Below are 72,089 nucleotides of genomic sequence, written 5' to 3'. Positions count from 1 at the left end.
AATAAAAAGAAACAGATTTCCTGCCAACAGACAACAAAGTCTTGACGTGCAATAAACAGAAGTTTGAGTGCTTACAGCGTTACTTACAGACTTGTCCTTCATCTTCAGATGGCGATTGGTGATCATTTATCCAGGGGCATGCGTACGGTCACACTGACACGTCTACATCACCATCAGTCAGAAAGACGCAGGTACATGACTGGCAGGTGGGGGTGGAGGGGGGGTGGGGGGGGGGGGGGTGGGGGCGTCCCTGCAGCGTGAAAACAGACCGTCCTTATCATCCACAATTACCCATGCACTCACCACATGCTTTTAAATGTCAAGATTCCAAACACCGGTTGTGCGACTAGAAGTGAAAAGTTTTGTCAGAGAAGCGTTACGCTCTAATTTGTTATTTATTATATTAATATATAACATAGATATTTGTATTTAATTTGTTAAACACCTGTTATACGGTAAGTTTTATAACGGTGCTTCAAAAAGTATAGCTTTCAGTTTGATTGTTTCAGGAATTTTCTAGAATCAATGAAAAATAGGGAAGATTAAAATGCTTGTCAAAAATAAATGTTATTTGATTTTACAGTGTTGCTGTTCCGTATACTTTTAAGTTAATTTGCTTCTAAACAAGGGACATGCTTTTGTTTGTTCTGTTAAATTTTATTTTTTTGTCATTAATAAATTTGAATGTCATTACATTTTTATTTTTAAATGTTTTTGCAGCGCAACCCCCACAATTAGGGGCTACCCTATTACTTTTATTACTTACCTATGACTTTTTACATTACACACAAACTTTTCAATTCCAAAAACATATGTTTCCCCCCTTTTACAAATCTCCTAAGTAACAAAGAGTTTTAAATGTTAATTCTTTAAACTTTTATTTTTATATAAAAGAACAAAGTTAGATTAAACTGAGTTTATTCTAAGATTTCTGATTTAAACTCAGACCTCAACATCTTTTTTTCACATGTGGCCCTAATCTTTTTATCTTACAATTCCATCTCTCAGTCTTCATCAGTGGATAGAGTTCGCACAGTTGTCATGAAAACTTTATCCACCAATGAAGACCATGAGATGCATTTGAAAGCTCTTGAGAAAGCTAGTAAGTGGACCTAAAAAGAGATTTTTCATGTCAAAGTACGACTTCCAGGTTCAACAATTAACACAAAATGAAAAAACTAATTGAAGAGAAAAAGATAGATTAATTAGTGATTTAAAAAAATGATTAGCTGCAGCCACAAATTTATTTTGAATCCATAAACTTATTTTCTTGTCATTTATTTTTGTAAATTAAAATTGAAATGTTAATATATTTTGATTGTATTTTTTATTCAAGTTATTTTGTAAAATTGTAAGAAAATTCGATATTAGAAAATAAATACCCTAACATCTGGCTGCACCTAATTATGAAAAAAAAGATAATTGATTAATCCATCTCTTTTTGATTTAATTACGTCAATTGAGTGCTCATTTGTTTTGTTGTTTGACAAGAAAAATGTCAACTTAAGGTCCACTTTTCCAGAGCTTTCAACCACATCTCATGGTCTTCACCGGTCAATAAAGCTATCATAACGGACTAACACTGCCTTTTACAATGATGACGATAATTATCAAAAATCAAAAACTGCTGTCTTCCAACCACTTATCTCGACTGCCAGTGTGCCGCTGAGGAAATGTATTCTGTTACCGGTACACATCAACCCAACACTGAATCCGATTCATTTGGTATTGGCGTAGATGTCTGCCTCATCATGTCTTATTCCAACAGTGATTCATGAAACAATGACAGAAGTGGAATTACTGTTGACTGTCTGACATGATTAAGTTTGAGTCTAGACTGCAGTGAGAGCAAACAGCACTGTGGTTCACTTTCATTTTTCAAATCAGTCGTGAAATCTCTTTATTTCCCCTCGTTCTCCTCTTATTCGGTGTCCACTGAACATCTGTGCGTTTGCGACGCAGATATCGCGATGCCTGGAGAAAGCTGCTCAGCGTAGTGCCACGGGTGATGAGCCTGTTTGTGGTTCTTGTCGCCGTCGCTCTCAGAGGAGGATGAGATAGACGACTGTGTGAGAGCTGGCTTCAAGCGCAGCGTAAACGTTCCTGCTCGTACACACTGTTCAAACAGCCATCAGAATGAGACCGAGCAGCACTTGCTAAGCATGATGGGAACCAATTTGCTTCCTCCACCCCCCCCCTTCCAGATACGACCCTCTGAGTAAGATGAAAAGGGAAGCTGCGCTACTGTAATCCATCTAAATGGCCGGCTCCTGCATCCTTTCATGCAGCCATGACTACTGATCCTCGCTCTCACCGACTCTCCCTGCGTCTGCCTTTGTTTCTCCATCTTTCCTCATCTCTGTCTTTTACGGGAACGCCTCTGTAACTGAACTTTAAACACAAAGCTCCCGCTGATGATTCTGTGTTGTCTTAAAGGGACAGTGTGTAGCATTTAGGGGGAATCTATTAATAAGTATGGTTTCTGTTTCGTATAGCCACCTAAAAATCAGAATGTTTGCGTTTTTGTTAGCTTAGAATAAGACGCTATGTCTACATACGGTGTGGGTCGTCTTCACGGCGCAGGCCGCCATGTTGCTACAGTAGCCCAGAACGGACAAACCAAACACTGGCTAGAAAGGGCCATTTGCGGTTTTTTTTACGTTTTTCGCGTCGGCCATCGTGGTTTTCCTACGCGCTTGGCACACGGGGGAAGTTTCAGTCGGTTGCAATCTGCAACCTCCCCCGCTGGATGCCGCTAAATCCTACACACTGCGCCTTAAAAGAGAAAGACTTTATTGGTACCGACCATGATGTGCCTGTAGTACAGAGTATCAAACCTTGTCCACAGTGCATCTCCTAGTAGCAAACTGAAGTGAAGCTGAAACATGTCTATAGCCCCCCTGGTGGCTGGCTGTTAGTTTAGGTGCCGCTTGATTCGTTATGTTTTCTATGAGCAAAGCACGCAACATCGCAGTCGATCATGTTCGTTCAGCTGTGGGAAAAGCAGTTTACACATGTCAAAGTTACGAAATAGAGAGCAAATGCGAACAAGCACACCGTCAAGTGAGTAGAGAGTCAAACACACACACACACACTCACGCTCACAATGGAAGGTGATAAGTGGGTACCAACTGCTTCAAAAGTGCCTGACTGAAAGAGACCAATCTAGACTGAGACAACTTCTCATGTGGAGTCGAACCACTTTAGACTCTAATCTCATTTTCTGGAAACAGAGGGGGGGGAAATATTCTTATTTAAACCTTTTAAAATCAAACAAAGGAGTAACGGGTTTAAAAGTCAGAGGCAGGCTTGTTTTGACATGCTTGGCTGACACAGATCTTGTGACTCAGTATCAACGGCGGACCGTCCAACAACTGCAACTTGTTGACCTTTCACCGTCTGTCCTTAATGACACTGGCCCGGCCGGTGGAGCGCATGTGACCGCTGCAGGTACACAACAACAGTCTGCTGCCTCACTGCGGGTCAATAGGGTTCACACTGCCCCACTGCAAACTCACCAGGGCTCACACTGACCGCATGTTTTTTTTTTTTTTTACCTATTTTGAATGTCACACCATCAAAAGCACCTTTTATTACTTGAGACTGTTGGGAGAATCAGTAACTGCTGGCTGTCAGACGTCAACATCCGTCTTCTTACGCCCATAAAACGTTGTGCTCCGGGGTCATTTCCTCTCGTTACTCGGGATTACATTCTAACACCTCTTGCTAACGAGCGAGCGAGCGCACTCGGGCAGATGGAGCTGGAAAATTTGATTTCGATATATATAGTGCGAGGGGGTGTGGTTTTTTCTAGCGGCGTTGTGATTTCTCCCTCCGCAATGAGCAAGTCTCTTGAGGAAATGATGTTAGTTAAGAATAAATAACTTCATTGTTATAAAATCATTTCCTCAGCAAGAAAGATTTGTTTATGTGATTTGTAGACTGGAGGGAAAAAGGAAATGTCAAAGATGTCGGGACGCCAGCGTCGAATTTTGGAAAGTGAAAATAGGTTGGAGGTGGAGCTAGAGAGCGAACATTTTTTTTCTTCAAAGCGACACGTAGCTTAGCCTGTAGTAGGTTAGGCTGTCTTTATTTAGGACAGGATTTACAACTCTGATACTGCTTATTCAGAATCTATATTTTTCATATGTATCATTTTATTTGTACATAATGAACATTAAACAATCAGTGATAAAGAAGACAAGGGTGAAGAATTAAAAAAAAAATAATGTGTGGTATTAATTTTTTGTCTTTGTCTGTTTCTCTAGGAGTATAACATTCTTGGCTAATTCTGTAGCACATAATAATAAATGTCAACATTTAGCTCTTTTTGTTATGAACCTTTTGGTACGAATTATACTCTCCGTATTCAGACGGGCCAACATGCAACTACCACGTTGTGAAAGTGAAACTTTATGTTGTGAGGTGAAACAAAACAACTTTAGGTTCAAGCAACGTAACGTCTGAAACACGGCAAAACACGCAAATTGCGTAACAAAATTAAGGTAAAATTAGTTCACTTTTTGTTTGACGCGGGACACGAACTACGGCCTCCTGGGTGAAAGTCCCAAGTGTGTTTGTCCCCTCCATCGACCCCAGGCCTCTACCAATTTTTATTCTACATTACGTAACTCAAAGTATGACCGAACTGCCTCAAACACGCCTGATGTGAGCGTGCCCCAAGAGGACTTGCCATCGTTAGGTTTTTACACGCTCATTCACATGAAATTACAGGATGAAATCAGCATTAACCTGGCTGTCAAGTATCCGCGCACACATCGCTCCCCCACAGGAACGGCTGTGTACGTGGACTCGACCCAACACATAAGATTTTCATGTTTTCCATTCCACATCTGTGAGTGTGCAACGAATGGAAAACCCATCGGGGTAAACGTCATGCTCTCGGTTTTTAATGCTTTCATTTCACAGCCTTTTTCTTTGTTCTTAGAATTAATGTTCCCCTTTCTTGCCCCTCGTCCTGAGCCATTATTTGAAAGGAAGAAAACACCATCGTTAGGAAAAGTACGAGGCACAGTGGGACACTCGAGTGCACAGACAGGATCTCCACCTATGACTGCCTGCTGTGAAATGGCAGGAAGCCACCGCCGGCAAATCCTGCTGATCTCGTTGTAGGCTTACTGTTTTACAGTAGAGCACGGGGGCTCGGTACAGGAAGTGGGCACATTATTGCTCGTCCACGCCCACAACCTCCCCTCCCACCACTACGCCAACCCCCCTCCCAAACCACCTGTGCTAGTCTCACAGGATGTCCCCCCTCCAACCCTCTTCTCCTCCCTCAGACAAGCTCCTCTACAGCTGCACTTTTTCACCAAACCACACACTGCACACACTTTGTTGTTTTACACTCCATTGCCTTGACAACGCCAGTGAAGGAGATATGATTCGGTTTACTGTAAACCGTCTCAAAACACATTAAGTCGTTAAGAGGGTGGACCATCCTCCACCCAAAAACAAGACGCTAATCTAATATACCTCTCAAGCCATGCAGAGTCAATATGAACACTGTTTCTGGGAAGATTCGTAATTCAAAGCAACTACGGTGATGAGCGTTAAACAATATTATAATGTGCTTTTTCAAGCATTTTTCAACCACGTCTGTGGTTGGGTATAGCTTACAAAAGTACTTGGTTAGGTTTAGATAACAAAAGTATGTGGTAATGTTAAGGTAACTAAAGTACTTAGTTAGGTTTAGCTTACAAATGTACCTGGTTAGGTTTATGTAACAAAGGGACTTGGTTAGGTTAAGGTAACTTAAGTATTTGGTTAGGTTTAGCTTAGAAAATGTACCTGGTTAGGTTTAGTAAAAGATGTTGGTTGGGTTAAAATAAGTGTTTGTTATGTATCTTCAGTTCCGTATACAAGTCAACCTACGTTGCGTACTTGACGAAAGTTAAATACATTACAAAACTGTATTTAATATCAAGTCAACTGCTGCTGGTCATTCTCTCGACAACTACCAAGCTAGCTGCTAATCAGTACCTGACAGGAAATGATGTGCCGTAGAGTTCATGGTCTTATGTTGTTGTCAGGTTCGCAATCGTGCAGCGATAATGAACCGATGCATGAACCCCGAGCATTCCTCATTGTCATCTGTGACTATTTGTCTGTCTGTCTATGTGAGCTCACAAAGCAAACAAGAGATCACATGGAGTATCGAGTGATCAATAGTTCTCCCCCCCCCCCCCCCCCCCCTCCCCGACAATTTGTTTACTCCGACCCTTTAGAAAAGCGAGCCTATTATTTTCTATTTATACTGCGTTCATCAGCCACAGAAGTCCATGTTAACGCGCCTCACAGGCACAATGGGAGTGTTTGGTTTTCCTGTGATGTTCAAAGCAGTGCAAATAAATCCATCTCGGGAGGAATTCTAACGGAAAACAACGTCCTGCCACGAGGGTCATCCCAGGGCCCTCCCCTCCTTCACTAAAACAATGACCTCACCAGGAATCCGCAGATTGTTTGAAATACCTTCCAGTACTCCGAGGGATGGGGGGGGGGGGGTCCGTGACTGTGATGTAACTCAGGAAGGCTCATCGGAAAACACAGACAATGGCTTTTGGTAGGGAAGTGAGGAATCTGAGGTCGATGCTGCAACAAATATGTGCCAGTCTGATACGGGCCTCAGAAGCCAATACTGATACTTGAGAAGATAACAATCCAAAACGTAACATTTCATAACGTACACATTTTGTAATAAAGATATGTCTAACAAAATATATTTTACAGCTGACAGTAGATGTGTCCTTGAGAAATAGTGTAAAGCTTTATAAAAATGTAATTGGAATGATACGCAGCCATATTACAAATATTTTCAAAATAAACTGCATCGAACATGAGGTTCCGGACCTTTTTCGACCGTATCACATGGTCTTCATCAACAGACTCCTAACCCTTTGTTAAAGGTTTGTGGATTTGCAATTCCTGCTTGAGCATTCCGCAAACATACACACCACAGCAGATATACGATGTTTGATCATAACAGATATGAGTAGAAACACAAGCCATTAAATGTTTGGTTTCACAGCCCAACATCTTTGGAAATGCAGAGAACAGTGAGGATTGCAACAACAATGGCAACGTTTTCACTGTTGCATTGTGCACTTCAACAGAACCAAAGGGTGTCACATAAGGATATGAGCTCAAACTTCAGAGGAAGAAGCACACAACAGCATTCTTCTGCCTGTGTGCAGGACGGGGACGGGGACGGGGGGGGGGGGGGGGGGGGACGGGGGGGGGGGTGTCGAAACCAACTTGTTTCACTCTAAAAAAACAGATGTCTTATGTATTTAGAGAAAAATAACTGTATTCTGTCAGTTGTTTTTACAGGTGTGCTCAGCTTGTTAGAGTCTTTTGGCTAAAAGCAGAAGAACCACAACTTAGTGCGTTTTCTAATCGCTAGTAAATGCAACTTTTTCAGTCTTTAGCGAAGGAGTTTAAGTAACTGTGAGGTAAGTTATCACTTTACCACCGAGTGGTGTAGGCACAATCTGTCTCGCAATTTGTTGAGTTTGGACGTCTACTTTACCGTACACTGTGTGTGTGTGTGTGTGTGTGTGTGTGTGTGTGTGTGTGTGTGTGTGTGTGTGTGCGTGTGAAGTTCGAGCTCCTTGTGTAAGCTGGTTGTGCAACTTTTAAGTTCTGGTGGAGCATATTTTGAGTTTTCAAGCTTGTATAGTTTCTATTCTTTAATTCTTACTTGTTCTGTTTTTTTATACTTAATTGATTTACTAATTTTCTCTATTTATCTATACTTCTATACTTTATCTATAACTCCTGAATATACATTCTGTGGAGCATTACCGTGTCTTATCCTACTACATTTACTTTGACTTTACTTAATTAACTCTTACTATATGTGCTGGATTTGTTCATTTTGAAGTGTTAATGACAGCAAAAACATTTTATTTTAAATATTTTACTTCATACAAGAACTTTAAATACATTTCTCACGATTAAGTCAATTTTTTGTTCTTTTTTCTCTACACGTATTAGTTAGCAGCATATCTCAAAACCAAACTACCCTTCCCTGAAGTCCACACAAGCAAATAGCCAACTGGAAGCAGAATCGAACCAGAGTGTTAGACTGTATTTCCCCGGTGTAACACCCGACTTAAACACCCGACTTAAACACTAATAGCAAAATACTTTCGCCAACTAAACCCATGCTCTACTTTATAACTGCGGCGGTTACGTCGGAGCAAGCGACTAACACGCCTGGAAATCTTTATGTGTATTTCACCGATGTTTCTGGACAGCAAACTTAAGTGTGCCTTTCAGGGGCGGATTTAGTGAAGTGTCGTTTATTTTTTAATCAATAAAGTGACAATTTCACAACGGTACTGTCCAACTGGCAACAGGAGAAAATAACCGGGTAACTGGGGCCACATGAGTAGCTCTGCCTTAACTTTATTTGAGGAGCTGGATCATTTTGCCCAATCCATCCCAAAAAGACAGCCATTTTTAAAAGTTAAGCCTCCTCAAGTGTGTTTGTTTGGTGCATTGAACTAAACTTTTACTTTTCACTGAAACTAAATTGAAATTCAAAGACAGGTTTAAATGGAATCTTTCTTCATTTGAAGCGAGTTTTTAAAAGGATTGGTGCAACGTGATTTCCAGATAAACTGATCGGATCAGGTTTGAAAAAAACGAATCCTTGTTTGGTGCAACCGAGCCTTCGTCTCAGGGGCTCGCTTTAGACAGACCTGCAATGCTCTCCAGTCCCTTGCCAGTAGTATTAGTAGTAGTAGTAGTAGTAGTGCTGCACTAATCCAATCCAAACAGGTCATTACACTGCGCTAAATGTTTTCTCTGCATTCACCGAAACGCCACTTTACACACACGGCTCATTCTTCTAAACTGCCTCAATGGCTACTAAGCCTCTTGCCCTCCCTCTTTCCACCCTTTTCCAATGTTGTACTTTTGCAAAGCTATTAGGACCAGATGTGCATCATCCTATTAGCTCGGCGTGTTTCGCACAGTCGCAAAACTGACGGGGCCACCGCGGGACGGGCCGCTGAAGAGGGATCGACTCAAGAGGTCAGAGGGCGAAGCTCTCCGCTGGAGGGTCATCCAAAAAGGTTCGAGGCAGGGTGACTTGCGTGTCTCGGGAATTTATTACAGTCAACACACACACACACACACACACACAGACACAAAAAAAAGAAAAACCCCAAAACAAAACAAGCCTGTGGTGTTTTAGATTTGATAGCTTCTTGGCAAGTGTCTCCGCTGAGCGGTCGAACACACACACAGGCACCGAACGCCGCAACCGATGACTGACGGCAGCTGGGTCTGCCGGGTTAATGCAAATCTGATTTCACGTTGGTGAGCGGCGGTGCCGGGCGCGCGTCGCCGCCGCGAACGGCGGGAAGGAGACGAATGAGCGGCCGAGGAGGAGAAGAAGGGATCAAGAGAGAGAGAGAGAGAGAGAGAGAGAGAGAGGGGGGGGGGGGGGGACAATAGTCCTGGTGTAACGTGCGGTAGGATCTTAGATTTCTCCCAGCACTGCTGTTCCATCGACGCCTCACACTGGCAGCAGCCCAGTCAAACATGCCTTTGTGCTGACGTGGGAGAGCTATGGGAACATGTTTTTTTTTTTTCTGGCCAAGGCACTGACTTTGGATGTTTGAGCTGAGCTGGGCTGGTGGGGGTTACTCAAATATCCTTAGTGATGCAAACGCTCCTTTAATGATGCAGAGAAAAAAGGGAAAAAGCAACGAGGGGGATTTGCGGCTTTTTTCCCCGTTCATTTCTTTAAAGAGGGTTCGCTTTTGTTTGTTTTTCTACGATTCATAAGAATTCCAAAAAGGATGCTGGTTTCAGCACCTTAAGGGGCTGCTACCATCCCCACAAAGAGAAACGCAATTTCATGAATCATTAACCCGCAAGTGCTTGGTTACTTTTGAACACAAGCGGCTCCTTTCGTCATCACCATTTCAATTAGCTTGATAGGAACATTTAAAAAAAAAACAAAAAAAAAACGTGATTACCACGGGCTCAGCGGAAAGCTGGAGGAGCTATAGCCCTGGATGGTACAGTTCAGAGTGGAAAGCATGAAGGAGGGTGGGGGGGGCACCGGCAGGGTCACATGGAGGGGATCCTGTTGCCGTGTGGGATTTCAGCTGCGGCTGGGAACCCGGAGGGACTCATTATGTCGAGATCCCCCCCAAAAACTGCCCCGCTCACACTGGGACATGTTCCCAAGCCGAGCTCAACTTGTTATATAACAACAACACGATGACTTGTGTTTTCTTAAAATTTTTTTAAAAAAGGACTTTATTTTGATTGACTTGCAGCTTCGAAATATTCCACAAATGTGTGTGCACAAATTGTGGATGTTTTAGAGAAGTGAACATGCCAAATGGGGTTGTAGCTTCCATTTTGGACATTGAAGTCATGTTTGCGGTATTGGCAACTTGGGGGGAGTTTGATTAAAACCTATCATGGTTGCTTCCAGTATTCCAGTATTTTAACACTCATTTGGCTCATTTTAAGCCAACAAAACCACCGTTAATTAACTTTAACAGCATTTTGACCGTCATCGAATACACAGAAAATAACCGCAACGTATTATGAAGAGTTTGTGCATGACGCATAGGGTCATGTTTCGTATTACTTCGCAATTGCTGTCATTGACTTTCTTTTTGCACATTATAATCTTTTTTTACAATGGATTATAATCACCGTTAATATATAACAACTTCTGATTTTATGTTCCTTTAAGTAGTCATTGTTTGCTTTAAGTAAAGCTAAAACAGTAAAATCGTGAAATGTGTGGCCCTGATCCAAACCCACATCACTAACGGGACTTTTAATGGTGACATACAATGCTAATTTTTCCAGTTCACAGTTGTATTTGGGGTTTCTACTAGAACATGTTTACATGCTTTAATGTTCCATAAACACATTATTTTTCTCATGCCGTCTGTCTGAATATACAGGTATTCATGCTCTGTTTGAAACGCTGGGTTTTCGCGCCCGTCTCTTTAAGCCCCCTTCTGGAAAAAAGCAAAGTGTGCTCTGATTGGTCAGCGTTTTCCCATTTTCCACATCTGCGCAGTTGCCATCTTCATGGATTGAGCGCCGATTAATAGTCACAAACGACATGGAGGTCCCAATTATTGCAATATGGGAACTTTTAAATGCAGAACCACGAAAGGGGGAATTCAAAAAAGGTGACGCAATAACTGGGCAATAACTTTATATAGTTGTTTCCTGACATTCAGTGAAATCACATTATATATTATACGTGATAATACACTCATTTCTTTTTATTATTATTCTGCCTAAATGAATCATTCTGATGGAATTTGAATCAGACTTAAACAGATGTTATTGCAGCTTTGCCTGTAATGCATGACACAGCTCATCAATTTGATTGTTTTTTTTTTGTCATTTTGCATACATGTAGCGTGGCATACTGTAAATCAATAGTCGTAAAAATATCCATATTCCCATTTCGATAGCGATTTCAATAATCGCCTTGCCCTAGAGCGATGACAGTATTGTATTGTTGTGTACATAAGAAGTAATGCTGAAATATCATAAAAAGACATATTTCCAGAAGACGAATAAATGGGAGATAAAGAATGACTGGACATCAACGGAGAGGTATTCTCTGGATGCAGGTATCAGCTCAGGAATGCCTCTAAAAAAAAAATAACGCCACTGCATGCAAAGTCTTAAAAGATTCGGTCCAAATCTGAGGTTTTCCAGCAAGACAAAACACAAAACAAGCTACATTCTCTATTCTATTCTCTACGTTAAATGTCTCAGACTGAAAACATTGCACATATGAATCATTGACCTATTAAACTGATATTAATATACAAGAAACATGTTCTATATGCCACCAAGGTCAAAATGTAATTGCATTCCTGTCTTTCTTGACGGACAAAGAAAACAGTGAATCGTGATGCGGAGGAATAAATATCACTGGATATTTCACATGGCAATCTATAAGCAGGACAAACAAAGCGCTGGAAGATACAATGAAGTGGCATTTTAAGCCCGACTGAGTCACTGTGGGCTTTACACACACTTTTGGACCCCCACCCCCCCCTCCCCTTTGCAATAAGCAGTGGATTGCCACGCATGGGGAAAAAAAAAGAAAGAAAGGCAGCGGGGTTACTGTACAGAACAAAAGGCTCTCCCCTGCGTAAAAACATGCGCATGAGTGCTGTACACGCACGTGTTGTGAAAGCAGAGCGGTGCCACGGAACGACCGAACGTGTAGTCATTTCAACCCCCCCCCCCCCTTTTCTTTTCTTTTTTTTTTTAAAATGCCGATATTACTACGAAACCTTCAGCGTGCGCTCAAAAAAACATATGCAGCTCGGACTCGTGCAGCCCGATGATTGACTGATGAACGGCGGCACAAAACGCGACGCATTACGGTCGAGGACGGAGGGTGATGCTGCGATCCCCTCAGCTCGGTGCCATCATCACCATCATCATCGCGTTGCATCAGCACAAACAGACAAAGAGGCTGCGATGCCGTGGATGTCACTAACCCCCCCCCCCCCCCCCCCCCCCCCCCCGCAAAATGCTGTATCACCGCATTAAATGGCAGCATCACACTCCACTCCCTTATGATTTTCGGGCGCACCTCATCGCGGAGCGCACGTGGCGATCAAACAATAGTATCCCGAAATTGTGGATTGTGGATCTTTAATTCCGCGAGACTCACCAAAGCTAAACTTTGTAAAAAAACACACACACACACACACACACACAAGTCGCACTGAATAAGGGCATCTGTAATGGCTCGCGTGCGTCAAAGTGGTTTGTTAAGGGGAAGAACTCTTTTATTTCTTTTATTTATATCGACTTGTGAGACCTTCTCATCGCCTCGCGCCGCAGTATAATTCACCACCACATCGCTGGCTCCTACATAACATAAGACTGACAGGGACTGACTAAGCCACTGCTGCAGCACACCATGCACATGACAATGCAGGACCGCGCGTAAAGGCGCAGCTGTTTTGATGCACAAAGTCACCACTTGATTGATTTATCAAAACAACAAAAGAACGCGTTCATTTATTTACGGCAAGTTCATGGGAGAAGCGCTCGCTTTTTGTTTTGATTTTTACATCAGGGGTTAATGATCATAAAAATATGGGTTCTTTAACGACACCGTCGAGCGGTTCAGACGATTCTATTGGCTGCCGGAGCAAACAAGGCTCGTCCTTACACAGCAAATATTTTGATGATTTTTTTTTTTTTTTTCTCATGTGGAATAATGAGCAGGTGATTACACCATTTCAGATTGGGAAAGAGCAGAAAAAGTGCAAGGCATAATCATAATAATACAAATAATAAGCATTCTATTCAGCTGCAGATTAATTTGATGAATGTACATATAGTGAGTGAGGGAGGTGTTTAATTAATGACGCTGCAAGTGACAGACAGCGACTTCTTTTATGGGATTCTGTTTTTTTTTTTTTGTTGTGCTCGTAGAAGCAGCGGCATGCCTGACCCTCCTCCGGGATCACCGACGCATCTACTTTGCCAAAAACCCCAGAGAGCAAAAAAAAACAACAAAAAAAAGGAGCGCATATTGAGTCAAAGCACAACAGGATGTGGTACAGAGTTGCGTTTCACTCCTGAACCCGCGTTCACACCCCGACACATATACACTATTTCAATATTAGCACCGCCGCCAAAAAAAAAAGCTTTCAAGAGTCATGCGGTTTTCTACTATAAGTGACTTTCTGTGTGTTTTTGACCCCCATACGTCTCAGTGAGGAGGACTCTCCCGGCTCTGAAGCCCACCGCTGCGACACTTATGCAAGTTTGCAACTCGGCTCTACGAGAGCGTCAACAATAGACTGAGATTGTCAAACCGTGAATTCACACACACACACGCACGCACGCACACATAACACGGCACGATATTGATCGGAGAGGGAGAAAACGTGCACGGTGGCTCACCTTTTACTTCCTATTCTTGCTCGTATTCCAGCGCTTTTGTCCGTTTCCCACATAAGTTCTTTCACATGATGACTCGCTTTTGTCGCTTCCTCAAAGCCTCCCGGGCTGCAGATATCGGTGACTTCTTCTATTAAAAACAACGTCTAGTGTGACTCCACGGTCCGTTTGTTGCCGACTGCGCGCGCGCGCGTGCGTGCGTGTGTGTGTCTGTGTGTGTAAAGCGTGCGTGGTGATCCAGCGCGGCGTGCCGCTCCGTCTCCGCTGTTTGTTACACTCGACTGGAACGCCTACTCTCGGTCGCTACATTGTTGACATTCGGCCGCTGACGTCACTCCATCCCCTCATTCACAACATCGTCAGCGCGGCGCAGCTTTGCCGTTGGTGCCCGCGCGGTGCGCGCGCGTACTCCCTCGAACGTGCGCAGCGGAGCTTGGAGAATCGCACTAGCGGCTGCTCGCTCAAGTCCCTCCCCTCGTGCTCGCTGGTTCGGCGGCCGAAAAGCCCCCACCGCCCTCCCTATTCCTCCTCCTCCTCCTCCTCCTCCTCCTCCTCCTTCTACACACACACACACACACACACACACACACACACACACACACACACACACACACACACACACACACACACAGCGGGAATATGACGGTGAAAGATGACACAAGGCATTTTTGACAAGCTGCAGATGCAAATGAGAAGAATATTTACTCCAGTGTTTGCTTATGTTTTGAATTTTGAAACCACCATAAAACTCATTTCCATCCAAAAAGTAACAACATATTAAATATATATATATATTTAAAAATATATATATATATTATATAAAACATTTTTGCGGGGGGGACAAACAATCTTAAAATTGGTTATCATAAATCATAAGGTTTCCTTGCAAAAAAAAGGATAAATAAAAACTATTAACATTTGTTATATAAAGATTGCTGTTTAAAAAAAATCATGGTTCTATTTTATGAACGTGATAATGAGCTAGACAACTTCTTCCTAATCCTATTGTCATATCCCTATTCGAGACAGAGACAGTGTGAACAGCCCCCCACATTTGCTTCTAGGCGCTGGTTCAAAAAAAACTGTTTTGGTCTACTTATTGTATTCATTTTCATTTTGTCCTTTGGAACTCATGTATTTTACAGGGGGTGGGGGGGGGGGGATTATTGATTCAGCATGCTTGCTGTCAGCTGTTCCTTTTCCTATTTTCACAGAAGCACACCTTGGGAAGTATCCCACAGTGTTATGCCTGTATGATTCATTAATCATGCAGATTGCAGCTGTGTGATGTGTTTCTGTTTATATATTTTTGCTTACTCTCCGGTGTTTACTCCCCTGATGAAGAAAATTAGCTTGTGGTTATTTGATTTTAGGGGAACTATACACCCCATTTTCAAAAATGTTATTCCTTCGGTCTAAGTCATTCCAAACATATTAGTCACCATCAAGAACTCTCACCCAAATCCCCAAACTAGAGCCATGGAGTATAAAGCGTGGAGCTGCTCCATAAGACGATGAATTGGAAAAGATGTTATGGATGACACTGAGAGCAGCCAAAGGAATGTTGCATATTAGTATGGATGCATTTATATATGGCTGCATTAAATACAACCTTTTAAAGGGATATTCACCATGTGAGTACACTTGACCGTTAGGCCCCTGAACGCAGACTGGCCAATCATAGAGAAGCATCGGCCAGCTCTGACCAGGGTCTGTGGTGTACTGAATGTCTACACATGCTGCTTTTGCTTTTGAATAATTCCAACAGTGAATAAAGAACCTACCCGGCTTTGCGGGAACAATGTTGTTCCTTAATTTCTTTGTCTTCTGCCTCGATCGTCATGGTGATGCGGTGGTTCACTTTTACACTGTGATCTGTAGACTTCAGCGTCTATCAATATCTTTTTAACCTGTTATATCCTTCAAACACATATTGTCGACCCTTCTGTCTGCTTCCCTCGGAAATGTCTTTTATGTTTTTCCAAAATTTAGATAGTATTTCTTCAGGGAGTGTAGTTAGTGACAGTGTGGGCTCCATGGTAGCTCTGACAGTTTGATGGAGTAGCAGCGGGGGGCGGGGCTTAGTAAGGGGCAATTACACCAAAAATAATCAAGTTTCCAAAACAAGTGTTATATTTATTTACAATAATCCCAATTACAAAACCTAACTGACAAACAGCGAACAGTAGACGATTGGAGCCTGGGGCTGCTGGGTATTTGCCCGGTTGGTAATTTAACCGTGGTTCGACGAGCGGTCACATATTTCTTGCCTATAAAGTGGTGCCAAAAGGTTTAATAGCAGTGGCAAATTGTACGGCAGAATGGATTTAGGGAGGACGTCGTACAAAAAACTTTATTTCCCAATGTTTTGGGGGTTCTTGTATTGATATAAATGCTAAAGCCAATATAAAGTACTTTACTGGCAATGTGAAAACAGTCTGTCGCTGTTTAAAAAAATACATATGCACGCTAATTTTAGTGAAACAGGGGTATTAGTGAACATGTTTGGGGAGAAAACTCGTAAGGAAAGGGGCTCATTTCTAAGTTTTCATAAGTGAAAACAGCAAACAAACAGAAATGGAAATGCACGATGCTAAATGAGCGGAGCGAGGTGGTGGGAGGGAGGTAAGCCCGAGAGCGCCGCTTGGCTTGAACATCAGCCATGTGAGGGAGGCAGGCTTTTTTTTTTTTTGTTCTGGAAGGAGCTCACATCCTATTTGGACAAGCGAACACTCGCTGGAGATGTTTTAATTTCTAATGCAAAAACCACCCCTGAGGAGTTTGCATGTAATTATGAATTATCACAGCGCAGCAGACGGCCCCTTCTTCGCGGCAGCCGTCACTTCTTGCAGGATGTTCCTTGAGTGGCATTCAAAGAGCAGCTCCCTGTGCTGCCGCATGCATTAAACTGGCAATTTGAGATGGTGCTGCTGCTGCTGCTGACATCAAAACAACCAACAGGCGTTTGTTATTGGCGTGGAGAACACTTTAAAGTGAGCGAGAGTCAGGGGGAAAAAGAAGACTTGTGCAAACTGTATGCAAAAGGAAGGTGATGATGTCACTTTATGATAATGAGTAGGGCAACTTATGAAATGAATGTCAAAAATGCTATTATGACTGAATTCCGATCTTTAACTCACAGGAATTCTCTTTATTAAATCAGCCCCAATGACTTTAAACCTGATGCGATACAATTAACCTGAACTCCATACGCTACACTAGGGGAGATCGGGGATGATTGTAACATATTTCACATTTCTGTCTGTCTCTTGGAGCTCTTTTGAGCCGATGCGCTCAAAATGTGATACAAACTAGTCATACATGCCTTCTAATAAATGCTTTAGCGGATTTCTCTGAAACACAAACAGCATAGTGTGGGCTTCTTTGGCCCACAGATAGCACAAAAATTCCGCTTTGGTTCGGTTGTAACATTTTCTCACGTTACAACTAACCCAGACTCTTGTAGCAATGAACTAGCTTACCTTACTGCTAACAGCTAAAACATTACCACTAACAACTTGCATTATGTTCCTTATAGTTCCTTATACACTTGTCGGTGTCTGCCAAAGGGTAATTCTTCCTCACATGAGGTGCAACGGTGCTAATAACCATTTTATTGTAACTGCGTGTGGCCATTAGCGCTAATCTTCGTCAATTGGACTGCTTTTGCAATGAGGTTGATGACATAGAAAAGGGAAGATTTTGTGCCCAAAAGTCTGCATATTACCTCATTTAAATACATGTAGGCTAAATAGAGCAGTAGCTCCGAGACGCTATTTGCTCTGCAGCGCAGTTAGGGGGTGCATTTGGCTGTTTGCGGGTGTTTTTGAGAACTACACGTTTTTTTTAATGTCTCCTCTGTGCACTTTTAGCGGCCATAAAAGTCGCACACACCTTGGCAGGTGTTGAAACGTCAGCGAAGTGTAGCGCCAACGTTAGCAAGCAAAGCTAACTTGGCTGCGCTAAGCTAGCAGCACAACTACAAAAAAAAAACATTAGTCTCCAGTTTTGTGTAACTTTACAGCTATTTAAATGGCGTTTACACCGCGAGGTTCTGGGCATCTTTTCAGTAGCTCTACAGCACCAACGTGGTCTCTTGTCCCTTCCTTACGTACAACACAAAAAAAAATATGTATGCCCTCTAGCGACTTGTGACTGTAATACCAGACAATAGCAATCCATACTTCTGCACAATAACCATTCTCTTCACCACGATACCATAGCTTTTTAAGACACACAGCTTTAATCGCTAACCACTGTTAGCTAACTGTACGTGGACCGAAAAATAGGGTGAAAACACTATTTAATAACAACAGTTTAATGCTCTTTTGAAAAAAGAAATCTACAAAATAGCTGCACTATCTTTATAGTTTATATTTCCTGACACAAAAGGGGAGGAGAATTCAAATTGTGGTTGTTACTCTAAACATGCTGCTCCTCTACAGGCTCAACAACCATGTTTTATAACAGACAGGGGGGCCATTTGCTTAATCCAAATTATACTTTTTATGCGCAAAATCAGCTTACCTCAAACTCAGACGACGGCCACAGATTTCATTGCAGCCTGCACATACTGCCGCTTGAAATGAATGCATTACTGATCATTTAAAAGTTAAATGTGACAGAAGGTGCACTGAAATGAGGAGCTAAATGCTAAATAAAAAGTACAGCTCTGAAAAGGAGAATTGCAATCTGTCAAGGGGCTGATCTTTGTGGAGGGGGGGGTTCCAGAGAAACCGTCTTGACAATCCAGCGGCTAATCCCCTAGATTAGTGAAAGGTATTCATATTCATATTCATCCACGCAGAAACCTCCGAGACATCTGACGTTTTTTAAATGTTTTTATTCGGGAACCTAAAGTGGAGCTGAGCAAAAGCTGGGCCGGGGGGGCCTTCAGCAGCCAGGAGCGGACCCCGTGTCTAAAGGGGCTGGGAGACGAGCCTCGACTACCTTTGTCTCGGCGCGGTGCATTCACAGTCAACATCTAGCTCATGCTCCCGATGCACTTAAATGCATGAGGAGAATGTAATTACAGAGCATGGAGTCCCTGAACACACACACACATGCATAGACTCACACAGTAAGCGGTGGCATTCCTGCACTCGATGACCTCTCCGTCGAGGCCTTTCAGCGGCTGACTGAAGTTTAGGTGGCGGAAACGTGGAAGGGGAAGGGAGAGGGGGTGAAAGAGTCAACAGAGCGACGGCATTGGCCGAGCCTTCCCGCCCAGTGTCCGTACTGTGGACAAGCACTGCGTTCTTATGTCAGGAAGTCCAATTAGACCTAATAAAAGCAGCATGTGAAACGTCTGCCATTCCTCCACGACAGAGCGAGGAAGCTCCATGCAGAGGGGAGGCTATGCAGAAACTCCGAAACCCGTCAGCTTAGGGACGAGGCGATGCTGCCGATTGTGCAACACGAGTGGAATGTTATTGTTTGGTGGGTAGTTGTCGGAAGAAAATGCGTCCCGTCATGCATGCGTTACTGAGAGGCAACCGATGACAGCCACGTCGACATGGGGGTTACTTTTTAACCAGGCATGCAGGTGCAACACTGTACCAGTGCTGCTCCAAGACACCGTGTCCTACATGGTTAGCAATTGTGAGGCTATTAGTAGATGAATGCACCTGTCTGTATATTCAACATCTGGTGCATGTCTGTTCCCGGAGTTAGGGATCCCTCCTCTGTTGCTCTTCCTGATAACCCTATTTCTCTGATGTTTTTCCTTATCAAAACTGACAATCTAAAGCGGTGTTGTATGCTGACAAAGGCAAATTTGTGACGTGTAAAGACAAATGACTTGCGTAACCCTGCGTCAGATTCAATAAGATTGTTTTTTTTTTCATGTCCATTGTCAAAATTTGTAAAACTCTCCCCTTTCAACTATATTTGCGCGAATGAATGATGGTTAACGTGAGGCAACTAAAACACTTTGCGATTGTCTGCGTCTTGTGACTCGGGAATACAGTTAGCATTCAACAGTAAAAAGACTCGAGAATAATAATTTCTACAATTTACCTTTGCAACACCAGCATTCAGTGCACCTGTGACAAATGAGTCAATGTTCGGGTTTAAAATAAGTACAGAAGTGATGTTACTTGAGCATGGAAGTCACGTGACAAGTCAACCTTTGGGTCATAATAACTTCGGAACCGCCGTCACTTAAGAACAGAAGTTACGTGACAAATGAGAGAACATTTAGGTTACAATAACCACGGAAATGTAAACGGAAGTTGCGTGACAAATAGATCAACATTGACTTTTGGTTTCACACAGGACACCAACAGCTTTCCATTGTTTTTAGACCCACCCACCCAACTCTTACGACTCTTGGATGCAGCACTGCTGGCGACGCAGTTGAGTGACAACGTCAGATTAATCACATACCGCTATTTTGGAGGGATAAAGCATGATCTCATTTGCACACATAAACTTGCAGCTGTATTCAGCTTCCTGTTTGCACAGAGAAGGCTCATTATTAAAAGCGCTCATGAGAGCCATTTGCAACACATTGTGGGACTACAATGTACAGGAGGTTTTTAGTAATTCATCTTATTTACTCAACTATTTGGGGATTTCACGAAGCTTTTCCTTCAACAACAGCAGCACCTTTTGTATCCAGCGGCATTCTGTAAATTTGCTCCGTGAGCATAACAGGCACATGTATAATCCTGCACCTTCTCAAAAGCGGTGACTCATAGGAAAAGCGTTCCAAGCAAAAAAAGAAAAAAAAAGAAGCCCTGCTCAGAACAAGATGCACGTCGGTCAAAGAGTCATCACTTCGAGAGCGAGGATGACTCATTTCCAAGTGATTCATCAAGGGTTTGCGGTCATGCAGATAGAATCCCGCCAGCCAAAAGAGAGCTTCCACGAATCCGCTGGCTAAGGGGAGCGGCAAGTCCAGGCATGAGATTCCACAAAGACGTAAATGCAGCGCTGTTGTGGCGTGTGCCCCCGAGCCAAAATGCCTTTGATTACATCAATTACTGCGAGCTCGACGGTGCCTCGGGGAGGCGATCTAACCGCCATTCATAACAGACCGACCTATCAGACACAGGTTACCTCGAGGGCAGCTCCTCGTTCCTCAGGAAAAAACTGAATGCATGCAAACAAACACAATGTCACATATGCAAGAAAACACACCAACAAATACACACATGCATGCACACACACGACAGACATTCCTGTATACATTTAACCTCTTGAACTCAGATTTAAACTGTTTTCTACAGTCTTTACCACATTCCTGTATCTTGAATATGATGCTTGTACTGTAACTACTAAACATGCAAATGCATGATGCATTGTACATTTTAAAGTTATTGCAGTTATTTTTTTTTTACACGTTTAATTTACTTCTACCTACGTCTTCGGTCTGTCTTCTCTTTTTCCAACATTCTCCATAAGGGGCTTTAAAGTTAGAAAAAATAATGTCCCATAGTGTTGAACACATTTATTTTGTATCTCTCTGTTCCAACATGTCACTGAAACTTTATGATACTAAGTTTTCAGACTTAAGGGTTTTTCTCTCACAAAAAAAACGAAAACGTGCATTTATCACATCACTTCACATGCAATTATCTTACATGTAGGCACATGTATGCATTCAAACAGTTTCAATATGCAACACCAAAATGACAAGTGTTGCTATAAGAGTTAGTGGCCATTTTATTTTGAAATGCAAAAGTAGATAACACGAACTGAGGAACACAGACAATATTGTGATGCACTGATAGTGTTGTATGTAATATATAATACAGAGGATTGCATTGCCCATGCACTGTGAGGTTTTTTACAGTAGACTTTGCACATTGCAGCTGTTGCGAAATCAGAAATTCAAGTCATTTCAAAACATTTTTGTTTAATCACAGAGCAGTAAATACATACGCACAAAGGAAATCAATGTGTATTCTAACAAATCTCTTTATTCCTCTGCTTGATTTATTTTTATTTTGGCATTTTAAATCTTCCATATACTCTTTCTAACTTATATTTAGCAGATTCAAACACAGAACTCCATGTTTTTATGGCTGCATCAATCCATCAAATGAACATTTCCCTAGAATTCAGAAAATGTTTATCTTTGAAACAAGAATTGAAAATCAAGTTCGGTAGGTCTGAACACAGCTTGACCGCATGACTCATTGTTGGGTCAGTGAGGTCATTCTTTCAGCCTTGTTTTTTTTGTCTTTGAGTGGAAGATAAAGATAAAGCCTTGATCATTCACTACATCTTCTTCTTCTTCTGATGACAGTAAAGCTTTGAATCCTGAATGTTTTTTTGTGGTTTTTTTCAGGCCGCATCAGTCACTCAAATGGGATTATTTTATATGTTTTATGCATCATTTTAGACTTTTGGCATCCTTGGATACTCTCCAATCTTAAGTACAATTTTGAAATGCTTGAGTGCACAACATACTGTACAACATACTCCAGTGGGTAACAATGAACCCACTGCAGGGTTCGACAGAGTCAGAGAGGTTAACAGAAAGAAACTATTGGAATGCTGCAGTAAAGTCCACCTCCAAGTGTGTGTGTGTGTGTGTGTGTGTGTGTGTTCTCTGAGGAACTACTGTTTGGCTGTTTTATTGGAGAGAACCGTGGGGTCAATCCCTGCCTCCGGCTTACCACCGGTTCCATCTGACAGGCCGGGCTAGTTTGCGGAGATGAAAAAGGTAAAACGCATGAACCTCCGCGGATGACAGGTTGTCATCGTTTTGTGCGGGTGTGCGTGTGCGTGGCACGCATGATGAACGTGGGCGGCGAAGTTGGGGCCGAGTTGCAGAGTTGACACGGGCGGAGTGCCAGTTCCTTGGCACATGAGGCACGGACAATTATAGTTTGGGTTTTTTTAACAAACCAGAAGTGCAACGGCCCAGAGAGGAGGGCGGGCGTTGTTTACCCTCTGTGGGTCTGAGCTCGCGGTTTGACCCTCGGGGAGGGAAACCGAGTGAATCCAAACAAACGGATAGATCATGTGAAAAGGTGGAGAACAATGTCAAGCTACAAGTGTTTTTTTGAGAGGCAGACGCTGATCTGACTGTCGACAGGTACGCCAACGCCCGTTAAATCCGGCTCATGCACATCCTGCAAATACCAGAGTCTGGTATCATAAAGTGACGGCGTGAAAAAGAAAAAAGGAAAGCCATGCTGATAGTTTGGGTTTTATTTGTTCAGGATATATCCCTTGTTCCCCCTGAAAATAATCTTGAGATCTATGTGGGTCTCCAAGGGTGGACATAATCGTCACCCATTGCGGTTTTAAAGCCTTGAGTTCTGCATTTTGGCCGTCGCCATCTTTTTTTTTTTACAAACGGGATGGTAGTGACCATATTTGGACTGTGGAGGAGAGGCGATGCTGTAGCGACCTGTCAATCACTAGCATCCCCTGCTTTATGGTCTATTGACTCTAAATGTACCATCATTTACTAAATGAACATCATGCTGTATTGAAGAAGACTTAAAGCTAGAGATTGAGACCATAAACTCATGTTTACAATGTTTACTGAGGTAATAAATCAAGTGAGAAGTAGAGTCATTTTCTCATAGACTTCTATACAATAGGATTTATTTTTGCAACCGGAGGAGTCGCCCCCTGATGGCCATTAGAGAGAATGCAGGTTTAAGGCACTGCTGCGTTGGCTTCACTTATCAGAACTAGAGGTGGCAGCCTGTGTATGACAAATGGCTTTACACGTTATCAGCTGCATTGAAGCTATATTATGATTAAAGTGAAATATTTTTGAAGCTGCATCATTCCAGCAAATGGAAATATTTCAGATGCATCATTTTATACACATTCAAATAAATAAATTCAACAAATAGAAAGACATGATGTCAAGCAATCTAATCCCAAACCACTGCAGCACCTCCATGGTCGGGAGTGCACTTAGTAAATGTAGACCTGTGTCTGACTCTCCTGCTCAGTCCGGTAAACAGAGGCTTACAGTCTGCCAGCCTCAGGCGGCTGTTTACATGGGAAGTGGACCTGGATCCAACTAAGCCGCTTGTCCAGAAAGTCTAAACAGGTGAAATCCTTTAAGTCGGCCCAATCGTCGGAGCGACAGTTCCCTGTCTGTCACCACTCTCTGGCTCAGGCCGTGCAGTTGAGCAGAGTAAACAGAACGGGAGTGAATCGGGTGCGAGGGGGATGAGTCATCAGTTCTGAGCTCGCCGGGCCTCTCTGTGCGCTCTGCGTGCCTCAGTCTGCTGAACATCCGCTCCCCCGAAGGCCCTTCGTCACCGCAGGCATACTTCAGCAATTACCTTCTCGCCCACACGCTGTCAGTCACATGGGCCGTAATAACAGGCTGTCGCGCTGTCCCACTCCAAAACTCGCTCACCGGCACTCTCCAGCTCTCACACACACACAATCGCACACACACACACACCATCGATGTGCACATCCTCCTGAATATGATTACAGGGGCTAAACACTGCGCTATTTTATTTTTTTTATTACATTTAACAGATTTTACAGATTTTCTTTCTTTTTTTTTTTTTCATTTTTTGTACAATTTTTAAATAAAAATCTAAAAGAATTATTTCTTAAATCAAATTGTAAATGAATTGTTCAATGCCACAATTTTTTTATTATTTACAAACGAGGATCAAATGACTGTGTGTAATATGAAATGTTTCACTGGTAGTGACGAACCCAGAGATTTATCACCAACTCGGAGCAGCTCAAAGGGAGAGTAAATATTGGACAGTGAACATGTGCACACAAACATGACTCCAACTGAACGGTGATGTCGCTCCGTGTCCGTTGGATGTGTAAACGGGTAAATGTTTGCTGACACATTTAGAAGGTGATATATGTCAATGTTGGGTTTATGGCTTGCTGCACTGCCCTCAAGTGGCCAAAAAGAGACAAAACTAATAAATGAGTTCCCAGATTTTAGCAGTGCATTCTACGATGATTAGATACAGTTTTAAAAAAAACAAAAGAATCGACTATGTCTTGAGAAGAGTAAAGCAACATATCCTTGTGCAAACAAATGTTTTTCCAAATTTTTCGCACGTTCTCCTACAAACGTCAAGCAACAATTCGTTACATCCATACATCTTTTCAAAATAAACTTCCTTCTTCAGAGGAAACAACTAAGACTTATAGACTTATATTTGTCTACATTCATGTTGCCTTGAGTACGTTAATATTTTCATGCACAACGATGCTTTTCTATTTTTCTTGACTGTGCGTGTAATGATAACACATGCATGACTCATTCACATTGCAGGTGACATTGGAGAATCTTCTTGGGCTGGACACAAATATTCAACTTTTCGTTCGCTGGGTAGGTATTTGGTTTTCAATTTTGTTATTATTTTTGTTCGTCTTGATAAAATGACATGAAATTAAAAAAAATATTTTGGAATTGTCACCTCACAAAAAAAAAAAAAAGAAGCAATTCTTTGAAAACATCCGATCCGTGCAGCTGATCAGAATCGAGCGATGACACATCAAAGCTCGCAGTGTGAACGGGGCCGTTATTATGCAAACGGGATGCACTTATTACGCCTCCAGACCTGCAAACCTCCAGCCGAACCAGCCAGTAAATAAACAGCCCTCTTGACATTTCACTGTTTATTTGTGCTTTTTTTTTTTTTCCCAGACCTTTGCTTGTGGAAAAACTGTGCGGGTTGATGCAGGCTCTTTACACGGCAAGCAGAAAAAAAAAAGGCCTGTTATTGGCCTGAACTGCCTCCCACAGCCAGTTTCACCTGCTGCTGAAAAGATGCTGCGGTGTGAAGCGCTTTAAACCCCGCGGTAATAAAAGGCCTCAGCGGAGGATGTCAGTCATATCATAGCACATCGATACAGCTTTAGAGGCTTCCCCCGCCATGAATACAAATCTAGTTGACACACACTCTTGCTTGTGGCTACAGGAGGTGTGAGGAACTTGCTGATGCGGCGATACGATGGGCTCTCATCACTTTCCCACCCTTTATATCCTCAACCCGAGGGGCGTCCGGGGAAGGAGATGTTCATCTCACCGTGACGCCTCACCTCTCACTCACGCTGTGCTCTCCAGCATGAGGAAGGCAGCGCGCCGTCTGCTGCAGGTCAGCTGTTCGGCACTCAACACATCACAGTTAACATTGAGGTAATAATACAACTCGTCAATTCGTTCATAGTCATAGGGGCACATTTCAAATCACTACATATCGCAATGAAATATGCGAGGATTGATGAGGCTTTTTCTTTTTTTTTTTACATAGTTTCAGAGGTCTCACTGAACAGAATGATGTAACTTGTTACAAAAACCAGAAGTAAACGGGCAAATTAATTCCTAAAAACATACCAATTGGTTCAATTGTCCTTTTATGGTAAAGGTAGTAAAGATAATATAATAATAATTGACTATTTGCTGCGAAAAAAAACAACTCATTGTTGTTAATGATACATTTAACTGAAGTTCCATTACACATTTAATGAAATCATTTCATAAGTATGATTGTTTACTGACTGAAAACATGCTCGAACTAACGCTTGATTTGTCATTTAGTGATAAAGGTAGCGATGCCTAGATAATACATTTACAAGTTTGGTGCAAAAATGATATTTTGAGTGTTTACTGTTGTGTTATTATTCTATTATACGTATATTGGATGAAGACATTACAGCAGTATGATTTGTTCAAAGTGGCCTACTGTAAATATGGTAACTATCTAGAATACATTCATGGAACTAATTCTGGTGCAGATAAGACTACTAATTTCATGGTAACAAATTGACTTAATTGCTGTACTAAGCTATTACTAGCATGATAAAGGTAAAGTCCCTGTCGGGATGAGGTTCGAGGTGGATGGGTGTGGTCTGAAAAACACCAGACTTTCACCAAGGAGACCGCTGTTTGTGTCCCCCGGGAAACCAGAACGAACCGAGTCGTTTCCCATGAAGACGGAAGTTTATTTTGAAAAGAGTGCGTGCACACGAAAAATGAGTAGTGACTTTTCCTAAGATATCATACAAACCGCTGTGTTGCCCACTAATACGTTACTCTTTAATAAATCTGCCACTTCTATGATCTCAGTGCCTCTGTTTCAACTGCCACTTCAACTCCTGTAAGTGCTTCAACACAGGACCTCCACGGAACCGACATTTTCAGACATTTAAGTGGCTTCTAATGTTTTTCTGCTGCAGTGTGTAAGCGTAAGGGAGTTTTGCCGACGGCCATTTCAGCCCGTGACTAACTGGTTTTGAGCCTGTGCCTTGGTGAGTGGGTGGAGGGCCCCTTGTCGCCCTCCCCACAGCGTGCGGCGTGGAAATTCAATCGCCGAGTCGTTCCTTGGCGTCCTCCAGCAGGCTTGCACGGAGAGCCCCGGACCCGTCTCACCTTCTGCTACCGACGAATCTCAAGAGCGTAAATTCACGCCTCTCTCCGGACTACCGATACGGCAAAGTCGACACAAAAAAAAAAATCACAGCAAAACAAATTTAGCATCAGAAAAACTCTCCCTCCCCTCCTCCTCCTCATTAGTGCCCCTCTAAATAGACCGGCGGTGGAATTATGAATGAAGAATGACGGAGCGCAGTGCTGTTAATTCACGATCCCAATTAGCATTCTGCCGCCCGCTACTGTAGCTAAAACGCAGCGCGTAATTACATAATGCATGAAGTGGAGTAAACAAAGAACGTGGGGGTCTCTGTGCTCCTCTAGCGGCCTTGACTCGGCAGAGGAGGCCTCGTTCAAGTTCACACACACAGACGCCCGCGGACGCGTTGGAGGACCGACCGGGGGATTCGCGCAGATTAATGGAATCCTAACTGGCACACGGCGCAATTTATAGGCCAACATACAAGACGTCATGACCCAAATTCTGTCCATTATTAAAAAACGGCAACATCTCTCTCTCTCTCTCTTTGCCAGCGCTAGCCTATTTATGTCACCCAGTTTCCATGGCTACCATGCCATAGATACAATCTAAAGCGCACACACACACACACAAACACCTACACACACACACACATTCTCTAGTGCAACATCAACTTCCCCCTTTTGCCAAAAGTGAGTCATTAATGCGCTTGAACCAGTGCTGCTGAAGTGCCTTTGAGTAAACGCACTAAAAGCAGGTGTTGAATCCCCAAAACCTTTTCAGTGCCGGCGAAAATATATCAACAACTGACCTGGGTGTATTATTTGGTCATAGAGTACCAGATTTAATTGACTATGTTACATTTCAGAGTGTCTTTTTTTTAATTACTTATTATTGAGAACTTTGGCTTCCTTACCAAGAAAGTTTTTGGGTGTTGTTCGAAAGCATCACCCAGCTCTACTCCACATACAGGAATTTAAAGAAGCGAGCTCTAAGAAGTCTTAGAAAGTAGCCTCCCTTCCTCAGGGCCAAACGTACTAAACGGACCCCCCCCCCCCCCCCCCCCCCCCCCCCCTTGATTTCCTATAACCAGGGGACCAAACGCTTGCACGTCCCTCTGAGAACAAAAGAGCACAGGACGTATTGGCAGCAGTACGCCGTCCTCCTCCATTTCCACCAGTTCAGCGAGAGGCGAGCAGGAGCACAAGCACAATACCTGGCTGGAGAAGGAAGATGACATCATTTCTCCACAATGAAATGACTCATTGTTCCCCATTTAGCGATCCGACTTCAAAACACAGACGGCTAACGGAGACAGGGGCCTTTGTCAGCACAACGCTGAGATGATTTCACATGTGAACCAGAAGCCCGAGCTCTCCCGACTGTGAAATAAAACAAGAGAAACAGGTCACGTTCAGGGTCCTTTGCTATCAAAAGGTTGCTTATGCAACTGAACCCGTCGCTTTATAAGATCAAAATCAGCTGAATTCAAAGGAGCAGCTGTTCGCACAATCAATGAAGTGGGTCGGCCATGACATAATAAAGATTCACTTTGATCCCGGCCATTGATACGCTCAAGGTGCACAGTTCTTTGTCTGCAGAAAACCAGCTCCGCAGCTCGTCTTAATGACAAAGACTGGATGTTCAGCACCACCTGCTGGCTGGACGGAGACACTGCGGCAGGGACAGAGTTCTACTGCATGGCCTCCAGATGCACGTGTTATGTTTCTGGGTTTTAGCCGTTAACGCTTGTGGGAGCATTTAATCATCTCAAAAGCAAATGGGACACACGTCTAATTGGGTACCGCTTTTGGGGTATATACTAAATAGTCAAAAGTATGTGGGTATCCGAACATTTAGTCAACAAAATGTATCGTTTTGTCTGATCAAAAACGACCCTAAATTTACGGATCACGGTTTCGAGCCACGGATCACTTCAGCAGAAAAAAAAACGAGAGCAAATATAACTTTTAGACTTGCCCCCATTAGGGTGTATAGAAGATTGTATTTCTTTGGATTCAAAATCAGCTTGCCGTTACTGTAGTAGTTTTATTGATGTATTACAAGCTGCTTTGAGCTGGTTTTAGGAAGTTAAAGGGGTCATAATTACCTCCTTCAAACAACTGTATTTGTCCAAGCTTCTGGACAAAAAACTACATTCTACAAGAATACATTAGAACACAACGTAACGTTATAATTGACTGTCTCCCAATACTCATTTTTACTGAATCTAGCATGAGCGCATCATAGCGTAACTGAATGACACTCCTGTGCTGCCGTTATCGGTACTAGTTCTCCTCCTGCTGATTTCAACACAAGATCTGTTGTTCACAATGTAGCGTTATGAAGGATCGGCGACTAGAAAGCACTGACGTCGACCTCCGTTACACCACTGTTTGCAATGAAACAAAACAGATCCAAGCAGCAAATCCTCACATCTGAAACACTGGAACCAGCGAGTGTCGGATGGTTTGTTTGCAGAGTAGATCTCTACACGATCGTTTGAGCACCAAAGTGGGACAACCATTTCTATATGGAGCTGGATTTGTGCACAGGTAGAGCCTTGTCCTATTGAAGCAGGAAAGAACCAAACACAAACTACTGACAAAGTTGAAAGCACAATAGTATCTATAATAGCATGAAAATGTCCCTTTATTGGACCTATCTGTACACAACGGACTATTTGAAATGACTGTCGACGTGACCCCAGAAGGTGTTGGTAATGTGGCATTCAGCTGATGAAATACAGTTCAGTCAGGGAACAATATGAACACAGTCTGTAAAAGCCCAGAGTCAAAAGTAATTATGTTCCACGCTTCAACTTTTTTAAAAACTCTATTTATTGGCTTTTTTTTGTGTTGATTTGTTCCTCAACAACAGAGAGAGCTCCAAGTGGACCATAGATTTTTGTGCAAACCCTTAAAAAAAACTGTATAATAAAAAAAAATTTAAAAACGGTATAATCTCAACTCAAAGTACACTTACTAGCTTTTCCCGGGACTTTCAACTGTACCTCATGGTCTTCACTAGCAGATGGAGTTTGTTTAGCTGTCTCCAGTGGGGGGGGGGCCATCTCTGCAGGTGAACTGCATCAGCATTTCAACCTGTCGGAAGCTAAACTTAAAAAGTAAAGCAATGTGGAAGATGTGGCCACATGCTCCGAACAAATGGGGGGGGGGGGGGCATTTCACCGCTAAGACTGTATCCCAACAATCTAAATTTGTCATTGGTTATTAAAAACTAAAACAAAAGCCGGAGTAATAGCAGGGCAAGTAAAAGGAAAATTCATCTGCTGCTGAGAGCTGGTGAAAGTAACTGCTATTTTATTATCTTCACGTGTGGCGTCGGCCGAACGTAAACGTTAGCCGTCTGTAGCGGCTAAGGCTAAACTTAAAGCCACCGAGGTGTTGCATAGAAAGGCTCATTAACGCGCTTAGTCGCGTCTGGCGAAATAACGGAGTCTAACTTCGGCTTCTTTGTCTTTGATGGAACATTCGATGCTCACGTTCACGGTCTTCATCGTGTAACACGGCAGAATCCGTAACGACAGCCTGACTTTTAACCATTACAACAACACAGCGTTCACCCAGCATGGCGGGCTAGAACTGTTCTACATACACTTTACTCCAAAAAATAGCCCCTACTCTTATGGATACTGCTTATCAGTTCGGTTCCTTATCGATACTCTTATCGGTTCTTTTTGATTATTTTGTGAAAAAAAAGACATTACTTTATTATTGTTATTGAAACAGATAGTCTTTCTTGAGCAGCAACAGCAGCAACGTTTAAGTAACTCACTATTGTAGACTATACTATTTCAAAGCCAACAACAAATGTAAATGAATCGATAAATATATCAAATAAACAACATTTTTAGCTAAATACATTTCATTAAAATCCTTAAAATCCAGTCTCAGCTAAACAGTTAGCTGAGCGACTAGCTTTCATTCATTAGCCATCGCTAACGTTACCTGCAGTGGACGAGGACGGACGGCTGCTCGACAAACAGTATAAAAATCTGCATTTCTGCACATTTATGAACTGCGTGGTCCTGAAATGTTTTGATAAATTGCTGGCGTTTCCTCCTTTACTTGTGAGGGTTTTATTGCATTTGATACAAAGAGTTCTCAGCATCTACTGGAGTAAAATGTAGCCACACTTTGGATCTTTTTCTTCTCTCAGCCAGGATGTGTGTCTCACGCTGTACTAACCCCTCTGCACGAGGATCTCACTTCGTAACCTCTACCGATAGCAGAACCTTTAACTCCAGACCTGAACGATACTCCGGGTATTTGCGACTGTCTCATCGGTTCCCGTTTAGACCAGAGTTCCGGGGGAGCATCCTTACTACAGACATTACAATTCTAGGAATTACAAATTAAGGCTGAACACATCTCAGTCAAACCTTGGCAGGACTCTACAAATGTAACCGTTGTAGTTATTTCGGAGAGGTCTGCTTGGGAAGACTTGCTAAACTGCAGTCTCATGCAGCAGGCAAAGTTTGGTCACCTGCCTTGCAGGGACATTGGAGTTAGTCTTTCTCATCACGGAACGTCTCCTCTTCCGAATGGCCAGGACTCTTGTGAGGTAGTAAGATCTATTATGACTACAAGGCTTTAGATTTCTCTTTTGCTCCCCTGGCCTCGGCCTCAGCAACTAGTTTGATTTGTCTGGCAGTGATCTCCTTCCATTTTTGGTTTGTACTCTTACACCTTCTCCTTCCGCTCGTTCCGTTTAAACTCCAATACCTTCTTCGGCGCCTTCTTCTCTGCTCCACCTTCTCCCTCTGCTTCCTCTTTCGTTTGAGCTCAGCAACCTCTTCAGCTCAACGCTCTGCCAGTTTCTTCTCCATTTCCTCCTCCTCCTCCGTAGGGCTTTTTGTTGAAATCATGGTTGTACTGCTCGGCATTTCTTCCAACCTACACACAGGAATCCCATTGACAACTGCTGAAGGGAACTCAGCTTCCAAGCTTCTGGTTTTCCAAAGCAAAAGGTTGGTTAGTCTGCGTTCACACCATAAACAAAGTAAACCACAAGTAAACCGTTACTGACCCCAAACAACATAAGGCTGACCAATGTTGCCAGATTGGGCTCGTTTTCGCCCAATCTGGCAACATTGGTAGTAGCTAGTTTTGATTTTTTGGGCGGGAACATTTTTTTGCTTATGAAGCATGAAATGTTTTTTGCTGGTTTTAAACAGGTTGCTGGCAAGGTTATGATTTGGGCTATTTTTTTTTTTATTGAACTGGGCAGGTTAAGTTGTGATTGGGCTGAACACTGGCGACACTTGCTGGAAAATAAGAGAAAAAGTTTGTCGACAGAACCAGTGCCACGCTAACTTCCGAGTTGGCCTACAAAAATGAGCCAGGACTGCGTGAGTCCGACTGTTCTAAAAGGAACTCTGACCCACTTAAAGATAACAAAAAATAATCATAACTTTGAAACACGACTCATGATTTCAAATGAATGCATCCGCCACAAACACACACACATGGAAGAAGTGAAACCTTTTCACCATTCAGTTTATTTCGTAATGCCTTGCTCACCGTCGTATACTGTAGCTCGGTTCCCAATGGCCGAGGAAACACTACATGAACAGTGTGGTGTGCGCGTGGTAAATTCATTCTTTGTGAACAGAGGGAGATCCGGTGAAGACTCACTCCTGTACAGTAACACATTTTAAAAGTAAGACTCATCAAGTCTTGCCCTTTTTTAAAATCAGAATTGCTTCAATGAGAGATACAATTTGTACATGACCAGACGAAGAAAAAAAGAAAAAGTGATTGTGCAAAAAGTACTTGAGGGATATGAAAGAAACAAAAACTAGAATCACATTCTTTTTAGAGTACATGTCATGTTTTGGATGTAAAAGCTGGTGGGAAGCATTTACATTATCAGCTTACTGACATCGATCCTTCTCGCTCACAATTTCATTCACTGTCCATTACATTAAAAATATATCTTTTTTTTTTTAGCTTTTATCCCCACTAAATGTCACATAAAACAAGCACTTAAAATGCAGGCAACTTCTAAGGCAACATGTGAACTAAAAACAAACTAGATTACTGTATAGGGAGCTATAGGCTCCGCTATCTTTTTGAACGCAAGGGCATTCCCAGACCAGATAAAACATGTCGTAACGCAGAAATGACACAAGAGCCATCATACAAAGTGAACTACTGAATAGAAAAGACAAAAAAAACAACAACGCTGAAGTCAAAATAAAAAGGGGAATCTGCAGCTCCCCGTGTTTGCTCGGGAAGCTAGGTGTGTGTTTTTGTTTTAAGAGCATGAGGAGCAGATTATTAACGCTGCATCCGGGTTTTCCCCCCCCCCCCCCCGGCAGTTTGTGGGACAGGGCTCATGCTCACAATTAGAAAAAAGGGGAGACATAAATAAGTTGATTTAAGGGGTGTGTGGTTTGCATAACAGGGATTCCACGCACACGCGCTGCAGAACAGGTTCCAAACATACCTCACCGATCTCCAAAGATTCTTGCATATGATTCACGCTTGTTTTTTTGCCCCCGAAAAAAAGCCTTTTTTTCACATTCTGGAGGACGGTGTGTGTGGCCGACCCGGCTGCTGAGGCGTGGACGCACACCGACCGGGCAGCCCAGAGGGCCCTGAGAGCAAACATGTAGGAACACACACGACCCGCACTCGCCGGCCCGCCGCCGCACCCGGGGGGGGGGGGGGGGGGGGGGGAAGGGGAGGAGGAGGGGCCCGGTCGCTGAAGAGAATGGTTCAACCCCCCCCCCCCCCCCCCGGAGCGCAGCGGCAGGGTCCGTGGGGCTGGAGTGATTGTTTGGTCGGCGGTCACAGAATACACTGTGAGGATGTGCAAATGTATGTACAGAGGACGTCATCTTCCTGCTGGACAGACGGCGAGGGTCTACAAGGCGACATGCAGGACACGGGTCTCTTTACAAAGCCGGACTGGGAACAGTGTGTGTGTGCAGAGAATGAGTGGGTAGTGTTATAGTACCGGGGGTGAGGGGATGGGGGGGGGAGGATTGGTAGCAGTTCATAGAGGTCTCTGTCTCATCACGACGTGCCCTGTCTCTTCTGTTGCTGGACCCGGATCAGGTCCAGCTGCTTTTTGCACTTCTGGTAGTACGTGGACAGACTCTTGTTCTCCTCCAGCAGCTTCTTGTGCTCCTGCACCAGACGGGACGTGTTCTGCTGGTCCTTCTCGTCTTGGTCCAGTTCGGCGATGAGCTCCTTCCTGCGCAGACGGGATATGAAGCGGTGTTATCTTTTATAGCGAGGGCTGCTTTTTTTTGGCACTTCGGGAACACTTAAATAGACGGATGTTTCGGATCGATTCAAACTAACATGTGGAATTGAATGAATTACTGCTCCGCTCGTTTCTGGAGCCTCCGCTGCCTCACTTGAGTGGCATGAATCTGTATCATTATTAGTCAATTTTACCATCTGCAGTGTAGTACACAACGCACTTCCACTGATTCTTAGATGTTTCGGTGTCGGGATTATCCGATCTGCAGAGCTTTGCTCGACGGTGTCCTCCGTTTTTATTTCATTTAATTTATTAACTGTTAGCTACACCTGAGCCCCGTCTTTAGAAGTTGAATAGCATTATATATAGAAGTTAGATTTTGGCAAAACTGCAGTCAATCAGATGGATAACTTTTGATACTGAAGAAAATGTCTCGAGATGATTATTAGGAGAGTTAAAAAGGCTCAAGACATACAATGATGCATAATAAGAAACACACAGTACACCTCAGTGCCAACCAAACCCTTTCCAAGCACCAAAACAAACAATCTCGGCAGATGGGAATTGGATGCTTGTTGCAAGTCAACGTACTTTCTCTGGATCAGCAGGGCGATCTCCGTTTGCACCTTCAGGTACTCTTGGGCCATCTTGCAGTGCTGCTCAAACACGGCCATGGACTCTTTGGAGTTGGGACAGGGAGCGAGAGGCTGGAAAATGAAAACAACAACACGCATGTTGCCGTTAATTGACGCCAGCCCGCGCATGACTGCAGAATGTATTTATACCGGCTAGTCTGAGCGGTTAATAACACGCCAAACATCTCACTGGTGCTGCCAACGTGTATTTATATGCACATTCCACTTTTCAGATAGCATCATGCTTTCAGGGCTAATCCCTTCATAATGAAGTCATTCACAATGCCCTTCAATTCATCTTTGAGAGGACGAGAGCGGCGCCGCAACACCACCCAACCGGAGTTAAGGTCGCTGTCGGACAATATTTAAATGAAGCGACGACGGTGTACCTGCAGCTGGTGATCCAGGGTGAGATAAGCCATGGGAATGGAGTTGTCCGAGCCGTTGGTGTCTGAGGAAAGAGAGGAAAGAGAGAAAAGAGTTGGTTTTCTTTGTGACTGCACGGAAACGGCGTCGGCTGTTCCACCGCCCTCAGAAATAACCTTTCTGACCGCCTCCTCAGCTCGGGCTGACCCGAAATCAGTGATCCAACACTACAGTGTCTCCAGTGGAGCCTGACAGATGTAAAAACATCTGGCCACAATGACACAGATGCTGTTACAACCGCCGTGTTTGCAAAATATTAACAAAATGCATGCCAGTTAGGGGGGCTTTCACACCGTTTGGCAGTAACCAAACATCATTTTTCACTTTGCAAGTACCTGTGGGTTCGTCGGGGGAGAAGTAACCCCTGCTGCTCGTCTTGTCAGGCATCATCCTCACACTCGGACTGGAGGACCGGCTGCTGTTCCTGCTCCCCTAAGAGAGGACACAAGACAGCCGTCAGTCATCTGGCGAGCCAGTCACGGCTCATGAGTGGCAACATGTGACCTGGGCCACCACAAAAATATAAAGTAAAAAACAAATAATGATGCTCTAAATCTGCTTATCATGCACATTTGGAGGCGTGGGCCAAATGAAGCTGAATTCCATTCATACTGGTGAGATTTGTGATTGTGTCCGCTTGCATTTAGTTGGTTCATAATGCCTAGAGGACATTCAGCCATCAAAGGGATGTTGTGATAGAACGTCATTGATAATAAGGAGAATCCAAACTACGAACACTGGTCTAAAATCACCAAACGGGTTATTCTGTATGCAGTGAATCTGAGGTTAGTGTCTCGGTGTCTCTCGGGATCCAAACATGGGAATAGAATCAGAACGGTAACAAAGCAAAACTCACGCAAACACACAACTCCACGATCAATGGCGCTGCACTGGGAATCTGAACAGGCAGCACGGCGCGATTTATCTTCTTCAGCGAAAGGTATTTGTGTTCAAAGTCTTCAACGCTGAACTCCAGGTGAACCTCTGAGTGCACAGAGCTGTGGCTTTACATCCGGTACAAATGGAGACAAATGTTTGGGGAAGCAGGAGAAACACTCCCGAGCCCCGGAGCCCGTTTGAAGCCGAGAGCGGTTTGAGAAAAAAGGAGCGCCGGGCTGCTCCTCTGACATATCAAACACGTGTCGTATTCTGACCTCTCCTCCCAAAGGGGTTCTCGCTCTCTTGATAAAGAATGCTTCTGAAAGACGACATCAGTCACACATCCACACGGCTTCCGCGGGGAGGAATGATGACAGCGGGAAAACAAAGAAATAAACCCCTTTGGTCGAGTTCATCCGAGCATCCTAAAGCTTACATTTGAAGACGAGGTGTTTATTAGCTTCCATGTTGAATAATATTAAACAACAATGGAAGTAATGTATTTTTTTTTTTTTTTTAAATAGGCTATGCATTATCCCCAAAAATCTAAATAGCCCGTGAAATTATTCATGATGCATCGACAGTATATATTATGAGTTATTCTCTGTTTGTTTGTGTAGCGGGTGTGTGTGGCGCTGTCCCGGGTGCTGAAACGCAGCGGAGGAGATCGATACAGTCTCAATAAAGCCAAGTCTTTCATGTTGGCGTAAGATACAGTCTATGTATTCATATATTTGTTTATAGGCCTACATATGAGCAAATTAGTTTTTATGGGCTATGTCATTATTACACATTTTGTAGCAGTTTTCGTTTAAATAAAAAAGGAAAACCCTTCAAGTCCCATTTTTGCCGTCATCTTTCATTAGACAATAACAGCAAAGTACAATACTTAATAATGGCCGCAAGTTTGAGGAAAGTATTTTTTTTTTTTTTTACTATTACACATGCCACGAGAAAAAAATAAATAATGATATATATATATATATATATATATATATATATATATATATATATATATATACACACACACACACACACACACACACACACACACACACATTACCCGCAGTTTTCATGTACTTTGACACGAGCGGCAGAGGGCCACGCGCCTCCTTCATTTCAGAGTAATTTAATTTAGATTATCTTTGAAATATAACCCCAGCTACACCGACCACTATCTGCTCCCGATGCCAGCAGTGGCCGTGTCTTACCTGGCTGGCCTCTGTGCCGATGCCTGGCAGATCCTGCACGGACCGACGTCTCTGAGGCTCGCATGTGGCTGTGGACAGGACGGACAGAGGAGGGGGGTGGGGGTGGGGGGGGACAGAGAGTGAGACCCCGGCAGAGCTAGCAGACAGCGATGCTGGGATGTTTTTGGTGCCCCGGGGACAGCTGCACTCATTTAACCCCTCCGTGTGCTGGCCCGTCTACACTGCGCTGTGGCACGGCCAGAAGGGACGGAGGCGCTAAAAAGGCACCCAGCCCTTCTGACGGTGCACAACAAACACACACACACACACACACACACACACACACACACACACACACACACACACACACACACACACACACACACACACACACACACACACACACACACACACACACACACACACACACACACACACACACACATCACCGTAGACTAAACCTACCCACAACCACAATATGCAGCATAGAACATAGCATTCCCAGGTTTCACATAGCAATATGCAACACGACTATGTCATGTGTATTGGGATTACACATTTTTTTACTCCTTAGTGTGTGCATTTCCCAAACTTTACATGACATGCGACACATCAAGTTGATTCACTTCCTCACTCAGAGCTAGTACAGTGACTGGGTTTATCTAGAAGCTCTGTCTACGACACAACACATTAACAGACGAGCACACTGAAGAGAACAAAGAACTTGTTGGACAGATTCGACCTCCTCCGTTGTAATACGCTGAGTGGAACGCTCGACAGTCATTTATTTTTGTGTCATGAAACAGAATTGAATTGTTCTGCTATTGAACAGGTTTTGTATTGTGACCCCATACCTGAGATATATACCGAATGGTGAATTTTGTACAGCGCTACATCCCTACTCAACGGCTACCAAGGAGTTATGACCTCGTGTACACGAGCACTATGTAATAACATCAGCTGACTCCCTTAGTCACTGGATTACATTCAACGTGTTTCAAAATAAAAGCCCTTTTTTTCTGCAATCTAGAGCTGTCCCCATTCCTTTCATTGGTACCTCTGCATGTAATAATAGCTCTGACCCTCAATGTGAGAGGAATTAATCAAAAGGACTTTTCCCCCCAAAGTTAATGGATGTTAAAGAGAGCAAGAGAGGGGGGGGAGAAAAAACACAAAAAAAAACAACAACAACCAAGTCCTCGATGCATGAAAGGCAAGGACGAGCTGAAATACAGAGACCTGGAGCACTGAGTTACTCGTGATCTGCTGCAGCCAAGCCAGCGAGGAGACAGAGAGGACGGGGACGTGAGTTAAAGGGTTCATCTCACCTGTGTCAGCCCAACGGATCTAATGCACTGATTGGATGCCCTGGAGTCAGCTCAAAATGTGCCGTTATTGACACAGACAAGACACTTAATGAGCTGGAACTAGATTTTGGGTGTAACAAAAGAAAAAAAAAGGTGACACAAGATGAGGATATTAACTCATGTCCCGCTTCTGCCAACTGGAAAATCACAGAAGACACAGAGACAAAAAGGCAACTCCGATGTGTGTTACTCCAGGACCGGCTCGACTGACCATTCGCTAAGTCCCGCCGCTCGAAAGCGGACCGGCCAATCATAGTGTAGCATCCGCCAGAGTGATGTGGTGGGACCCTTTTTTGATCTGTAGCATTAGCTTCTATCTTTATCTTTAAATATTAGATTAGATATATTCATGGAGTGCAGTTAGTGACAGTGTGGGCTCCACGGTAGCTCTGACAGCTAGTCAGAGTAGCAGCGGGGGGGGGGGGGGGGGGGGGGGGGGGGGGAGGGGCTTAGCGAAGGGTCAATAACATCCTTTTCTTAAAAATAGAGACTGGCCTTAACGTGCAACATCGTAAATATAAATGAACATTCCGCGGTTGGTATCGTATGGAGTGACACACACAGGAGAGAGCCCCGTCGGAGAGCACAGCAACCCACAACAGCCAAGCCAAGCCAGCTCCACCCGGTCACCAGGAAGCCCAGTGGCCCCAGAGATACCTGTGACGACGATCTTGGGGACATCCAGAATGGTGCCGTACGATGCCGTTTTACGGTGGCCTCGTTTAAACTGCGGACGTGCTGCGAAAAACACACACATACACACATACAGCTGCGAACACGACAAGCATGCGGACTAAGACAGACTGGGTGGGGTGGCCCACAGCGGGACTGTGTGGAATCGTGGGCCACGCACATGCAGAGCATACAGTGCACGTGCACGGGCAGCATGCACGTCCGTTTCCAGACGCTGCTTTTCTCGGCACAAACGACAGCGGGGCGTTCGGACACAGACTGTCGGTGCTCGAATTACACGTTGCATCAAAGTGTGACAAAACTAAAAGAGCATCAACAAAAGCCCTGACCTACTCTCTGTGCTCAAATGTAAATTCCTCAGCACTGGTGAGTCTGCTGTCTTTCTGCTGGACAGCTGACGGGCCTTAGCGTTCAGGGGGAACATGACTGTGTGTATGTGAGGAATCAATCTTCTCTATGGGATGAAAGCACATGAAAGATAAACTGACACAAAGTGTCATGGGAGGAGTTTCTTGTGGACTTGGGAGAGGCCTCATTCCAACAAGACTTGACAATAACATTGTGCATGCCTTCTCCTGTGCAACGTTTCTTATTAAAGTAGAACATTCTGAATCTCATGCCCAATTTGCCTCGATGAGCTCCTCTTCCTGCTGCCGTGTGCCGTGTGAATGTCTGGCATTACCTGCAGGCGTAAACGGCATCTTGGGCTCCAGCTCCGACAGGTCGGCGCTCATTCTTTTGCTGTCCGACGACGCCAGGCACTGCGTCCGCGTGGGCAGACTCTCAACGCTGCCCCCCCTGGACAGAGGCAGAGACCTCAGTGGGTCTGCCTGAGAGAACCGAAGACAAACCGTCACTACAGGAGCCTGTTTGGGACAATGCTTAAATCATACTGAAGAGTTGGTTTACCTTTGGCTTGAAGTAAGGGGCGAACTGAGGCGTGATCTTGATAGTGTCATTGCTCCCTTGAGAATCACTGTGCTCCATGTTGGCGTCGCTTTTGCTGCTTGTGCTGGTGCCGGTGTAGTCCACGTAGGAACCTGGCATTCCCCGAGACGCAGGACAAGAGAGAGGCTTGATATGTTTCATAGTTTCTCAACTCTGGTGCCTTTTTAAGATTTTACAATACAGTGGTTCACAACAGTGAAAAAACATGTGGGAAAAGCTCAAAATAATTCAAAGACAATAAAAGACAGACAAATGTAGAAATGTAGGAGTCTTGCGATACCAGACAATCGCAGATCTCCGCATACCTATTGTCTGGGGATTTAAAAACGCAACGCTGTTATTATAATGTAACAAACATACGCAACTTTGGATTTAGAGAGGCCAATCACAACCGCGGATCTACATGCGTGCATATACCAGCAGCATTGAACGGCGGCAACAGTGAGTAAAGCGTCTGCATCATGGACAGACATGTAGTAGGTGCCGGGTACTGCTTTAACATCAACTTCCTGTGCTGGTGGGACTCCCGTACCTGTGCTAGTGGCAGAGTTGCTCTGCCCATCGTCTGAATATTGGTATGGATATTGCAGGGCTTCATCAGATCCTGGGAAGTACTGCAAAAGAAGAAGAAAAAGCACAGCTTCGATTATGACTTTCGTTATTATACATGTACCCGTTATTTGGGCAGAGATGGCCTGAAAACGTCGGTTTCGGTTCTAAATGGAATGTGGGTACATTTGTAGTGCGAAAGCAATTAAGACCAACCACAGGATTTTGACAGTAGACGTGTGATTTTTAGCTTCAATCTAAAAGCTTAACTACCAGTAAATCTATGTGCTGATGGTTTACTGTCAAGAAAGGAAGAAAGAAGTCTTCTAAGGACACTTTCACAAGCCACAGTGCTTGTTTTCTCATTTAGTCTGGCTAGAAACTTATTAAGATTTACAAAAAGAATATAAAATAAAGTGCACAAACAGATAACAGTACTATAAACAAGTATGATGAAGTGTAATGTAAAGTGTCAAGTGTGTGTAAATGAAGAAACAGAGAAGGGATGTGCAGGGGAGTGACCGGTAGGCCACATTTCCAGGATGACACAACTCTGAAACAGCAAATATTCCTCCCGAGCTGCTGAAGTGACCGCATCATGAGTTAGACTTGGAGATAACGACGTGCTGAATCAAAGTTCAAATATTTATTAGGTACCTACCTAAAACTACTACTACTATTCTAATTTGCTTAAAAACTGAGACGTGTTGATTCAACTGTAAGGTCATTTGTATTGGATGTAGATTGCAGTGCTGCAGGAATGAGTCTCAAAATTAAATGATTACTTTTATCCACCCCATTCATATCAATGAGGGACGGCCTAATGCCAAAAAACACCTCTCTATGGAAAACGATAGTGTGTGTACTGTAGCTTGATGAAGCATTAAAACCTTTACCCAATCCCGTTCATCCACTCCAGTTTAATGAAGGCCTGGGAGAAAAGGTGAAGCAGATTACCTTCATTAGATGAGTCATGATCTTCACTATCTCCTCCATGGAAGGCCGCTGAGACGGGTCTTTAGACCAGCAGCGGGTCATCAGGCTCTCTATGGGCTTGGGCAAATTATTGATTAAAGGAGGTCTGGTGCCTGAATGTGTAAGAAAAACAACAACGAAAAACAGTCAAACAAAGAAACAACATTTAGCATCATACCAGACATAAATATTGCATATTTATGCTAAATCCCCCGTCTACCGCTCGCTGCAACCATAATGACTCAGGCAGGCAGATTCGTGTATTAGAGTCCCATTAGTATTCTCCCCCCCATCCATCTCCGCACTAGCACAGGTGAACATGCCTTTCAGCCGCTCTCTTCTGCCAGGCTCTTCATACTCTCGCAGTCTCCCAGCAGGCCTAGCGGGGCGGGCACGTCTGAAGGCTCACAGCAGCTGACAGCTGGACATGGCCTTTGCATCCTACAGCTCCTCTCCCCCCCCCCCCCCCCAACACACACACACACACACACACACACACACACAGTAAGTGACTCACCGTTGTGCACGGCCCACATAATGCGAAAGGCTGGTCCTCCGATTTCATCGAAGGGCTTCCTGCGAGTGATCACCTCCCAGAGAATGATCCCCCAGCTGAACACGTCGCACTTCTCGCTGTAATTGCTGCCTGCAACGTACATGAGAAGGCACAGCAACGCTTAGGTCCTCTTCAAACGGGGCGGACAGGCTGCGTTTGACATCGCTGACTGACTTGATAAAAAGGTAATTCTCCGTGGCACGTTTGAGATGAGAGCGAGGATGTGCCTGAGAAAGCACAGCAGCTTTTATCTCATCTCTGCTTTCAATGGGGGGGGGGGGGGGGGGGGGGGGGGGGGGGGGAGAGAGAGAATAAGGGAGCCATTTTTTGAACTGAGGAGCGGCTCCTGTGTTGCTTAATTACTTGGCCTATTATTGCAGAATTTAAGTGCACATCACGCACCTATTCAAAAAGTTGCTGCGTGGCCAAAGCGGATGCAAATTAGTTGTAAAGAGTTCACAGAGGGGGCAGAAGTGAGTTGTTTAATCGCACTGGAGTCTTGTAAGTTGCCTCCAAAAACAAGGTAATGACTTGGGCTTAATTCATCTTTCCCCCCCGTCCCATCATGTAGAAGTACATTAGGCTCCTGGCTGAATGAGAGCACACATTTTACACCGTCGTCTCCTGGGGGAAATAAAGCCACCAGCATCACTTCATTCATCTTCTCACTGTGCTTGGGAGACTACCATCAACAGAGCCGCAGAGTCAGGCTGCTGATGCTGACTCGAGGGTTAGTGCCACGATGCTGCAAGCGCTAAGCTGCCATTCAGGTGAATGGTGACCGGGCACAGGTGGGTGCAAGAACAAAGCACATACAAATGAGTGAGCTGTCGGGATGGGAATTCATGAGATTGTATCTACATCGATTCTTTATGGATTCCTGATAAACTGTTGGGTGGAGGAAGAGTACATAGAGGCAGGTTTTTTACTTTTTAAGCGTCCCAAAGTCAGTGTAATCCGTCAAAGAGTCTAAATATTACCCCTGTACTTTGTTATTGTCACCTATAGTGGTTGATTGCATAAAAAACACAAAATTCAAACGATGTACTGTAATCATGTCAAATTAATGGTTGTATTTAACAGAAACTAGCTCTCCTCCTGCTGATTTCAACACAGATGTGTTGTTTAAGATGTCGCATTAGCTGGGAAGAAACGTGGTGCTTCCCCTCTGGGTAATTAGCAACTTCTCTGACAGTTACGCTTTACAATGACGTTACACATCACTAAGAGGAATCAATCTCAACGAATCAGACAACTAGGACCCAGTTCTCAATGGGGTTTCGTTGGCTTGTGGTGATTCTGTGAGCATTTACAGAAATCAAACCATATACACTATTTAGTTCAAAAAACACCAAACAGGGCAGGTATCCAAAGCTCTTCAACTACTTGGAATGCCACTCATACTTGCCTTCAAATACCTCTGGGGCCATCCATGCTGCACTTCCTTTGTTGTTGGTCATGTGGGTCTGAATGTCACATGCTGTTCCAAAGTCACATATCTTTAGCACAGTGCCGCCTGCCACGAGAAGCAGACTGGAAGAAGAAGAAAAAGGCATTAGATGCTGACAATGCTTTGAACTTGAAGTAATCAATTAAAAAAAATAAAAAAAGTTAACTTTCTGACTTGTTTGAGTAAAATAAAAGTGCTGGAATAAAAGAGTGCTATAACCAGCTACAGGTACAACGTACACACAGTGGTTTCAAAACTTGTATGACACTTTCTTTCTTTCCCAGCTTGTTTTATTTAAAAGCTGTTTTTTTTCTGAGCTCAGAAAAAGGATCCTTTTAACAGAAATACTCTTTGTGTGAGTGTGAGTGTATATGTGTATTTTCCAAGTAATGATATGAATATGCTTCCATCAGAAAAAATAACCAAATTCAAGCTTAAAATATTAATATTTCTTTTTAAAGAATCACATTTGTATACATGTCTCATTTAAATAAATGACAAACATTCAGTGAAAGTGCAGCCGTGTTACACTGCACACACATTTGAGTTCTCTCTACTTCCAGCCACGGACTTCAGAGTAAAATGAGGTTCAGAGGGATCAAAATAAACATGGAAACTCTTTTAAAGAAGAAGAAGAAGAAGAAGCGACTAGTTCAAACCCTGCCTACTCTGACACCTCTGCACACATCTGTAAAGACACAATAACCCCACATGTAAAGATATACACTTTTACACTTCTGCCACACAATAAATCAGATCAATTTCAAAAGTATAATATTTGTTGAACGACATGAACAAAATCAAAGACATTTAAAAAAAAAAACGGGGGGAAACCACCGGGCACTTTGCCGGCACAGTGAAACAGGAGACAAGAGAGTGAGGTGAGGAGGAGCATACTTGGGTGGCTTGAGGTCCCTGTGAATGAGAGCCTTTGGTTTCATGCCATGGAGATAGGCCACGCCCTGGGAACACTGAAAACACCAGCTCATGGCATGGGAAGCAGTGTAATAGGGGAGGGGTTCAGCACCATGCAGCACTGTGGACAAGAGAGCACAGTCACAACCACCACCACCACCACCACCACCACACACACACACACACAATGAACCTACAGAGAGGAACCACGCAGAAAGTAGGGCTTCGAGACAGCCCTGTTTCAACCAAGAAGTTCCTGGGTATTTTATTCCAGGGACTACTTTTCAAGGAACTTAAAAGCTAAATTTCACTGTCAGCGTTTCCATAGCGGTCTAAAGATTAGGTCAATGTGTTGAAATGGGACGACTGCTGCTGGTGGTCACAGGGGTAAACACACTGCAGCTCAGTGGGTTTAAAATAAAAACACGTAAAAAAACCCGCACCAAACTTTGGTTTGGTCTCATTGCAACGACATTAACTGCAGCTGCTTTAAAAACGATCGTAAAAAACTATTTTTTCTCCGCACATTCACAGCAGTCTCTCTCTGCTACCGCTTGCACAATCTGTTTTCTTTTCTTTCTTTTTTTTAAATGACCAATCAGCGACAGTCATCCCTGCAAACCCCCACCCCCAACGTTCCTGTACTTTCACAAAGTACAGGAACCAGGGCCTTTTCGGGGGATAAAACGTCTCCAGAACGTCCTGGTCCCAGCGGTCAAAACGCAATCTGTTCCTCAAAAGGTTCCTCGTCCCGGGGGTGGGGGGGAATTGTTGTGTTTCGAAAAGAGGGCTAAACACGGGCCTAACGACTTTCTCCGACAGCGTTTTCCACAAGTTTATTCCAGGTTGGAAAACTGAGAACAGATTGTTCAAAAATCAGCATTCACAACGCAACTTAATGACATCAAAGCAATGACGCCCATAGTGTAGCCCCCGAGAGTAACTGATAGAGATTCGGTAACTAGGGAGGAGAGCTAATTGTGAAGTGTGGAGCGCAGCACAGAGCCTCACACTGTGGGATTCACATCCTGGAAACAACAAAAAAACCTCCCGGTCCGAACCTTTTGGGAATAAAAGCCGTTCCAACCACTGATGTCCTGGGAAAGCAGATAAAAGGCCTATATGCACATGAAACACGCACGCGTCCATACATTACCTGCAATGCTTCTTTTAAAGCCGAGCAGCCTCTAACAGCATGTTTAAATCTCCAAATGCATCTATTCCACGAGAAGTCTGACGGTCAGACAGGTTGTAAACAAACCGACAGGGTATCCAGATTATTATGGAGCTAAACGACCCAAAATGCCGATAATAATCCCTCACTGTACAGGAACTATGTACAGCAGGTCGCAGTGAAAGAAGGCCTGGGGGCTCGTTTGAAACCTGTCGACCGTCTGACATCTGCTCACATTTCTCGACCCCATTTAACTTCTTTTAGACGATGTCGCTACATTCTCAGACCTCAACAATCGACTGAGTCTCATTATCACAAATAGCTGTGATGGTCAAAACTGTCAAAACAAGACCCAAGTTGCAATAAAAAGAATTATCCAAGTGCCAACCAAATTGTGTGAAATACATTTGGTCAGCTTTAGTGGCCCACATCCACTAAGTCAGACACATTCTATGATGCTGAACTTTGCAGACACATATGTATCTTTAATAACACATTATAACATGAATGCATATTGCCGTTTGTTACAGCTCCCTGTTTCCCAGGTCCGTTTGGCTATTAACTTGCAGGGACAAACAAGGTTGTGCCGCATTGTCACTGTGCAAAGACTAGATTGTCGAGGAACTGGGACAAACGACTGAGCATGCAAACAGTGGGAGGGTAAAAAACTGAACAGGGCTGCTTCTCATGTCTGTGCAAGGCTGTGTTCCGTTTCACCACTGGCAAAGGTGAAAAACAAATACGGCCATCTGTGGTACAGCAGCGTGTCGCTCAGCAGTGCGCGTGTAGACTCACCATTGTACAGTGACCCGCCTTCAGCGTACTCCATCACAAGGCAGACCTGAGAGGGAAGAGGAAAGATCATCAGAAACGCAACCAGACAGATAATAGAAAACACACAGGATCGTACTGGGACATGGCGTTGGGGGGGGGGTCGAGTCGTCGATGTGGCTGCGCGGTTGAGAGAGCGTGACATGTAATACAAGTCCAGCCAACTTACTGGATTATTGCAAGAGCCGTACAACTTCACAATGTTGGGGTGATTCACACGCGAAAGCTGCCGGAGCTGGAGACAAAGAGGAAAAAACGTCATCTGCATGCATGCTATTTAATACTTTAAGCACACAAATATTTATCACCCAGGCTGTCATTACACGAACTCTGTCCCACTAGAACTTGACAGTGCGTGTGTGTGTGTTTGTGTGTGTGTGTCAACTAAACATGTTGCAGTCGTGGGGTAAAGACAATCACAACAATACCTCGACAATAAAGGCTTTCCTCTCCGATTCGCTCTCGATGGTCTTGATCGCGACATCGTTGCCTTTCCATTTGGCTTTGCAAACAACACCAAAAGCTCCTCTCCCCACCACCTGAAAGGGGACAGTACATCAGAAAGTTAACATTACTCCAAAGTAAACGTCAGCTCCTTGTCTTCTGAACGTTCATGTAGAGCATCAGCGTTAGGTCTTAAGTCGGTGTCAGACCACGAAAACAAACACAACCCACCTCCTCGACTTCAATATCCTCATAGTTGATTTCTTCAAATGGATATCCAGGAGGTGTTTCAAGTATATCGGCGGATGGCAACGTTAGAGACATTACTAGCTAACGCCAGCTAGCAGCTTACTGGAAAGAGCAAAGAGCAGACAAGAAGAACACACATGTTGACACCTATTCACAGTTACATTGGGCAAAAGGGAAGACTTGCTTCGAGACATCTAGCTAGCTACCACAATGGCACAATTGTAGACTAACTTTTCGCCGGTCAGGGACGTGGCTTGCGTAACATAATGAATAACGTTACGGTTAGCTAGCTATACTTTAAACGGGGGCCACACGGTTAGTTACACATCCTCTCAAACAAGATTCAACGGCTTAATGTTAGCCTCCTGTCAGCTAAGTTAGTGTGATGCAGTCAACCAACTGGCTAACCGCGTAGCTTAGCTAGCACAGCGAGCTTTAGCTGCCCTAGCAAAAACTGTCACTGACATCTAAGAGTGCTCAAAGTTAGCTTTTGGCAAACGTAATACGGGCCTATAGCATTATTATAGACTAGTGCTGACCATATTTTAACAGTACCATACAACATTCGCGAGTAAACACAAGATACGTAAGGCCTGCAGTATATTGGCTAGCCAGTTTGCGCTAGCTGGCTAGCCTGGTTGCTAACGCTAGCTACCGGGACTTAATTAGCTTTAACAATCCAACCCTTCGCAGTTGTCTTGTCACCAGTGCCGGTGGCTCTCTGGACATGGGGATATTTTCTGCTATTAATGTACAGAAAACCGAGGAATGACGTCCATTTTTAAAAATAGTCTTTCTCTATCCACTTGACAGCCAGACATAACTTTTTCACAACTCGTCTAGCTGGCTTTGCTAGGAGTGTATTTTTATTCTTCGCAGGAGCAGCTCCATCAGGAAGTGTGTGCGCACTGCAATTGTGTCCCCTGCACACTGACCAGGAGACCTCATTCCAACCATTAAAAAAGGAAAGGCTCTCATTAATATTGTAACTTTTTTTCGTAACTTTCAAATGTATATACTGCGTGATAGTTTAAGCTATAAAAAAAGCAATTGAAATGTAATTAACAGTAGTGGACAGAAACTACAGTATTGCCCACTGAAATGTAACATTAGTGGAGTTGAAGTGTTAAGCAACACAAAATGGAAATATTCAAGTAAAGTAAAACTACCACACAACTGTGGTTAAGTATCCTACAGTATTTAAGTAAATGTATTTAGTTATATTCCACCACTCTAATCCTACTACAATTCAAAAGTCAATATTTTTGTTAAAAATGTTAGAAGAAAAGACAAGAGAACAGTCGCCTAACAATAAAATAAAACAACTTTATTTAAGATGTATTCAAACATGATTAACATAATAAAGAATGGCTGGTTGTTGACTTGGTTCTGCTCCTCCGGAGAACTGACTGATGGAGTAAAAGCTGCATTGGCATTAATACAATAACGTTACAGTATCAACATCATCAACAATGCAAGGACAAAGAATATTTCCTTTTAAATGCTCCTTACATGTTAATGCGTCAGTATCCAATGTGATAATACATTATACAGTACTGACAGGGACCTTTCTGCTGCCTACTGAGTACTTTTACCGTTGATACTTTGGCTACTCAAATATCTGAATACTTCTTTGCCACTGTTTGATTCTATTCCAGTTGTTGTAAGTTGTGTTTCTACTGATTGGTACAACTTTCTGTCCATTTGGGACCTCTGTCCTTTTGAATTCCCCCTACCAAGGTTTTTCTCATTGTGTTTTTTTCTTATGTGCTTAGATTTATTTTGTTCTATTATATTGTAGCTCTCCCAGGTTGGCTCATCTACAATTACTGCATGTCTCGGTGGGCCATTAAATATGTGATAAAAGCTAATAAACTTGACTTCCGACTTGACACAACCTGTTGATTCGCAGCATCTCTGCCAGTCCTTCTCCATGGACTTTGAGTTCAAGAGGAAGTTCTGCCGACCTTTAATCTAACTATTTAGCCTCGCAAGGGAGACCCTCCTTGATCAGGCAAGTAACACTTATGTAACATCAAAATTACATTTTGTAAAGGAGGGGCGTTATATAAACACAGCACTTGACGAATGCTAATTACATGCCCCACTCACGGGAAGTAATAAAGCAGGTTCCCAATGGAGGCTTTCCAAACCACTAGGCAAGCACAACTCATACTAATGAGCACGAACTAATTTGTTGTGATATTGAACAGAGGGCTGTTAATAGCAGGAGCCATCCCTCTCCCCTGAAATAATTATTCTAATCACTCATTTCAAAGGTGATTAAAACCCTCTCACCTGGCAGTTTTTCTGGGGACTACGCCAGCATATGGTTCGGGACCTGCGGTCAATAGGAAGTTGACTCCGAGCTGCCTAAAATCTTCGAGGACCCGGACTTGATGAAGTGTTCTCCTTCTGGACAGGTCACTCTTCACGGCTTGCAGCCGCGCGCGTGCAGCAACATGAGGATATTGAGTCTTGCATTAACAAACCCATTTGCCAGCTGGGGATGGAGTTTAATGGGATGTTTGAGAGGACAAAATACAGCCGTCACCGGGGCAATGCATTCAGGCAGACCCTGACAGACAGGGTTGCATTTATATGCCAATTTGTAAGATGCCTTTTTCAATAGTGGAAGTCTTGGAAAAAGTGGTTGCCTTAGATAAGCAGAATATTCTCGGTGAGCTTCAGTCTGGTTTCTCATTGTGGCTTTTTGACACTGTGGACTACTGTAGGCTAAAGGACCAGGTATGCCCGCAGTGACCGGTGCTGGATAGTTGAGGGCGGTACTGATATCAATATGGCTCGCTCGGTCAGGAGTTGGCCTTTCATTCACTGATAACAATGCCTTCTTATTTGAAAGTCTATCCCTACTAAATAACGGCCTTCTGCAGGCCTAAATCACCAGCAGGTTTTGGTAACCTTGGAACTCTTTCTCTTTCTAGGGACACTTGTGAGACCTGTGCGATCCCGTCCAACATTACTGTCTCCGAGAGGCTGCGGCGGGCTCGGTTTGAAGATACTGGTATCATATGATGCTGGAAGCCATTGTTACCAACCGTGTCGTGCTCGTAACTAGCTTGTCGGGAAGGAGGCTTAATAACGTTTCCAAGGCTGCATTGTTTTTGGTGAGGGCATAACTGGCAAGTCCATAGTCACAGGGGTCCCCTTGACCTCTCACCCCAAGATACATGAATGAAAATGGGTTTGAATGGTCCCCACGAGTCTCCCCCTCATAGACATGCCCACTTATTTTTTTTCTAAAATGTGTATTTTAATATTACTGCACACTGTGGTCCCTAATCTTGAATTAAGTAAAGCTTGTATAACTGGAAAGCTGAGACTCCAATGAGCCCAGTAGTATTCATGTGTGATGATGTTAGTCCCCATGTGGCCATTTCACGACGCACTTTTTGAAACTTGACATCGCTGTTTAAAATGACCTGTTGGGGTGACCTCGAGGGTAATCGCAGCCTCATGAAACTTTACAACCACAAAGACCGAGGGCATTCAGAGAATGTATGGCTTTCCTAGGTTTATGGACATGAAGGGGGTTTCTGAGCAGTTTCCAGAACAGACATGCTCGCCATCCAATCACCAAAAAATTTAATTCTTGCAGAAATTACCAAATGTCGAAAGTATTTGACACCAAATCTCTGTTTGTTTTTTTCCTACGGTGTTCCTCAAGGTGTTGATGTCTTAAAGTGGTATTTTGGAGGGATTTTTTTGACATTTCTATGAATTCTCAAGTGCAAACATTGTTAAAATTCACACCAAATCTGTTAACAAATGGTACTTCTATGTGGCATGTACTGTTGACCTGCTATCTCCCCCTAAAGATCCCCTGTTCCCCCGTAAAAAAGGAAAACAAATGGGTCTCTGTGGGTCTCTCAGGTTTAAAAGCAGCTCAAGATCTACCTTTTCGCCTTGGCTTCAAATGTATTTATTTTATCATATCAATATTTCTGCTCCAGAAAAGTGCTATATAAATAAACGTACTACTTTCTCTAAACCCTCTGATCTCTCATCTCACAGGAGGACTCAGCGTGTCGTGTGTTCCCACGGCCACAGGGTGCTGCTGTTGTACTTCCCATGGATGAGGCTGATAGTGATCAATCACAGCTCGCTTCTTTTCCTCCACTTATATAAGAGCAGTATTTGTGTGCCGGTTATACACGGAAATTTCTCACAATTAGAAAGCATTCATTTATATTCTTATGTCAGCATCAGCACTCTCCTGCACGGCAAATAATCTGTTTCCTCCGCTATAAATCGTATGATTGATTATGGCTCACTCGCGCAGCTGATGAACATTTGTCTTGTGTTTATGGCTTTTAAGTGCTCCAGGTTGGCGTTATGGATACCCCTGTCCCCAGATAAGACTTACATTGTTTAATTATAGTGGGGAGGGTGGGGGGGCGAAAGAAAAAGACCCCTGTTTGCAGATATTCACCCAAATAATTTTCTATAAGTGGAGCAACTCCCACCGCTGCACCCCAGCGACAAGTAAACACCGTGGACACTGGGGACCGGCGCAAAAACTCATTTTGCGAAATCATTTTAACTTCATCTAAATGCTGCGTTCACTTGCTGCCGGAATTTATTTTGACGGATGAAGTGCGGCACCTGAAAAATAATCCCGGAGGCTAATTAGTATTAGTCTGAGGAACCGTTTCTGCAGCTCGCGCCCCGGCACGAATACCCAATAGAGAGTCACAGTGTGAATCAAAGAACTACACCTGAAAGAGTGGCTTAAACACTATAGAAGGCCCTTGCAACGACTGTAGCGATGGGACTATTACAGCAGAGGCATGTTCAAAGCTCAGGGTATGGAGACGAATGCATTATTTGCCTCTCTGTTCTCACTTGAAGGGCTGATTTGAATCGGATTGCCACTCCGACCTCCTGTCCCTCCTGTTCACCGAGTGACAAAGCGGCTCCAGCCAGTCACAGTTGGTGGTGGCTGTACCACGGTACAGGCCGACTGCTCGTCAGGGGCAGGGGGATGGGGGGAGGGGGGCGGAGTGGGTTACCAGCTGAGAATGACCTTTCTGTATTGTTCCACCAAGACTGGGATGCATCAGACTTGATAAGTGGCCCTGAGAGAGGAGAAGCACTGGGGGCCCCATGCTGCCGCCCCACGCAAACGCCAACCCTCCCTTGGTTCTCGTGTGGGATCATTTCTCCGCCTAGGTGTATCTGAGGAGGAGGAGGAGGAGGAGGGGGGGGGGGGGGGGGCTGACCTTTTCATTTTGATTGCTAATGCAACTTTTTGTGTGTGCTGGATTAGCCTCAGACAAGCTGGTTGTTATATTGATAGTAGCAATATTTTTCACCTAATATTTAATGAGTTCAAATTATTGTGCCTTGCTCATCTTTAAATTTTTAAAACAGGTAGAGACTGAATTAATCCGCCTGAGAGACTGTGAAGACTTATTTTTACGTACTTCTTTGACATTATATGAGGGGAGACATTAAATCACACACCTACAAATATCGATGATGACACAATAGTGTCCAAGACCTAATTCCATTGGCACAGAGCAGTGCTCAAGCATTTAAGGGGATCTATTGAAAGTAATGGAATGTAATATTTAGTCTGTTTTCTTCAGTGTATAATCACATGAAAATAAGAATCATTGTCTTTTCGTTAGCTTATAATAAGATCTTTATACTTACACAGGAAGCGGGTCGTCTTCACGGAGTCGGCCATGTTGCACTGCCGTTTTTCTACAGTAGCCCAGAAAGGACAAACCAAACACTGGCTCGAGATAGGGCTATTCACGTTTTTTACGTGTTCACTTACTGTCGGGGGAAATGACGGGGAAATGGTGCTAATTCAGCCCCACGTCAACCTGCCAGCAGCCACTTTTCTCCGGCGGTTGACTTGATGAAGTAGCCTACTGGACATTCAGTTAAGCCTCAGCGACATGTTCCCCGAACATGAATCCTACAAGCCCTGGTCATCCTATATGACAATCTGGACTGTGACATCACTCTAAACTGATGCAATAATGTATGCTATCATTGTTTTACGGCCTGGCCCAGGTTAAACCACATGTATAACAAGACCAAATACATACAGAGAACGAATGCCACAGAACTTTCTTTTTTTGTCTAGTTTGACAGATTTTCCAGCGTAAAAAACTTTACGAAATTGATTGCATTTTGCTAACTCTGGCTAACATTACACTCTCTGCTAACAAATGCCCAAACGCTACTGAGTGAGTCACCTCACTTTTTTTCTAATCGCTGATGAGAGTTGCGCATGTGCAGTACCGATTGGGGAGGATGTTCAGATCGGGTAGCGAGGGACACGTGTTGTTGTTGTTGTTTGAGCTGATAAATGATAGGATGATGTGATATGGGATCTGTACATAGACTATGTAGTTAGCATTGTACGTTTCTGAAAATCACAGGATATGTTGAATGTCAACATTTCTGAAACAAGTTTCCTAAATATGTTTCATATCAGCCTGGTTTCATGCTTGCGGAAACACACAATACCACGTTGTTAAACATTGCGAACAATTGGTCAGGTTTACTTGGTTAAGGTTAGAAAAAAGATCAGGGTTTCTGTTGAAGTAATAACGTAATTTAACTGCCGTAACTACAAAACTACCTTAAATTAACAAAAGCTTGCTCTTAGCAAACCTTCTTACTGAATGTTACGTGACAAGCATAACAAGTGTAGTAACGTTATGTAATGACCATACAGTCAAGATGCACTTCTGGTTTCACACGGGACACTAACAGTGGTCTCATGGGTGAAAGTCCTGTGTTTGTTTGACCCACCAACCAACCCAACATCCTTCGTTCACATTCTTGCACTTTATACTGTTATTTAAACTTTCCCTAACCTTAGCCATACCGTAGCCCTGGGCAGATATTCTGGAAAGCAAGAATTTGGAAGTGGGCATTGAACTTATTGTGTGTGGGATTTTGCAGAATGGTCCCATATCAGCGTTTTTGTCCGGTAATAAAGATGGTTCAAAGTAACTCTGTGAGATTTATCTTTTTAATATTTTTCCCAGACCTTCAAACTTTGTTCCAATTTAATAGCTTAAAAACAGCTACACTCCCTCATCAGTTATAATAGCCAAACACTGTCATTCACTTTCCTCAGGGCCTTTCATGCAACGCTTTCTCCATCCAGACTTCTATCTAACAAGATAACTAACAGAGGGATTATGGAATGTCAGGCATTCAGCTTTATATGTGTCTGAGGCTGAAACAAAGTGACCACATTGAGCATAACCAGCCATATCAGTCAATTCTTCCTTGAAAGGCCTTGTCTGTTGTTGTTTTTTGCTTTTAGCTCACTGCACCAGTATATATGTATATTTTCCAAGGGAATCAATCATATTTAAACAAATTGCCAAACGGTTGGATAGCATCAAGAGCTGTAGATTAGTTCTCCAAAGAGCTCCCGTGGGACTGATCTCGGTAAACACTACATTTCATCCGGAGCCACCAGCTTGACAGGCCTGTCTCCGGATTTGTTTTGGCTTTGGAGTATATGATTATGGAAACAAATCACTGGTACACTGTGGTTCAAAGCTGAAGTGGTTTTACACTCATTTAGAAGCTTGGTGGTGTTATTCTTTTCATACAGCCCGTGACATCGTCTTAAAGAACGTTTGGTAGCCTCGTCTCAAAATGGAGTTACGACTGCTCCCACTTAGCTCCTGATAAATACTCATTTATCAAACCTATTTCACCTGGTTGGGTCCTCGACAGCGCATCCAAAATGACGCATTGAAAAATATGACTTTTTTTTTGTTTTTTTGTGGTTTGCGCCCACTACTTTCCACATCAGAAACAAGTTGATACAATCAGTTATTCCTGGCATCTTCTCTTTTGGTAGTCACCGAGTCAAGAGTCTGCAGCTCCGATAAAGACGGGGCCCTTATCCAAGCGAGCGGCCAGTGCAGCAGCACATCAGCGCAGTGCATCTGGAGGAATGGGATAAGGTAATGGCCATACCCTTGAGCCGGCGGACAGTATCGGGGGCGAGAACTCAGAGGGGCAGAGTGTGGCTGTCTCCAGAGGGGGGTCAGACAGGGATCAAGGGCGTTCTTGTTATTTGTGATTGCTCCTCCTAGTATCTGCAGGACTGCTTTTGAAGGTGATAAGAAACAGCATGGAAAAGTGGACGGCGTTTTGGAGCCACTCCTTCACAACTCAGAAGCCCCATAAGAAATCGCTACAGTGCGAGGAACTCATTTCTTTTCAGTGCCACTGGGTCAGGCGTACAACCTTTTGGGGATTTAGGGGGATTATGGCCACCCTTTAGCACCGTCTCTCCGCCTGACCACAGACTTTCACTCCGGCACCTGTGCAACGCTGGGGAGTGTTTACGTGACAGGTATGCAGGGGGAAGTTCATTTTTTTGCAGTGACAATGTCAGGCGACTGGCTGCACTTTCAAGACTCGGATGGACATTGAATTCAATTCTTTTATAATCTATTTATAAAGGACTACGCACATTAATCAACATCTCCGTAAATGTGCCAGGGTTAGCCAGCTGCAGTGCTTTGGCAAGATGTGTTGAAACCATTAAGGTAGGTGTACGTTGTGGCTGAGTTTGAATCGGTAGAAAAGATGAACAATTGTGTCTGATTTGTTGATAACAGGTCCAAGTATACTATAGCTCCCGAGGTAAAAAAAGAATAATAAAAAATCCAATCAGCAAGATTACAATTCAGTCTCTTATTACAATGAATATCCACTGTCATACGACTGAGCTTTAAATTCAGTTAAAGCTACTACTACTCTTTTTTTTTTTAAACATTGTGTTGTTTTTGGCGGTCCCTGTGGACAAAAGTGTTCATGAGCACCAGAGTGCCTTTAGAAAACCTCACATTTTACTGCAGCAGGGTCTGAGAGTCTACGTCCTGGTTCTGCCTTGCCTCCCTTCCCTCTAGTGGTGTCAGTGTTGGCCCAACACCAGCGAGGGGCAGCGAGGCAAAGCTCTGCTCCTGGCCATAGGAGGAGCAGCTGCTGCCAGCTGCAGAGCTCTCCACCTCCCGAAAGAGCTTCCCACTGCAGGTTGAAGGCGGCATCAAAGCCGGATCTGTCTATGGTGCGCTGGTCGCTGCCAGAGTCTGAGCTGTAGGAGTTTCTAAACTGGCATGATTTGGTCTGAGTCAGACCTGGTTGCACAGATGACAAGCATTAAGAGTAACTATGTAGAAATGCACAATCTTCCCACTGATGGTCTTGTTTACTTATGCATGTAGAGGCATCAGCATTCAATTGACTGTTAAAAGTTCCTTGTAGTAACTTTGAGAATGTCTATATAAAAGCAGTCCATTGACACATCAACACTAAACTCTTCTCTCGACTTCCTCAATAACAATCACCATTTAATCCTGCCGACGGGAACTCAATGGTAATGTGGGGTTGTACACTGCACAGACATCAGAGTGACTGAGGGGTCTGGAGTGTTTCCAGAGCTCTGTGGCCCAGCATTTATCTCCACATGGCTTCTTTTGCAGCAGAGGAGACTTGTGGCAGCTGCTTATTTTGCCCCTACCTTGGCATGGCTGATGAACTGTGACAGCTGATGTCTGAACAACCAGTCAAAGAAACTGCCTGTAATGAGGAGTCTGCTGCTTGAGAGACAGATGCCATCATATTTCAGATAAAGTTATTCCCCTGCTCTGCTGGGGCCTCACCGGCTCTGGCAGGCTCAATGCGCCGGTGGCTGTCACGTGGCGTTGGTGGGTTATTCTGAGATCACTATCCGTCGGAGCAGAGGGGGGAGAAGCAAATATCTTGGCCCTGCCTACACGTGTGAAAATGTGGCTCGTCGCATACAGCTTCATAGAAAACGTAGAAGCTGGCCTGCAGTCGCGCTTTGGCCAGCTGCCTTTAGGATGAAACAGGCCAAAGCGAGACTCAAAGCCAGATTGTGTTGATTTAGACAACAATAGGAATCAGTCTTGGCTGGAGTTGTACTTGGAGTCCTAATAGAAAAGCTACATTTCCCACTGATTTGAAGGTTACTTGGCTATATTAAAGCTACAGCACAACTAACATGTTCACGAGTACATCATCAATATATCCATCTGTATGAAACTTACATTTCTCTGTGGTCAGAGACACTCTCTGCTCTCATGTCGGCATACTCCCAAGTTGTATCACAGTCAGCTAAACGTGATCCAAGTTTTGCAGTGGCAGATTCAAGCACCAAACTTCTGAAAACTCCACAACAGACCTGTTACTGGTGCAGATGGCAAGATTTGCAGAAAGTTACAATTCAATTAAAGGGTTTAAAGAGGCATCTATTTCCGTATCGAGTAAATTTGGGGAACTTACGATAGACGTAAAACAAGAATAATCAAGATTGATGTTGCAGAGGCTGAGATATCCTGGCTTTTAGCCCCTGATTGTATGGAGAAGCTCCAAAAACTGTCAATCCTACACTTCCCATAATCCAATTCAGCGGCTTATTTCATTAGACCCTTCCTGCCTAGAAAAAAATCCACGTCATTCAAACTCAACACTCACACAGTTTGTAATGCTCGCTTTCTGTCAGAAAAATGTTGTCATCAAGGTGAAATGATTCAAATAATGTTGCAATATTTTAAGAATAAATCGATCTCAATCTATCCATATCTATTGCCTCCACACGGTTCTCACCTCGGGTAAGGCTGAGCTGGCGGCTGGCAGCTAACGAGCTATCAGCGATAGCAGTGCAAAAAACTACTCAGTGTCTCTTTAAAACTCTCAAACCGGAGTTGGTGATTGTTGGAACGGCAGAAAGACTAATAAAGAAGAGTTTTATTTAGTTTGTGTCCAGTTCGAAAAAAAGTGTGTTTTACAATGATCAGTGAGGTAAAATCATTGTCTCTGTCAATTTAGTGTCCACCAAAAACCATTTGGTGGAGATTTACCTCAATAAATTTAGGCTATATTTTGACCAAACCAGAGTTAATGCTTGTACAGTATATTATATTAATTCTATGTATATTAAATTGTAACAATTGTCAAAAACCTGGTTATTGTTATTTATTATATATTCACTTCAACACATGTCACATAGCGCTGCATCGGTAAAGGAGGGAAAATGTGCTCGTTCACATGTGTGTCGGGTTTCCATCACTGTCGATCGGCGCTGGAGACGATAAACACCAATAAACGATTGTCATTTTTCCCAGGAATGAATAAAGATTGTAACCTTTCCCACTGAAGACAATAAACAGATGTTAGTGGATGGGTTTTTGTTTTTTTTGTCCAATGGGAAGACCAACTACCAGGATCCGATTGACCAAGAGCATTGTCTGGCAATCTGTCTGAGCTATCATTGTATAGCCTAAGCTATTGGAAGCTATTTTATCGAGTTTCCTTTTCAGGAAATGCTCTGAGTAAAATTGGAGTTCCCTCTGGTAAACAGTTATGCACGTCGAGAGCTTTTATTGTAAATTGGTAAGACGGGAAGAGGTGGCTCTGGTCCACGCTGCCTTTGTCAAAGTTGGACTAAGGAAGCCCCATGTTGCTGTATACTATAGTGTACATTTTGAATAGGTCTGTAATCGGTTGATGCTTTTAATCACCGTGCTGAATCTCAAAAATCTTTCTTGTTCCGGAAAAAACTTTCTTGCTTGTTCTGCCGTTTAATATTCACACTCGGTGTTAACTCGCGACAAAAAACAACCGTTTGTGAAAATATATTGATGTGCAAAAAAACCCGCCACCTATGTGTGAAGGCTTCAAGGAGTCAAAGGTAATTTTCAGTGTCCTCTGTACAATGTGTGCAAATGTGATGGGAGTCACCTCCTCTTGTGTGGTAGTGAGCTGAAACGTTGGGTCAGGTCCACTTAGACGCAAATTTATAGTGACGTTTGAAATTAATAAAGGAAATTGAGATTCATTTATACATGCCGGCCTCAGCAGGCACATCAGCAAAACTGTCAAGCAGAGGTCACATATATCCATGCTTCCAATAGAGGAGGCCCTATGCCAAGTCGAAAATTGCTTATTTTCCAGCTCCAACACGATGTCGTCTTCTCTGTGGCCAGCGGCAGACATCTATTCCTATGTAAAAGCAATAGATCAGGGCTTTTAACAGAGCTTGTCAGGGCTTGCTGCCGTGGATTTTAGTGAAAGAGCCACATATGGAAACATCACAGGGCATCAATCAAACATCACTCTGCTATGCCGGCTAAAATATGTTGTTTTTTCACACATATCTCAGCCTGGTCTCATTCCCCGGGCGTCAAATACTAGCGTCCTGTCATGGCTCTCGGCGTCTGATACCGACTGGATAGCGTCGGGCTGTCAACCAACTCCAATGTAAACCCATCCGGGACAATACAAGATGATGAAATCACTGTGAGGTTACCTTAGCTTTGCTATGGGACATCATAGTTGTAACAAACAGCATGCAGGCGGCAGTCTTCTTCAATACAGCATGATGTCCATTTTGTAAATGATGGTCCCATTAAGAGTAAAATAAACGATAAAGCAGAGTGCGCTTTAGGGCGTGGCTACCTTGTGATTGACAGGTCCACCAGAGCCATATATGGCGTCTCTACCCCGACGCCACTCCTCCGCAGTCCAAATATGGTCGCTTCCGTTCACTGGTTGCAAAAAAAAAAAAGCTAGATGGCGGCCAAAATGCCGTCACAGCGACTAAGTCCACTTCTTATATGCAGTCTATGGTTACAAGCTGAGAGTGTGGAGTCTTAAAGATGTGGGCTTTTATCAGGCAGGCAGGGTTTAGTGAAAGGCACTACTCATGGGAAGTGTAGCATCCAGGGTCATGACCCATACTAGGCCACTGCTTTGATTTGCACCATTCCTTTTTCAAATGTGTATCTCCCTAACTCGAAGTGCAATGCTAAATCGCTGTTTCTTCTAATGGTTCTACCCATGGTTACTCCCGATCCCGTCAATTTTATTATTTTCCATCACCAGAACCTTATGTTTTGCGGCACTAAATGAAGGTTAAAGACCATATAATATCCCCTTTTCCATCCTTTTCTTAGTATGCACTTGAATACGTGTTACTTTGACAAAACTATACTGCATTGACAGTCCTAAGAATGTCTTTTAATTTATTTCCCGTTAGCCATTTGGTAAATTACAGATTTTGAAGTAATCTCCCCAAAACCGACAAGCCATGCTTTCCTCCCTGATGAGCTGAATGGGGCTTAATTTGCTCCTCATGGTGGCTCCCTCTCGGGTCATTGGACACAACTATCATTGTTTCTTATCCGCATCTCAGTCTGGTGCCGCAGTCTCCATGTATATTGTCTACTCCACGGGAAGAACATAACTGAGTTACAGCTTTCCTCTGTATTTTCCCTCCAATGTTCGAGTCAGCGTTTTCCCTCTCCTTTTTCATTTCCTGCATGTCTCGCTATAGTATGAAAAATGAAATGAGAACTTTCGCCTTACTTTACCCGAATTCTGCACGGCTTTAATCGAATTTTTCATTTCATCAGATTCAATCACGCAACTGGAGCTGGTGGGAAACTTTAAAGTGATCTGGAGACCACGGCCGACTGCATGTATCGGAGATAGTCTTACTTGTTTTCATAAGTTGAATATGTTGCTCCAAAAAAATAAAAAAGAAGAGGTTTTACAGTATTATCGAAAAATATTAATCTACTCTGCAACGACAGGAGTTGCAGAGCGCTGTACAAAAAATAGCCAGGTTTGCAAACATTATGGTGCAATGTTGCTTTTCACATTGATTTTCACCTCAGTTGATTGAATCATCAGTACAGTATCTGCTTTATGTGAAGTGGAGCAACATAGCTCACAGAGATTTGTAACTTGCTGTAACAATTCACCCGACTTCCCCTTGTTTTATTTCATCCACGACATGACAGACGTTTTTTTTTCCAAGCTCCCTTTTGACTCCCTTTATCTGCAAAGCAAGAAAACATTCAAGGATTCAAGTTTTGAGGGTTTATTTATTGTCATTCTGCCACACAGGGTTGCACAACTAAATGCAGTTGGAGTCCATTTATGCTACACGAAAAAAAAAAAGCGCATTTGCATCAAGAGGAAGGTAAACGGCAGCTACAAAAGCACTGGGGAATTCTTTGGGCAGATAATATTTGAACATCAAAAAATGTGACGCCATTGCAGCTCATTTTCCGTTCAATGTGGTGCCTTTTGAGCCGACGCGGAATCGTGGGAAAGGTGGAAACGTTTTGAATCTGTTACACCCCTTGCAGATTTCTCCCAGCGGCAAACCGTCACTCTCAAATTTCCTCAAAAGTCCTCCAATTTTCTCGGCAGATCCGGAGAATGTTGAATGGGCAGGGAGAGGTCGCGGATGGCGTCGAGCATAGATCGCGCTATAGTTTAAAGCCTGGTGAGTCTCATACGTCCGCTAAAGGGGGCCTTGTTCGTGGCTATCAAGACGCCGAGGGCGGCGCTGACCAAGAGTCGGTATTTGACGCCCTGGGAGTGAAATAAGGCCGGAGACGGATATTGATCTTGCTCTTGGAAAGAAAGCGAATAAAAACAACTCCTAAAATGCTGAGGTATTCTTTTAGTATTTTTGACACTGAGATGTATACAAAGCCTCTGGTCAGTGGGACAAGCAGCATTTAGTGATTTCCTGCATTGTGTGGCAGATGACAGATACTAAACCGGCATACCAGCACCCACCGACTCCACTGTGACTTTGTCAATATAGCGCTGTGAACCATAGCTACTGGAGCCATGACACACTGTATAGAATACATTTGCGGGCCCAAGGCACACACGGCATATCTATCAATCAGCAGACGCAAAAAAGTCAACCCATTTGCACAATGTTTGCCCAGGCCCCAATTTACAGCTTGCTGGGTCCAATTATTCCCTCCCGCATGTGCGCTTTCAGGGTGCAACACTCTCTCTGGGCCGCTTGTGTTTTCAAAGAGCCGAAAAGGGCGGGGCGTGGGCAGGAGATATTCCCTCTAATTATTCCATGAGAGCACATAAATCAGTGTTTAGCAATTTCCTGAATGCAGTATGCGTAAGCCGGCGTGCAGTTGCCTCGCTGCCTATGGGAAGGGGGGGGGGTTGAATTAGCCCATTGACAATGACAAGCCCTCAACGGGCCTTCCGTCGCCAAGGCTGACAATGGAAGCTAACATGTGCATTTGCTTGATAACACGATCATGAGTGCAGATAGGTATGACCAACAGGCGCTTATCTCTATGCACAAGCATGCCATACTCACAGCCAGTCGTATGTCGACTGTGTATGACGGTAATAAATCCTCCGTATCACTGGAAGATAATTGTGATTCCTTCACTGATAATGGCAGCGATCTCCCACCGGTGCTTTTGCACGCTGCAAACCCCGAGCGAAGATTTTCAACCTCGCTTCATTCATCTCACCGCTTCACACTGCGAAATGTATTTTTCTCTGCAGGTTGAACTAAATCAAGCTCTCCTCGCGATTTCCCACGTCTTCGGATTGTGTTTAACTGCGTGGCCCCACATGGATGCACGCACGGAGCGCGTGACAAACACCGGCCGAGGGAGCTGATTGTCATTGCCAGTGTCATTGAAAACACTCATTCTCAGTGTGTAAGCATTCTCGGCGATGGTTACGCGCGCCCACGAAATGACATACGCCGTTATTAGGATTTTAACCACTTCTGACGTTGTATCAAAAGCGAACAACCCTGAGCTGCTTTAGAACAGGACAAAAAAAAAAAAAGCATTAGCTGGAGCCGAGATGAGCCAGGAGGCGAGATAAAATCAGAGCATCTTCCTGTCTGTGTGAAAAGAATCGCTTTCTTGTGGCCGAGACGAAAACTCAAACGATGGATTAGATAAAATAACTGAGAGCACTGCTGTTTAAAGTGTTGTAAAAAAAAAAGAAAAAAAGAAAAGAGGAAGGTAATCCATTCTTTGTTTTGCCTTTCAACCGGCAGAAACAGTACCGAGAAAGGAGACGTTTCAAATTTCACAGTGTGAAGAGACTTTTTCATTATGCAGCTACAAAGGCAGCAGAAAGAAGAGTGTGTGCCATCCACTCCTCTGGTATCAGGACATGAAAGGAACACAAACATGACCTCACATTCACTTGAAACAGGCCTGTGATGCGACCTGCATGCAATGTCACGCTCAAAATCCATTTTCATTTTAATGAGAAACATCAGTGAGTGACAGCCGGGGCTGTCGTTTGGGGGTTCTTCCCCGTCTGTCATCTTACGAAGCATTTTGTCTGCATTATCCGAAATGATGTAGCTGTGTATACGCGCGGTAACAAAGATACCTGCGCTTGTGTCTGATATTAATGAGATGGGCAAGCAAATACTTCTTTTTATTTAAGGTTTGGTTGTTCTACTAAAGTAACTCAAATCAAGTAGCTGCACACTAAATCCTACCACTTGAGTCTGAGGTGGAAAGCAGCCGGCTTCGTGCTTTTCACAAGCCAACAGTAAAAACCATTCACTTCCCATTAACGGCGTATTAAAAGCGTATTCTGTCACACAGCAAAGAATTTGGGGGATTTCAGTGAACATACCTACAGGAACCTGTAGTGGTCCTAAATCCTAAATGATATGCACTGCTTAGTTTGATGTTAGAAAATAGATTCATCTTGTTTGTAGATACAATTTGCATTGGAATGACTCTATTGCAGTGGTCCCCAAACTACGGCCCGCGGGCCGGATGCGGCCCGCCTCCACATTTGGTCCGGCCCCCTGAACAATACCAGAGACATGATTTTTTTTCAGTCTGCACAATTAATCGAATTTTAACGCTTCCTGAATCAGCCAACCACCAGGGGGCGAACGAGATGAGAGCTGTCATGCGCGCACCCTGTAGAAGTAGAAGAGTAGAAGAAGTAGTAGAGCAGAGAGACGGGAGCTTGAAGGACGAGTACTTGTGCTTAATTTATTTACACGCCGGCATGTCATGTCTGTCACTACATGGTCGCGCGTTTTCAATTCCCCTGCTCTCTGTATCGCGCACGGCGGTGTTCCGCCCCAATCCGCGCGCACGATGCAACAGTCACCTGCGAGTAGCACGCACGTAGCACCCCCCCCCCATAATCGTGCGGCCCTAGGTCAAACGATATGTTCAGTGATGTGGCCCTCACAGGAAAAAGTTTGGGGACCCCTGCTCTATTGCTTATTATGGTCTTTGAACAGGACTAGGCATGGTCTCGATTGGCTTGGACTGGGTGTCGATTGTCTTTGGATTTGGTCTTTGCTCAGTCTGGATTGCGCTGGACTCGGTTTCGACTGCCTTGGACTCGATCTTGACTCGCTCTCGATTGTCTCTGACTCAGTGCTCACGTAGCCTCGACTGCCTTGGACTCGGTCTCGACTTAGCCTTGACTGCTTTGGACCGGGTCTTGACTCCGTCCCGACTGCCTTGGACTCTGGTTTTGATTACAGCCCTGGCATCATTTCTTTCCAAAATAAAGACGAGAGAGAAATGAAAGGGCGACAGTACGTTACCCCCAAAATCCCTGGCACTGCCAGCGGTCATAGCTCTGGGTAAAACCTCCTGTAGCTTGTGTAATGTTGGGTAATGTTTTGGCTGTATTGTACAGCGCTATCAATAATGAGCATCTCTTTTTACTCATTAAAGATGAGTGGAAATGATATCACAGGGAAGCCAATCCTCATGAATAAATATCACATTGAGTCCTTATCAGTTCCTCTTGTCAGTGTTATTGTGTTCTGTAAAGATGGATTATGAGTTTTATGAAGATGTTGGGCTGATTCTTAACACTAACTTTCATTTGCAATCTTTGAGACTAATTGCAATTGACACACTTTTATTAAAGGTTCTTTTTTAAAACATTCAGGTCATTAATATCGCAGCATGCAGCTATTTGCTACGCAAAGATATGGTGGAGTAATGACCAACTGAGCAGAGAATGAAGTCACTCTCTTTCTGTGTGTGTTATAGTCCGAGCTTCTCTGTGCTTTGTTTACGTAGCCGGACCGGCAGCGCATGCCTTTTAGTGCATGTTGGTGCATGTGAGCGTGCACCATTTGCACTAGCGCAATGCCGCCGCCCTGCCCTGTGGTCATACAGTTACAGAAGCGTAGCACACACCCTCCGGTTCCCCCTTAGGTACACAGTTAGCTCTGTTGCCGTCGTTTGCACTGTTAGCGCTCTTTGCACCGTTAGCTGTTAGCCACCTTCTCAGCTGTCCCCCTATATATATATATATATATATATATATATATCTTTCACCCCGAAAACCAATCCACCCACACACACTGAAACACTTGTGTTCCAGTTGTTGTTGTTTATTTTTGTTGCTGCCCCCGTTGTTTCTTACTCTTTTGTTTCGGTTGGTTTGAGTCCAGTTCTCAGGCTTATCTTGTGCTGTGTCATATGTTTTACATGTTTGTGTTCCCTTTGATCATTTGTATTGCACTATAAATAAAAGCTCTGATTTTCATATTCAGCACAAAGTGGTACTCAATCAGCTGGCCGTGTACATGCTACATGTCAACATGATAGTGTGCAAATCACATCATTTGGAATAGTGTCGCAAATATAAAATATCAAGTTACAAAAACTGGGTGCAGTGCTTTATTCTTTATATACCCGAAGGACAAAACAGTGCTTATTTTTTGATTTTATTGGTTTATTTGACAGTGCACATTAATAAAACATTCCTCTAAATGCGCCAGTTAGCCAAGAGGCTATTTTTCATCTGTAGTCCCCGGACAGATGTTACAAAGTCACCCTAAAAACACAATATAAGTTTAAAATTACAAAGTTATGCATTATTTACCCTTTACAAAGCATGCAGAAACAATAAAATAAGAGAGTTTATTACTATAAGTAGAAACATTCAGGACACCCTTGTACTACATTGACAAGTACTAAGACGTGCAACACAGAGGCTCATAAAACACATACGAAGCAAATAAAAGAGGGATAATTATGTTAAATGGAAACATGGACTAGAGACTATGTTGCATTGTTAGACACTAAAAACATGCCAGAAGCACAACACGTAAAAGCATGCAGAGTATGTAAAACATATAAGTCAGACTGACACAGCAGAACAACAATAAAAGACATGCATGCAGGTAGATGAGGGTCGACTGGCAACCCTCATCTGATGAAGGCTGCAGTTGGAGCCGGCGAGTCCTCGCTCTCCCGGCGGTAATGATGATGCCGTATACAGAATGCAGGCCTGTAATTAGGAACAGTGTCTGGGTCGCGCCAGATTGCGGCAGTGCGCCGCACTGAACAGAGCATCATTACCAGCTCACCCCCCCCCCCCCCCCTGTTGAAACCCGAATGGCGACCGGGAGTATCGGGCATATGTGGTAATTAGACAATTTCTAACACATTTTAGGAATTAATTGCCAATTGATATGTAAGGGTAGAGTGTTAAGGAGGGGGGACGTCCCCCGCGATGCCCCCAGCTAATTGGCATTGATTAGCACAGCGATTTAGCTGATGGAGACGCCTCAACCTCTGTCTCCGCTGTGTTTTTCGTGGAGCGCGTTTTGCCGCTTGATTATAGTGATGTTTCCACCCGGCTCAGTGGGGACGACATTTTTATATGAACTTCAGGAGGAAATCCAAACAAAAACACAGCATGTCAAATCCGTTCCCTGGGACGTATCCGCTGCTTTTTGCAGCGATGGCGAGCTGTTTCGCACGAACCAGAGCTCGCCTCAAGGCCCCCTTTTTATGGGTTTGGTTCGTCATCCAGACTGCTGCATATGCCCAAGTATGCATTCCAGGAAATGAGTGATGCGTTCATTTTATCTTCCCTCAATGCTCTCACAAGCCGGAATGATTCATCTCGCACCTGCTATTCTTTTTTTACACTTTGCCCACATGAGACAAGAGCGTAGCCGCTAATTGGTGCCAGTGATGATTACAGAAAACAATATCTAAACAGAAAGTCCACTACTTTTTTGCTGGAGGATGTCATGCTGAAAAAAACTAAAAAAAGTGGGGGAGAGAGTTTCAAAGTAGACAGATTTGTCTTTCTTTTTCTCATTGGCGGTCAGTCAGGAGAGGCCATGAACCGCTCACACCAAGTCCATCCTGCTATGAAGAACTCATCTGAGGAGACGTGTTGTTCAGGCCCCGCTGTGTTCAAGTATTCCCACTAAGCCCTTTGACACAGACATCTAGCTGAGAACTGGTAAGACTTGCACTTCTCCGACTGTAAAGAGTGTTGCCTCACTCCTCATAGCAGCAGAAAAAAAGGGAGCTTGTGTCGAGGGGATGAGACGCAGAGGAGAGAAGACATATTTAGTCTCAGCTTGCCAGTTCACCCAATGCGGATCAAGCAAAGGCAATTTTGTAGTAAATAATACCATTTCCTCCCCCCAGGCAATCAAAACACTATCTCTGTGAAAAATAACATGCGCACACACCAGATGATTGCCCCCCATTTTTTTTTGCTGTAGGAAATCTACTCACCCATCTTGGGTGGTGGTGGCAGACTGTGACAAAGTTTCTCCCTACATCCATTATCCAGCAAACGACTGGAAAAAAAACTCGTCTTTTGGATGATTTTGGAACACTGTAGAGCTGCAGTGCTGATCTTAGAAAATGCAATACTTTTTGATATGAGTAGAATTTTTTGATTTTGTTAATCGAGTTTAAAATAAATTATATACACAAAGCTTTAAGCACATGGGGTCAAGTCCAAGCTACGACTGATCTTTGTTTTAATCTAAGACAAAACATGTCGTGAAAAGTGGTGGAAAGAAACTTTTACTCTGTATTTTCTACTCTCAGTATTACTATGGTATGCTACTCTATCCCTCTGTAACACTAAAAGTAGTTATAAATCCTAATTACTTCGCAGATTGACATTTAATAACCGTATGAAATACCAGAGCTTTACAGGTGTTTCTCGTTTCAAGTGACGCAACCAGTGTTTGGTTTGTCCGTTCTGGGCTACTGTAGAAACATGGCGGACTCTGTGGAAGAGCACCCGCTCCTCATGTAGATGTGAAGGACTCATTCTAAGATAACGAGAAACACAATGGTTCTTAGTTTCAGGGGATTATACATGAATGGAAACGCAGCTATGAATATTGTAGAACATGGTGGAAACAGCTAAAAAGGAGAGTGAATATTGGACTTTCATACATCAGAAACATGACTTGAAAGGCTGATGTTACTCTGCAGTGGCCGCTGGATGTAGACGGAGTGGTTTAATAAATCAACTTTATGACTTTATAAAGCATTTTTTTATACAGTACATTCCACTTCCACCTCTGCAAAGATGAACATGGAGAGAGTATTTGCATTATACCCAATTTCTTTAGACCTTGTCCGTGTTGAATCACACAAATACATAATGAGAATGAAAGCAAAATGAAAACAATTACCTGCAAACATGACGAGGTATGCATTTCAGATTTGAGACCACACATGGCCTGCAGCCTGCAACTGCTTTCTGAGGTTTAGTCTTGTGTACTTTAAGCCTCATTTAAAGGATTATTTATGGTGGTAATTTGTGAGTTTTACAAGGCATTAGCAGTGCAGCTGGGACTTGAAAGACAGAAAAGAAACACGGGCCTCTTACCCTCCGAAATTGGAACTTTCAACATAATTACATAGTGTTTTGACAGGAGCGAGAGGAAAAGAGGGCACAGACAGCGTTCGTCATTCCGCCCTGAGAGCGGGGAGCGACGCCGCAGAGAGTGCCACGCTTCATGCAGCTGGAGCAGATGCCACTGTTGTGAATAGAACAGGATCCACGGGTGATCCTGCGAGACTGATTAGACTTCCTCCATCTCCCCCCCCAAATGAATTCACGGTGATTGAGTGCGAGGGCGACAGCACTCCTCTCCTTGTCGCCGTCGCTCCTTATTGCCCTACCTTGTGCCATCCAGCTCTGCCGGTGAGCAAACACTGAAGGATGTCACTGCAGAAGAGAGAGAGAGAGAGCGAGAGAGAGCTGAAGGGCCTCGTCCTACTGCATGACCAGCTGCATCACACACTCATGTGGACTTTATAGTCATACAGTTTCTGGATCTTTTAACGTTTCTTTTTTTGTATTATTACACTGATAAAAATGCGAATGATATGATGTGCTATTGTAGCCTTTTTATTAAATTACCTTTATTTCACCTTGTCCAATATTGTTACCAACAGCATAACATAGGCTTTCATCTATTCCACACACATGGGCTTTAATGTTGCATTCACTCATATTTGCAGGCCAAGCGGAAAACATCTCTATTATTATTGTTCTGGCTAATGTGATAGCAAATAATTCACTCTTTATATACTACAAGAGTCTAATATTTCCCCCTGAAATAAATTGGAGTCGAAGTGAGTGCCATACAATTGTATTATTCAGACCTTTATCTTTATCTCACATAAAGTAGACATAGTACGGCTAGAGAACCTGGTGTGACCGACATGTTTGCAAACCACTGCTGCTGCTTACGCATCGGGGCAGACACATAGCAACATTAGAATTTGGAGTTGTGTTTGAGTCTACCTCGTGAATGTAAGTAAATATTCAGTCTCTTTTAGCTTTGCTCCACCAACTCCTGAGAAAAAAACACACTCCGTCTTTTTAGCTGCTAAATGCTCCACTATGTTCACCAGCTAGTCTCTTAACTGTGCCTGTCTGTTGTTTGGTGCTGAGCAGGAAGTGTACAGTGGGTTTAACACTAAGATTCTTTCGCCGAAAAAAACAAACAAATATAAAATGCTGCCGGAAATGGGGCCGATAAAAGTGCCAGAAAACCAAAGCACTGAGATAAAAGAGGCTCATAGAGCTAAGGGGAAAACTGCACAGCTGGTGATCATTTTTTTGTGGGTTTATATTTACGAACCCCTCCCATTTCATATTACACATAGTAATGTCATCCATTGTTAATAATGAATAATGCAGCTTTAAGCAATTTGTGAGAGCAAATGACTTGATCTTGTGCGACACTCTTTCATGGGTGGACAAGGGAGGTCAGTTGCAGGAAAACATCATCGCCAGATCAGCCAAAGGCAGTTCAAAACTGAAAATGCATTACAGTCTTTACATGCATGGTGCCTTTTCAAAATAAACTTCCGTCTATACAGGAAGTAAGGTTTACACCAAAAAAATACTTTGTTAGGGTTAGGAAAAGATTGTGCTTGACTAACACTACTAATGAGTCACGTGACTAACGTGACAAAAAGTCAACGTTGACTTCAGGTTTCACAATGGACACGGACAGTGGTCTCCCGGGTGAAAGTCCTGTGTTTGTTTGAATTCATACAGCTTTGAAGCTTTCAACTATTGGTACAGCCTCAGATTTGTCTCATATTGATGAGTTTCATATTGTATCGTATCAGGAGGACACTCCTTTTAAGATTTGCCGCTATTCGTTGACAGGGGGTGCCCCAGGGCCAACCGTGATATTAAAGCACTCAATGGAGCTGTCTGTTTTTTCAGGCCTGGCCTTTGAAATGTTCCCTGTAGGCTAATCAGTTGTGTAGAGCTTTTGTAGTGCTGTTGTATTAGTAACATTAGTGCAAAAAAAAAATTGATCTCTCTCTCTTGCTCAATGAGTAGATTGCATGTGTGGGAACCGAGGCGTAAGGTAGCTTATAAGCGGCCGCCACATGTGCAGTATTTTCCTTCCTATGCTCCTTTTGAGTTGAAACAATTTCCCTCCAAACCCTTTAAAAAGATATGAAAGTCATTGAAAACTAGCAGAAAATACCAAGTAACTTCAGTGAATCAGTATTTCATTGGGATTATTTGTAATTGGCAAACTTAAACAACACGACATGTGTCAGACAGAATGGTACACTGCACAGAAATGAGCCATAGTGTTTGTATTGCCAGGGAGACGATACTGTTGCAGTCTATGTCTGAATGTCCCATTACCGCAACCGCCCCTTATAAACGAAAATCCCTATACTAAAAAAGAAGAATACGCCTTAAAAATACATTTCCGCTTTTGGTTTTGATAGAGTTAGCACTTATTGCTAATAGACACTGAAGAGAGCAGAAGTACAGAACACATCTAAGTTTCTTTCTCTTCTTTTTTTTCTATTTACCCAGACATGGGCTGCTTGAAACATCTGAAAGTCCTGGACGGTTTTGTTTTGTATCTCCCAACTCCTCTCCTTTTTGATTTGAGGTACACACAAGGCTCCGAGGTCACCTTTGTGTTTTTGTGAGAGATGTTGAAAAGGGAAGAGGGAGGGGGAGGGGGGGTGGGGGAGAGAGAGAAGCTCACAGTGAATAGCTGCTGGCAGCTCTTCATTTGGAACTATTTAATTCACCGGGAGGTGAGTGAACTGCCCGGGAGAACAAGGGAAAGACATCGGAGACGCAGACAATACTGTAGACGGCCAACGTAAAGTGAAGCCACAATGAATC

General features: G+C 43.6%; 1 protein-coding gene across 2 annotated transcripts; it reads right to left on the bottom strand.

Moving 5' to 3' along the window:
* Positions 1-32,776: 32,776 nt before the first annotated feature.
* Positions 32,777-48,673, bottom strand: map3k7 (mitogen-activated protein kinase kinase kinase 7). 2 transcript variants are annotated; one of them, XM_079180942.1, is made up of 18 exons: positions 48,477-48,673; positions 47,775-47,894; positions 47,528-47,638; positions 47,269-47,334; positions 47,064-47,109; positions 45,077-45,215; positions 44,134-44,262; positions 42,691-42,815; positions 42,156-42,286; positions 41,182-41,263; positions 40,611-40,741; positions 40,384-40,531; positions 39,666-39,746; positions 37,663-37,730; positions 35,908-36,004; positions 35,536-35,597; positions 35,103-35,218; positions 32,777-34,499 (listed from the first exon to the last, which is right to left on the bottom strand). In XM_079180942.1, the coding sequence occupies exons 2-18, from the start codon at positions 47,865-47,867 to the stop codon at positions 34,319-34,321; spliced, it is 1,806 nt and encodes a 601-aa protein (XP_079037068.1). In that variant the 5' UTR covers positions 47,868-47,894; positions 48,477-48,673; the 3' UTR covers positions 32,777-34,318. The 2 variants fall into 2 exon arrangements, with proteins under 2 accessions (XP_079037068.1, XP_079037069.1); XM_079180943.1 differs by lacking the exon at positions 39,666-39,746 and having other exon boundaries at positions 47,775-48,673.
* Positions 48,674-72,089: the final 23,416 nt, after the last annotated feature.

The sequence above is a fragment of the Pholis gunnellus genome (genome assembly GCF_910591455.1).
Source record: "Pholis gunnellus genome assembly, chromosome: 19".
In the NCBI taxonomy this organism is placed as follows: Eukaryota; Metazoa; Chordata; class Actinopteri; order Perciformes; family Pholidae; genus Pholis; species Pholis gunnellus.
This window is presented reverse-complemented; position numbering and strand designations above follow the sequence as displayed.

Bases quoted from the DNA above. Each gene is read 5' to 3' on its own strand.
- map3k7 (XM_079180942.1), bottom strand. From the start codon at position 47,867: ATGTCTCTAACGTTGCCATCCGCCGATATACTTGAAACACCTCCTGGA. The intron at 47,110-47,268 runs GTAAGTTGGCTG...CTTCCCTCTCAG, and splicing joins ACGGCTCTTGCAATAATCCA to GTCTGCCTTGTGATGGAGTA. The intron at 42,816-44,133 runs GTATGAGTGGCA...CGTTGCAGGCAG, and splicing joins CCAGAGGTATTTGAAGGCAA to CAATTACAGCGAGAAGTGCG.